This window comes from Asterias rubens, chromosome 14 (genome assembly GCF_902459465.1).
Source record: "Asterias rubens chromosome 14, eAstRub1.3, whole genome shotgun sequence".
In the NCBI taxonomy this organism is placed as follows: domain Eukaryota; kingdom Metazoa; phylum Echinodermata; class Asteroidea; order Forcipulatida; family Asteriidae; genus Asterias; species Asterias rubens.
Genome location: NC_047075.1, coordinates 10,213,679 through 10,280,551, shown reverse-complemented (window position 1 = coordinate 10,280,551; position 66,873 = coordinate 10,213,679). Strand labels below are relative to the sequence as shown.

General features: G+C 37.6%; 3 protein-coding genes across 5 annotated transcripts; 2 read left to right on the top strand and 1 right to left on the bottom strand.

The window, feature by feature from the left end:
- Positions 1–7,934: 7,934 nt before the first annotated feature.
- LOC117299666 (techylectin-5A-like) lies at positions 7,935–8,924 on the top strand. Its single transcript, XM_033783214.1, has one exon. It carries the CDS (start codon positions 7,935–7,937, stop codon positions 8,922–8,924), a length of 990 nt encoding a protein of 329 aa, XP_033639105.1.
- A 21,712-nt stretch (positions 8,925–30,636) lies between these two features.
- Positions 30,637–38,531, top strand: LOC117299499 (ryncolin-1-like). Of its 3 annotated transcripts, none has more exons than XM_033783043.1 (3): positions 30,637–30,757; positions 35,886–35,965; positions 37,226–38,531. In XM_033783043.1, exon 3 carries the CDS (start codon positions 37,252–37,254, stop codon positions 38,248–38,250), a length of 999 nt encoding a protein of 332 aa, XP_033638934.1. In that variant the 5' UTR covers positions 30,637–30,757; positions 35,886–35,965; positions 37,226–37,251; the 3' UTR covers positions 38,251–38,531. The 3 variants fall into 3 exon arrangements, with proteins under 3 accessions (XP_033638934.1, XP_033638933.1, XP_033638935.1); XM_033783042.1 differs by having other exon boundaries at positions 30,637–30,765; XM_033783044.1 differs by lacking the exon at positions 35,886–35,965 and having other exon boundaries at positions 30,637–30,765.
- An 8,948-nt stretch (positions 38,532–47,479) lies between these two features.
- On the bottom strand, positions 47,480–63,777 carry LOC117299665 (G-protein coupled receptor GRL101-like). Its single transcript, XM_033783213.1, has 15 exons — positions 63,774–63,777; positions 62,707–63,084; positions 61,991–62,125; positions 61,175–61,288; positions 57,318–57,453; positions 56,593–56,664; positions 56,109–56,180; positions 55,161–55,235; positions 53,355–53,426; positions 53,088–53,159; positions 51,969–52,040; positions 51,690–51,761; positions 51,003–51,074; positions 49,951–50,034; positions 47,480–49,144 (listed from the first exon to the last, which is right to left on the bottom strand). Exons 1-15 carry the CDS (start codon positions 63,775–63,777, stop codon positions 47,938–47,940), a joined length of 2,637 nt encoding a protein of 878 aa, XP_033639104.1. The 3' UTR covers positions 47,480–47,937.
- Between the last annotated feature and the right edge of the window lie 3,096 nt (positions 63,778–66,873).

The following is a 66,873-nucleotide window of genomic DNA, read 5'->3' as shown; positions in this document are numbered from 1 at the left end:
ACGCTTATTATATGCGTAGATAATTAAGCAATAGGGTGTACAATCATGAGCTAATTGCTGGTTTGCTGCGTTCGTTCAATATGAACTTAATCGTGCGGAATGCATCAATTTCTGCTCGATGACGCGCATGCGCACCACTAGTAATAAATGTAGTAATTGTGTACCGCAACAGAATACTAAGGCCGTGTCCGAAACGACGACTTCGGCTACAGCTACGTCTAGGTCAGCGCGTCTACCAGTGTTGAAGGATAGCAGACGCGCGCGATCAAGCCGTAGCTGTAGCCGAAATCGCCGTTTCGGACACGGCCTAATAAAGGAACTGGACACAAATGGTAATTGTCAAAGATCAGTATTTTCGCTTAATTTAACCGAACAAATGCATCAAATAAGAAGCCTGTGAACATTTGGACTCAATTGGTCATTGGAGTTTCAAGAGAATGATGAAAACAAAATTGTTTTTGGTATGTGCTTCAGATATATAGGAATGAAAGACTTCCGGCCAGAACTCGTGTCATATTTTAGTGAGAAATTACCTCTTTCTAAAGAACTACGTCACTTTGGAGGAGTCGTTTCTCACAATACTTCATACTATCAACAGCTTTCCGTTGCTCGTTACCAAATAAGGTTTTATGGATATATATTTTTTTTTTAACAATATGTTTTGTTTTAGTAACACTATTGTCAACCAGCAACCAGATATATAGGAATGAAAGACTTCCGGCCAGAACTCGTGTCATATTTTAGTGAGAAATTACCTCTTTCTAAAGAACTACGTCACTTTGGAGGAGTCGTTTCTCACAATACTTCATACTATCAACAGCTTTCCGTTGCTCGTTACCAAATAAGGTTTTATGGATATATATTTTTTTTTTACAATATGTTTTGTTTTAGTAACACTATTGTCAACCAGCAACCAATACAAAAAAACAGATGAAGGGGAGTAATTAAATTGCTGCAAAACACAAAATAAAGTAAAAATACAATAATACGTCTTCGAGTGAAGTATTACGTCACGTAGGCCAAACATTTCATTGTAGTCTTGTGTATGCCTTTTTGTTTGATTGCTTAGAACACTCGACGCAATGCGAAAGCTGCCCCATTCTGTTGACTTTAAGTTTACCAAAAGCCATATGTACAATGTGTTTTGAGCATAGGGCTATACATATTGACTAGAGCGCTAACACGCATCCATGTTTATGTACAAACCAATACAAAAGCTTGACATTTTGTACGGCAATTGTACGGCTGATTGCATGATAGTGCGTTATTTCTTTTCTGTGTGTCATCGAACCAAAAAATGCAGCAAATGTGAACGCACAATATGCCGATGAGCGTACAAATTGCGAGCGTCATGTGCGTCATGTTTAAAAGGCGCGTAGGCCTATGCTTTTTTTCAGTACATCAATCAAGTCGAACTTCGGTTTCCGTATTGCGGACGTACGCGAATCAGCAGTCGCGTTCGTAAGCACACACGCCGAATTAAAAAAAAATCGCGGCAATGTGTGTTCTCTTAAAATTAAAAAAGTTCCGAAGTCACGCAACACATCAAACATGTCTGCGCCTAGGGTGGCTTCAAAACGCAGAGCAAGTAAGCGCTCTAGTCAATATATATATAGCTCTATGGTTTGGAGTCGAATGCTGTCTTCAAAATGACAGCAATAAATAGCTGTAACTTTATGTTTAAGACGTTACTTGCTATAAAAGTAGAAGATGTAAAATACTTATATCAATAAATAAGTTGCAACAATAACCTGCTCCCAAAAACAGGGACAACTAAAGTTTACGCCCAAAGGAACTGCTCGAAAACACTTTAACCAATTGTATTTTTCCCGTAAATATAGTCTGCCCAGTATTCCGTGAATAATTGATACAGTGCCCAACTGGCTAAACTTAATTAAGTATTGCCTTGAACGAGTGCAGTATTATAAAACTGGTGAGTAAATGATTACTACGTGCTCTATGGCGTCCATGCACCATTTATTTTGTTGGAGGGACATATATAAAATGGCCTTAATTTTGTTGACCGATTTAAGTAGCCTTCACGAATATGGCCTTCCTTTTTGATGATTTAGTTATCAACTAGCAAGGATTTAAAAATCAATCCAAGTTTCTATGGTAGCCGTTGTGTTGTCAGCTTGAGCGCCACTTGACTGAGTGGAGACAATAACAAAAACAGTCTCTGTTTTCGAGTAACAAGGGGTGGTTCAACGCAAACTGAGCTCCTTTTTTAATAACGTCTGGCTTTCCAAACGTTTTACACTGCATGAATTTGATGATGTGTGTTCACATTTTACTTTTGAAACCAACAATTTTAACGGACAAAAACAACAAGCTCCTTCAGCAACGTGACTCTTTTGGTGAATACGTCTTAAACATGTAATACTACATCATTCATCATGGGAGCTATTGTCTTAGCTTTGTCTCTGCTACTGATGGTACTTTATAGCTAATTAAGTCAATTTTAAATGAACAAACTTCTTCAATTAGGTTTCTCAAACACCCCGTCGACCAAAGACTGAAGTAAAGTTTAGCCCTTATAATTTACAAATGTTTGTATTTACTGTTATTTTCCCATATCAACTGTATTTAACTTGAATTTGTTTAATGATGTGTGTTATCATTGTTGTTAGTCAGTTTTTTGTTTTTGAATCTGAAAAATAATAACCCGGTTCCCCAAACTGAAGGTTTCTGTGTTCAGACGATGCAATATTTTACCTAAACTTCACCAGTAAAAAAACCTAGGCCTGGACCAAAAGCAATTAAGTTTCCATGGTCACCCAAATTTTTCCCGTGGAAGATTTAATTAGATAGCAATTCACTTGATAAATACGAACGCCTTGAAAAATGAAGTAATTATTTAATCGATTCTTTGGCGTAATAAGTGGGAAAGATACAGTTAAGGTCTCCGCTAATCACCGCACCGAGCGCTATTGAGTATAAAAAATATAAAATTTGTTTCACGGCCGTCAAGCTGAGTTGATAACTGGGCCAGCGTTATTAATTAACAAAGAGCAAAGCCTTGTGGCGTGTTTTATTCTTAAAAAAGCCTTTCGAAATTCTTATGAAGGCGCTGGTTTTACAGCCAGCTCAAAGGAAAACGAACAAGCAATTAGAGTTAGAATTAGAGTTGTTTATTCAGCCAACGTTAAAAAGTTAAACAACCGAAAACATCCGAAAGTGTACCTCGAGCTCACTAGATTTAACAATCAGAACATTTACTTTTACAAAACATTACGAAAAATAAAATATATATATATATATATATCATACAATTATACGCTAGAAAAAGCAGAAAACAAACTAGTTATAATTAAAAGCACGAACAGCATGATGACAAAAACCATTTTTTAATACCTAACCCGTTCAACTCAACCCTCTGTGAATTCGAGCACCAGTGGCCGACTTTTTTTTTTCTTTCTGTTAATTAGCTAAGCCTTAAAGGCAGTGGACACTATTGGTAATTGTCAAAGACTAGCCTTCACAGTTCCATCAGTCAAACGGTCATCGAACTTACGAGACAATAATGAAAGAAAAAACACCCTTGCCACACGAAGTTCTGTGCGTTAAGATGGTTGATTTTGAGACCTCAAGTTCTAAACTTGAGGTCTCGAAATCAAAATCGTGGAAAAATACTTCTTTCTCGAAAACTATGGCACTTCAGAGGGAGCCGCTTCTCACAATGTTTTATACCATCAACCTCTCCCCATTACTTGTCACCGAGAAAGGTTGAATGCCACTAATTATTTTGAGTAATTACCAATAGTGTCCACTGCCTTTAATTGTTTTTGTGTTAACCTTAATTGTATTAAAACACTTCTCATTTGACTACAAACATGTACCCATCCAAAGATAAAAGGACCAGCAGATAGTATTGATCAGTACAACAACAAAGTCCTATCCAGGAAGAATACGTATGCAGTTTAAAATTGTTGAGATGTTACTTAATTTGCGGACTCAAAGCATTTGTTGTTGTACGAATGTTTCAAGAAAAGAAATTGTGACGTAAGTTTCTCTTGTTAATATACACTATAGTTGTCTTATACTTAATTGTATTTATGTTAGCCTTAGAACGTGAACTTAACATTTTATTTAAATTTGATGAAGCGGATATCACGTTATTGTGGACTGCTATTTCGGAATAATGCTGTTAAAGTTTTTAGGAAGATACATTTATTTTAAAGAAGGTCTATGAACTAAAACTCAACATGTTGTAGTGTTCTTTAGTTATCCTGCCGTCGATTTCACAAAACTCTTCCTAACTTAAGACTAATCTTAGGACTTGGGACGAGTCCCAACCCTGCACTGTCGCATGCGGACCTTAAGATTAATCTTAAGTTAAGACGAGTTACTCGTCCTAACTCGAGATAAGACGAGTCCTAACTCTTTGTGAAATCGACCCCTATCTTTATACAAAAATGATGGCAGAGATAAGTGCAACATAAACAATCCTTTTTGGGATATCCAATGTGTGGTATTATTTTGATGAAGCTGGTAGCATTATTTCTTTTAACTGTATATGCAAATAGTTTTTGCTAACAGAGTGTTTAAGAAAGTAAATTTGTTATAAGGTTGTTCTCTTATGATGTGCCCAACTATCTAAAAGGCAGTGAACACCAATGATAATTACTCAAAATAATTATCAGCATAAAGCCTTACTTGGTAACGAGTAATAGTGAGAGATTGATAGTATAAAGCAATTTGCGAAACGGGTCCCTCTGAAGTGACATATTTTTCGAAAAAGAAGTAATTTTCAAATAATTTGATTTCGAGACCTCATGTTTAGAATTTGAGGTCTCGAAATCTAGAATCTAAAAGCACACAACTTCGTATGGCAAGGGTGTTACAAGTGATACAAGTGAAAACAAAAATATGTGTTTTGACTTCATTTATTAAAGAATAATTGTTATAGGTGTTGTTTTGTCGAAATAATATTACAAATTGTTGAAGTTTTGAGTTAAAGCAAATTTTAAGCAAAGTTGTGACATAAGATATGGGATCAAAAAAAAAAAAAAATCCGTATAGTTGACAACAACAAACTATTAAAGCTAATTTTATTTAACTTAACTGGAGAGTTGATATATTTACGTCAATCCTCTTTGGCTTGAATAACACACTGGAGCTTGGACAATATTTTCTTGACTCTCCAGGCGATTTTTAAGGGAGTGTGGCTGTATGTCCGTCTAATTTTGGTAATATACACCTCGAGGAGGACAGTACACTTGGTTTGAACAGGAATAGCGATCATTATGCTGATTATCAGCATGTAAAGTCGTTAAATTAAACTTCATTTAATTTAAAAAAACAACAGCAAAATCGGGACCAAATATATATACGTCAATCCTCTTTGGCTTGAATAAAAACACTGGAGCTTGGACGATATTTCCTTGACTCTCCAGGCAATTTTGAAGGAAGTGTGGCTGTATGTCCGTCTAATTTTGGTAATATACACCTCGAGGAGGACAGTACACTTGGTTTGAACAGGAATAGCGATCATTATGCTGATTATCAGCATGTAAAGTCGTTAAATTAAACTTCATTTAATTTAAACAAACAACAACAAAATCGGGACCAAATATATATACGTCAATCCTCTTTGGCTTGAATAAAAACACTGGGGCTTGGACGATATTTCCTTGACTCTCCTGGCGATTTTTAAGGGAGTGTGGCTGTATGTCCGTCTAATTTTGGTTATATACACCTCAGTACACTTGGTTTGAACAGGAATATCGATCTTTTTGCTCTTTATCAGCATGGAAAGTCGTTGAAATACAACATCATTTAATTTAAACAAACAACAACAACATCGGGACGAATACCCGGTAGTAATGGCTTAGATAACCAACACTTGATGTAGTCATATTTTAAGGCCTCTTTAGGAGCTTAATAAATTCATTCCATCAAACAATTATTTTGTTCGAAGGAAATAGCTAGGGTAAGTTTTACTCCCCTCGAAATAAGCTTTCAGTCCCATGAAAGCAACTATGTCGTTCCTCAAAATAACAACTTAAGGGAACGAAGTTTTATCTGGAGGAAACGATTTTTTTTTTCCTGGCTATTATTTTGTTGAGGGATCGAAACGATGTTCGAGAATGAAACAACATGTCGTGGTAACAAAATAGTATTTTGATGTAATGATTTTAAAAGTCGATGGACGAAAAAAAAAAAATATTAGTGGTCGTTTATTATTTTCAATGTTGTTCTGTACTTGTCCTTTACTGGGCTAGGTCACACGCGTTTATTAATAATTTGAATATTCAGCGAGAGCACACGGTTAACAGACTTGCAAAAACCGTCAGAACACCAAACTTGATGGTTTATTAAACAACATTTTGAAACAAAATCTAAATCATGTTTTTATTAATGTATTGCTTAACCCGCAGTTTGTTCTGAAACCCGGTCTTTTAAAGTACAACAGGTGATGATCACAATTTTAGTTTACCATTATTGGTATCAATGTATTATGACAGAAGGTGTAAACGCAATAAGTACATAATGCAGGACGAATTTCACCCAGCAGATGACTATTTCCTATTCATCCCTTCTAATCGTCGTCTTTCAGCTCTCTAAATATGCCAGTCTTGGCCAACAGAGGGCAGTAGATGAAAACTGAGAAGTTATTAAAAAAAAAAAAAAAAAAAAAAAAAAAAAAAGTCGGCCACTGGTGCTCGAATTCACGGAGGGTTGAGTTGAACGAGTTAGGTATTAAAAAATGGTTTTTGTCATCATGCTGTTCGTGTTTTTAATGATAACTAGTTTGTTTTCTGCTTTTTCTAGCGTATAGTTGTATGATAGATCTATATATATATATATATACATTTTTTTTATCGTAATGTTTTGTACAAGTAAATTGTGTGATTGTTAAATCTAGTGAGCTCGAGGTACACTTTCGGATGTTTTCGGTTGTTTAACTTTTTAACGTTGGCTGAATAAACAACTCTAATTCTAACTCTATTTGCTTGACCGTTTTCCTTTGAGCTGGCTGTAAAACCAGCGCCTTCATAAGAATTTCGAAAGGCTTTTTTAAGAATAAAACACGCCACAAGGCTTTGCTCTTTGTTAATTAATAACGCTGGCCCAGTTATCAACTCAGCTTGACGGCCGTGAAACAAATTTTATATTTTTATACTCAATAGGGCTCGGTGCGGTGGCTAGCGGAGACCTTAACTGTATCCTTCCCACTCATTACGCCAAAGAATCGATTGAATAATTAATTCACTTTTCAAGGCGTTCGTATTTATCAAGTGAATTGCTATCTAATTAAATCTCCCACGGGAAAAATTTGAGTGACCATGGAAACTAAATTGCTTTGGGTCCAGGCCTAGGTTTTTTTACTGGTGAAGTTTAGGTAAAATATTGCATCGTCTGAACACAGAAACGGTCACGACACAATAAACAAGACGACATGTTGCGGTAGTCATTACGCTACATTCATTTCGTTACGGATAAAACTTGCTCTGCCGTGGCCTCTTTGCTTCTGAAAAAGGGTAAGTAATTTTGCTTCCATGGCAGATGTATGTACTAATTGTATAATGTTTTGCAGCGTTACTCTTCTGCCTTTTAAACTTCAAATTGATCTTAACCAACCAAGCACACCATCGCGTGGTCATTCAACTGACCAACAAGTCTTCGAAGAACACGACGTTTTAAGTAAAGTTAATTTACTTTGAACTTTTAAATTGATGTTTCAAGTAACTATCATGATGGTGAATAGTTCAGCATATGAGCCACTTGTAGTCAAATAACCCATTTGATAATGCTTGCCTTCTGTTCGGATTCGAATAGTTACTTCGGTTTTTTTTCTTCGGAATTTCAAATCAAGATTAGCAGAACTCACTGTGACCAACCTGTTAGTGACCAAAACAAAAAGTTTAATACTGTTTGGCTAAATGTCAACATGTTTTCTCTCTGATACGTTTCAGGAAATAAAATTCATCATGGAAGTTATCTTCACATCAATGTTTCTGATTTATATGGTTCAGACCTGCCAGTCTGCAAACCAACAACGGTTCATCAACACCTTCTACTTGGCTGAGAACCGAGCCTTACTGAGTCATGTGTTCCAGTTGAAGACTGTGTCTTCTCCTGTGATCTGTGGGCGAGACTGCTCTATGGATCCACAGTGTGTATCATTTAACTACAGAACAGATAACCATGTTTGCGAGTTCAACAACGGTACACGAGCAAACAGCCCCGACGACTTGATCGAGTCGCAAGGAAGTGTCTACTATGATGAAGAAGTGGACACTCGTTCATTTGCCGTTCCAAATAAAGTGAACAAATATACCGGTTGCTTGAAATATTATCTGGACGGTTACCTTGACAATGGAATATACACAATCTATCCTACAAGTCTGACTGATTGGTTACATGTGTACTGTGATATGGAGACAGATGGAGGAGGCTGGATCGTGTTCCAGAGGAGACAAGAAGGCTCTGTCAAATTTAACCGTACCTGGAGTGACTACAAATCTGGGTTTGGTGATATGCAGAATGAGTTCTGGTTGGGGAATGACATCCTGCGTGAGCTTACTGGATCTGGACAATGGCAGCTCAGAATAGATATGGAAGATTGGCAGTCCAACACATCGTGGGCTTCGTACGGTGAGTTTGCTGTTACAGGGGATAACTTTACCCTCCATGTTGGTTCATATGATGCTCAGAGTACTGCGGGTGATTCAATGCCACACCATAACGGACATCCTTTCAGTACTATAGACAAGGACAACGATGGATGGGCTGATAGACATTGTGCTGATAAGTATTTTGGTGGATGGTGGTACAACAGATGCCATACTTCTAATCTAAATGGTGAGTACTACCAACAGGCAGATGTGCCGTTTGGTCAGGGATTACAATGGAGATCATGGAAAGGTCTCGTTTACTCGGTCAAGAAAAGCAGCATGAAACTGCGGCAAGTAACATAAACTCCGGCAAGCAGTAATATAACTTTTGCAAACTGAATTGAGATTGGTGAGTAGTCCTACTACCAACAAAGGGGTGTGTCTTTGGAAATACAATGGACGGGTTTAAACTTGTGTTATTACCCACTAAACAGAGAGAGCATGTAAATACGGAACGTCTTTAAAAAATTAAATTTACCATTCATCAGATAGTTTACTATGTCGTCATCTGTAACAACAAATTTGCCGTTAGAAGCCAATATTGTTGGTGGGGTGGACGTTAAAGTCACCTGGAAGTGGTATTATAACACTGTTATAAGATTTGATTGTAAATAGTTGTTATTATTGGAGTATCAAACTTGTGTATCTGTCACCTGTAAGCGTGAGTCACTTTAAACAAGTGTGGTATAAGGTTCTTGTAACTACTAGTTGGGGCATATAACTACTCATAAGGAAGGCACGTTTGGCAATTACTCAAAACAAATATTAACTTGAAAACTGACTTGGTAACGAGCATTGGAGAGCTGTTGATAATATAAAATATTGTAGGAAACGACTTCCTCTGAAGTAACGATGGGATACACCAAGTGAGAAGACTGGTCTTTGACATTTACCAAACGTGTACTCTTCCTTTAAGTAATTGTACAGTCGTTATTGGCAGTATATCTATCAGCTTTGTTAGATGGTTCATTCACGTGTGTGTGTTTTGGTTATTATTTAAACTAGTTTACTAGAGTTGTCATTAAACCAGTTCATATTTAAGAAGACAGAGTAACACTGACCTTTATTTGGTGTGATCAGCGCTGATAAATGCAAGAAAAACGGGTGCTAAACGGGTTTGATGCTCATAACTATTTTGAGTAATTGCCAATAGTGTCCACTGCCTTTAAGAACAGTTCTTAGTATTCCTTGGAGTCAACGATGACAAACAAAGGCCTATAAGGGAACATACCCAAGCTCTCAGCAAAAATCAAAGAAGGATGCGGTTTGAATTCTCTGGTCACTGCTGCAGAAGCAGATACGAACCGGTGTCCAGAATTGTGGTGGAGAAACTATGTAGACCGGTGTCAGATGCAATTGTGTCCGCTCCAGACACTTATGCATATGCAATCGTGTTCGTCGCTATGTAATTGAATGCTGGTGTCGCATGCAATTATAAGTCCTCTATGTAATACTCTCCAGAGGACATTTTTGCATATGCAATAATGTTCGCCGGACCGTTTTGCATATGCAATCGTGTCCGCCCAGACGCTGCTGCAGAATGCAATAATTGTGCCCGTCCGGACACGTTTGCATATGCAGTTGTGTTCGCCCCCGTGCAAAACCGCCCTTGCAGTAAATAACAACCGTCTTGGTCGACGGAACACGTTCGCCATTTTTTGTTTTACAAGTGCGTGTCATGTGGAAAATGTTCGGCCGTTTGGGGTATACGCTGCAATCATACAATACGTAATATTCGTGCTGCATTATATGTAGGTTCAGTGCATGCACGCTCGCTTACGCGCGCACATTCATGTCTAGTCATGTACATGTCCGCCGGGCGTTTTACATAGCCTCGAACACGATCGCGTATGCAAAACTGTCACTGGACTTAAATCAGCAAATTTTAAGTTGCCAATAGGGTACAGCAATGTTTCGGAACCATCGTGATTTAAGACATCACTAGACTTCAGCAAAACAAAATCTGAAAATGTTTACTATATTTCGCAATGATGTTAATGTCATAAACTTGGTGTAGAGCTGGTCTCAGTGAGTAGTTATGACATGGGCTTCTGATTGGCCGATTACAGCAGCCTACCACCAATCTTGTGATTATCACACAGTTAACACCGGTTAGTCACACTTTTTCTGTCTAACAGTTTTATAGCACGATTGTGTAAATAACAAATGTACGTCTTCGGCCCCTTTTTTAATAGCGTCACCAGCGTATTCAGAAAGACAAGACAAACCTGCACCTTAACATACCACAAATAGTGGACAATTTATATACCCACTAAAGAATGTGCTATGCAACAGCACATTGTGTTTTCTACACGAATAGCCAAAACACATGTCAAGCCTGTGAAGCTGCCGTTATATGAAAACATGTCCCATAAAGATGTTGTCCCCGTAGGATGATGATTAAAAAGAGGGCGCTATTGGATAACTGTGTTGTAATGGGTGCGTTCGTTTAGCTTCCCTGGGTCGACCCCGGTATGTGGCGTTTTTTTTCCCAGGACAAACGTGTGCAGATAATTACCCACGTTCGTCCTGGCAAAAAACACACACACACACACCCCCACTGGGGTCGACCCAGGGAAGCTTAACGAACGCACCCATATTTGTCATCATATAAGGAAACATACACTCCTGCCAGCATATTTTTTTTCCCCAGGACAGGTGAGGCCACATTAAATGTGCGTGTTTGACCTACTTTTTGGTCTGTTTCCCACCAGGGGTCGATTTCACAAAGAGTTAGGACTCGTCTTATCTCGAGTTAGGAAGAGTAACTCGTCTTAACTTAGGATTAATCCTAAGGTCCGCATGCTACAGTGCAGGGTTGGGACTCGTCCCAAGTCCTAAGATTAGTCTTAAGTTAGGAAGAGTTTTGTAAAATCGACGGCATAAGGCCACTTAGCATGCGCCCATTTATGATAAAGTAGGCTCATCAGTTCTGGGAAAAAAATACACCTCCTGCCACACCGCCATCTTTGCATTGGCATTTTGCCAAGGAAATCGCACTAGGGAAATGGACACTTAAAGAGATGATTACATTTTGAAACGTTTGTAAAGGCGGTCAAAGTCTGGAAACAAAACTAAAAGTGGGTGGGTGAAATAATAATGTTTGTGTTTGGCTAATGTTTTAAAGTGCATAAAACCGACGCAGTGTTATTTTTACGGTCACTAAAAACTGTATATAAGAATTTTAAAAAGACCTTCAATGTGAATCAATATGAACGCCAAGGATATGGCAGTAACTACTCTATCGATTCAGACAAAAATCAGACAAAGTCTCAAATATCGCTTTAAACGACTTTTGTCGATACAAGTAGACAAGTGAGCGCAAGCAGTGACCCGTATTGGTGAGAGATGACACTATAAAATAATTGATGATAGGGGGAGCAGTACTTAATAAATGATATATGCTTTGGCTTAAAGTGGTTCGATGAATAAGCCGCACTGTTAAAGCGATGAGTCCAACACAACAACATGCATTATGTATTCCCTGTTGTTTCGAGGTCAAGTTGATAAGTCGTCCATATTTTGTATCAGACTAAGTACATGTGACCCGTCCGTTAACTTTGGTCTATCAACTTATGAGTTTGATGTTACTCTCTAAATGTAAAATAATGAAAAACACCACTCTCAACATTTCGAGTTGTCCCTCAAATAGCTCTTTAAAAGGAGTAGTGGTTATTTCACTCTTTAAGAGGGATTGCACTCCACGACAGAGTGAACAAAAAATATTCACAAAGATGCAAACTTCAGTGGAAGACCGAGTTGTTCCTCATGTAGCTCTTGTTTAATATTTTACATTAGTAATTTAGGTGGGTGAGAATTGATCCTCACTGGTTGCCCACAGCTACACTTTGCAAAATTATAATACTTTAAAGATGCTATGTCAGATTTTTTGCTCCAAACATTAAAAAAATATAATTTTTGGGTGTGAATGGTATTTCAAAGGGTATCACCCGCTCTAAAGAAAAAGTTTAACTTTTACTTTTAATGGTCAGGAACCATGACAAAAATTTAAAACGTTTCTTATAAGAATTGGTCAGGTGATTTATTGTCGGAATCCCGACAAAAACTAATTTTGAGCACTTTATTTCACTGCTACTAATATTTGGCGGACTTTTCGAGCAATGGCACAAATAAAAGCTTGTAACTTTCTCGACCCCAATCAAAATACCTATTGAGTTTCAAATCTAAATTTTGGGGTCAAATCGGCCAAAAATCTGACATAGCATCTTTAAAAATGCAAGGCAACGTGTTCCTTTAATACAGCAACAAATTTAACGCAGCTGTTGTACAAGCACCTATAATTTTAAACTTGTTATTCGCATTATAAAAATGAAAATACCAGAGGATGGAACTTTTTATTACGGTAATTTTGACACCTATTTTGTTACAAACGGTTGAGTATAGTTATTGCAGTATGTGCTTACAGGTGGAAGGTACCCATTTTCATTGTTACAGTAACTCATATTCTCCCCCGATTCAGCGTGAAGCTAATAGCGGGAATTTTGAAATAGGAGTTACTGCAACAATAGAAATTCGTACTTTTCACCTGTAAACACTTGCCGCGACAACAATACTCGACCGATTATAGAAGGGGAGGTGTCAAAATCACCATAATTAATTGTCCGTCTCCTGGCTGTTTCGTTTTTATAACACGAGTTACACGATTAAAATAAAAGAACAGGTTCACAATTAACTATGATTTTTAATTGTTTGCCTTTTTCGATAATATATAGCAAATTTTCTTAAAGATGTCTTCAAAGTGTTGAAATTATGCTGTTTTTCTCCATACAATAATTTTGGGAGAACAAACTCAGTATCGGGTGCACAAACTTAGCAAGAAAAAGGAGGGTTAGATTTGTTTATCATTTGGCGCTCAAATCAAACTGAAAAGTGGATGGGATAAATTGGTTTATCCTTTGCTGCTCAAAACCAACAAAAAAGTAGGAGGATAGATTTGTTTATCCCTTGAAACTCAAACACGGCAAAATGTGCGATATATTGAACAAATAAGTGGAATTTATCTATTTTTATAACGTTAGCATAAAAGAATTAGATTGATTCGTAAAATCCACAGCATGTTTTTCACGATTTGGAATCATAATGGTAAAACAAAAACGTATTGCTTTAAAATCCTGTTTCGAGAGCAATTCTCAGACCATAATGAACATTTAAAGATACTGTGACAAGTAACCAAAAATAAACAAGTTCACAATTAAATAAAAAAAAATTAGTTTTGTACTGTTTTTGGTAATATATAGCAACTTTTCTTGAAGATGTTTTCAAAATGTTAAAACTATAATGTTTTTCTCCATAAAATACCTTTGGGAGAACAAAGTCAATATTGGGTGCACGAACTTAGCCAAAAAGAGGAGGGGATATATTTGTTTATCCTTTGGTGCTCAAATCAAGCTGAAAAATGGAAGGGGTAGATGTATAAAACATTGTAAGGAACGATTCCCATCTGAAGTAACATAGTTTTCGAGAAAGAAGTATTTTTTCCACGAATTTGATTTAGATACATAAAGTTTAGAATTTGGGGTCTCGAAATCAAGCGTCTAAACACACACAACTTCGTGTTACAAGGTTTTTTTTTTTTTTCTGTCATAGTTATCTCGCAACTCCGACGACCAATCGAGCTCAAAATTTTCACAGGTTTGTTATTTTATGCATATGTTGACATACACCAAGTGAGATGACTGGTCTTTGACAATTACCAATAGTGCTCACTGTACGAAAAAGTATATACAAGAAGGCGGAGCACAGCGCAAGCAGTGATCCGGAATGGCAATGTGCGCATGCGCATTGGCGTTTTAGGATCAATTGTTTGGTGGGCGATGCTGCATCTGGGGTTGCTACAATAAGACAGTTGCAGCTCAAGAGAGAAAGTGCTGTAAAAAAAGTTGTGAAGCAAGACTGATCATAAGTGTTATCCACAGTATACATTGTTTGGGGAATTGTGGTGTAGAAGACCGGGTTCTTTGAGAGTGCTGTAAACAAGACAAACTGGTGAGATCGTAAGTTGAACTTCATTGTGTATTACTTTGGCTCTTCTTGAATATTATGTTTATATGTGCTTACACTGTTTAACTTTCTATAGTTGTGTCATATGTATGTTTGTTAACATTTAAACGTCACTTGCGTGTGGTTGCCAGTCGCAGAAGCTTTGGACTGTGGCATTAAAAGTAACACATGTTGGTAATGTAAACAGTGCCGAAACTCAACCGATTGACCCTCTGTAAAATAATCGTTTGCGGCAATCGTGTGACGGTTGCCGAACCGGCCCTAAATTGACCGTGCGTCATCTTGTTGAGTTCCGGTATTGTGGTAGACTTTGAATCATGAGCAAATAATAGCTCCTGTGATTGTATTATCTTCGTCATGATTTGACATAGTGCCGTCTGTAAAATTGTTACAGGGGAACCAACTGTCATGCAATTTTTTAATTCAACAGATTTCAGAGTATTTCTACTGTGTACCTATGTTTCCCCTTTCCAACTTTGGCCTCGGTTCACTATAAACGAATGAAGGAATACAAGGGTAGCGAAGAGTTCATAAACGGCCGTTTAAAACCGGCAGGCTTCTTTATCGCACGGCAACGACCTGCAATGTTTTAAACGAACGTTTAAGAGCGAGTCACTATCCCAACTCATAATTGCATCTTTGTTAAAAAACGTATACAAAAATACAATTATAGACACTTTAACAATTAATAATTCGAAGTTTGACATATTTTTTGTACAAGAACTTTGTGAAGAATTTGTTCGATGCGAATGGGTTGTGTGTACACGCCGATTATAAACAGCTCCAGCTGGTCATTATCAACCGTTTAAACACCCCACGTGATACGCTCTCCGCCAATATGATTTTTATTGAATGGTAATTGGACATAACTCCTTTTTGAAAAGTATGCTCAGCTAGCTGATTGCTTGGTAATAACAAGCTTGGCTAATATCTCTCCGGGGCCCAATGTCATAGAGCTGATCAAGCACAAAACTTTGCTGAAGCAAACAAATCAAAATCAGATTACCGTCCAAAAATATTACTTAACTAAATTGTTATGCTGGTAGACATCAGGTACATACCAGTCACAATCAATGTTTATGGCATGACAAATGGCCAGCAAATGTGTTAAACAAGTGAGCTACTATTGTGCTTAAGCAAGTTTGTCGCTTAAAGCCATTATACACTTTCGGAGCAGAAGATTTACAAATAACATACAGGGTTTACAGAAGGTAATGGTAAAAGACTTCTCTTGAAATCCATGAAATGCTTTACTTTTTGAGAAAACATCAAAACAATTATCAATTCTCGATAACAAGAATTACGGATTTATAGTAAACACATGTCATGACCAGGCAAAACGCGCAAAAACAAGGGCTGGTTTTCCCGTTATTTTCTCCCGACTCCGATGACCGATTGAGGCTAAATTTTCACAGGTTTGTTATTTTATATATTAGTTGTGACACACGAAGTGTGGGCCTAGGACAATAGTGTTTACAGAAAGTGTCCACTGGCTTTAAGCAGCTCTATGAAATCGGCCCAGGCTACCAACCAACGTGCAGTAGGCCTACGGCATAGCTTGTCCTGCTGACAATGCTTTGCCAATCATAATTCTAACTTTGAGCTGGATGTCTGTTTTGTATACTTAAGTTCATCAATTTCAAATTAGGTGAGTTTTGCAGGGCAATCAGTAGAGTTCGTCACGCCAATAGCGCACCGTTTTGTGCGAGATTTAACGCAGAATGAATCGATACGTCATTACGGCTCTCTCTCTCCTTGGCGTCCGTATTGATCCAAAATGGTAGTATCTTCAAACCTATTCAAGGTGATTACAGTGACCAATAATATAAATTGCTTCGGTCAAGCCTAGTATGGGCGTTATCGGTCAAATTCGGCAAATGAGCAGTCAATTTCATTTTCATGCCTTCGAATTAAAGCTGTTTTGCCTCTCCAGTTGTTACTGCGTTTCAAATTCAGAATTCGGCCATTCAGTTTCGTTTTGGGTCGAGTCAAGTTCCTTTAGCACTCTGTTCAATTTAGCGTAGCGTCATTCTTTTTCGTGACACACACGCCTCAAGAAGCGTCTGCGAATTTGAATGCTGCTTTGATGAATTGTTAAATTGAATGACTATTTTTTTTTAATTCGAATGACGCATCATTACATTTGACTAATCCCAAAACGAAATCGAATGACCCTTTTGAGTAAAGCATTCGATTTTGCGCGAAAAAGAATAGCTTGGTGGTTTAATTGGCTGCTCATTTCCCGAAATTGACCGAGAAAAGCTATATTAGATAAGCAATATGCCACACGCATTACATAATACGTCATTGGGCGTACCATTACTAAGGAAACAAAGGGGTAGGGTAATGTTGCGTAGCGACTTTTGTCGATACAAGTAGACAAGTGAGCGCAAGCAGTGACCCGTATTGGTGACAGATGACACTATAAAATAGTTGATGATGGGGGAGCAGTACTTAATAAATGATATATGCTTTGGCTTAAAGTGGTTCGATGAATAAGCCGCACTGTTAAAGCGATGAGTCCAACACAATAACATGCATTATGTATTCCCTGTTGTTTCGAGGTCAAGTTGATAAGTCGTCCATTTTGTATCAGACTAAGTACATGTGACCCGTCCGTTAACTTTGGTCTATCAACTTATGAGTTTGATGTTACTCTCTAAATGTAAAATAATGAAAAACACCACTCTCAACATTTCGAGTTGTCCCTCAAATAGCTCTTTAAAAGGAGTAGTGGTTATTTCACTCTTTAAGAGGGATTGCACTCCAGGACAGAGTGAACAAAAAATATTCACAAAGATGCAAACTTCAGTGGAAGACCGAGTTCTTCCTCATGTAGCTCTTGTTCAATATTTTACATTAGTAATTTAGGTGGGTGAGAATTGATCCTCACTGGTTGCCCACAGCTACACTTTGCAAAATGATAATACTTTAAAGATGCTATGTCAGATTTTTTGCCCCAAACATTAAAAAAATATAATTTTTGGGTGTGAATGGTATTTCAAAGGGTATCACCCGCTCTAAAGAAAAAGTTTAACTTTTACTTTTAATGGTCAGGAACCATGACAAAAATTTTAAACGTTTCTTATGAGAATTGGTCAGGTGATTTATTGTCGGAATCCCGACAAAAACTAATTTTGAGCACTTTTTTTTCACTGCTACTAATATTTGGCGGACTTTTCGAGCAATGGCACAAATAAAAGCTTGTAACTTTCTCGACCCCCATCAAAATACCTATTGAGTTTCAAATCTAAATTTTGGGGTCAAATCGGCCGAAAATCTGACATAGCATCTTTAAAAATGCAATCATAACTGGCTCCGAACAGCAGGTGATCAAACAAATTGACCAAAAGTGAACCATGCTGAACTGCATGACCCTCCATTATTAGAGCTGCCATTTTAGTTAAAGTCTTTGGAAAGATTTCAAAGTACCCCTAATTACTAAAACGCATCCAAGCTTTTCTCAATCACAGTTTGCCTGTGTTGTTAACCTCATGACTTCGGTGTGGGGGTAAACTTAAAGGAAAACGTTGCCTTAAAGATACTTTAAAAGTAGAATATAATGATCCAAACAAGTATCACTCGAAGTTGCGTAGTTTTCCTTTTACCTCGTCGACAAACACGGTCTGCCAGTAATGGAAGTCAAGTGTTTGACTCCCATAAATGGCCGACCGTGTTAGTTCGCAACGTAAAAGAAAAAAAAACAGGCACTTTCGAGGCACAATTGTGTGGATCATTGTATTCTACTTTTAGAACATCATTCTAAGCATATGCATTTAAAAAAAAAAAACGGTTACAAACGATTTTCAAAGACCAACTCGACCGATCCAAGGCAAAGTGTTCCTTTAAGACAGCAACAAATTTAACGCAGCTGTTGTACAAGCACCTATAATTTTAAACTTGTTATTCGCATTATAAAAATGAAAATACCAGAGGATGGAACTTTTTATTACGGTAATTTTGACACCTCTTTTGTTACAAACGGTTGAGTATAGTTATTGCAGTATGTGCTTACAGGTGGAAGGTACCCATTTTCATTGTTACAGTAACTCATATTCTCCCCCGATTCAGCGTGAAGCTAATAGCGGGAATTTTGAAATAGGAGTTACTGCAACAATAGAAATTCGTACTTTTCACCTGTAAACACTTGCCGCGACAACAATATTCGACCGATTATAGAAGGGGAGGTGTCAAAATCACCATAATTAATTGTCCGTCTCCTGGTTGTTTCGTTTTTATAACACGAGTTACACGATTAAAATAAAAGAACAGGTTCACAATTAACTATGATTTTTAATTGTTTGCCTTTTTCGGTAATATATAGCAAATTTTCTTAAAGATGTTTTCAAAGTGTTGAAATTATGCTGTTTTTCTCCATACAATATTTTTGGGAGAACAAACTCAGTATCGCGTGCACAAACTTAGCAAGAAAAAGGAGGGTTAGATTTGTTTATCCTTTGGCGCTCAAATCAAACTGAAAAGTGGATGGGATAAATTTGTTTATCCTTTAATGCTCAAAACCAACAAAAAAGTAGGAGGGTAGATTTGTTTATCCCTTGAAACTCAAACACGGCAAAATGTGCGATATATTGAACAAATAAGTGGAGTTTATCTATTTTTATAACGTTAGCATAAAAGAATTAGATTGATTCGTAAAATCCACAGCATGTTTTTCACGATTTGGAATCATAATGGTAAAACAAAAACTTATTGCTTTAAAATCCTGTTTCGAGAGCAATTCTCAGACCATAATGAACATTTAAAGATACTGTGACAAATAACCAAAAATAAACAAGTTCACAATTAAATAAACAATTTTTAGTTTTGTACTGTTTTTGGTAATATATAGCAACTTTTCTTGAAGATGTTTTCAAAATGTTAAAACTATAATGTTTTTCTCCATAAAATACCTTTGGGAGAACAAAGTCAATATTGGGTGCACAAACTTAGCCAAAAAGAGGAGGGGATATATTTGTTTATCCTTTGGTGCTCAAATCAAGCTGAAAAATGGAAGGGGTAGATGTATAAAACATTGTAAGGAACGATTCCCATCTGAAGTAACATAGTTTTCGAGAAAGAAGTATTTTTTCCACGAATTTGATTTAGATACACAAAGTTTAGAATTTGGGGTCTCGAAATCAAGCGTCTAAACACACACAACTTCGTGTTACAAGTTTTTTTTTTTCTGTCATAGTTATCTCGCAACTCCGACGACCAATCGAGCTCAAAATTTTCACAGGTTTGTTATTTTATGCATATGTTGACATACACCAAGTGAGAAGACTGGTCTTTGACAATTACCAATAGTGCTCACTGTACGAAAAAGTATATACAAGAAGGCGGAGCACAGCGCAAGCAGTGATCCGGAATGGCAATGTGCGCATGCGCATTGGCGTTTTAGGATCAATTGTTTGGTGGGCGATGCTGCATCTGGGGTTGCTACAATAAGACAGTTGCAGCTCAAGAGAGAAAGTGCTGTAAAAAAAGTTGTGAAGCAAGACTGATGATAAGTGTTATCCACAGTATACATTGTTTGGGGAATTGTGGTGTAGAAGACCGGGTTCTTTGAGAGTGCTGTAAACAAGACAAACTGGTGAGATCGTAAGTTGAACTTCATTGTGTATTACTTTGGCTCTTCTTAAATATTATGTTTATATGTGCTTACACTGTTTAACTTTCTATAGTTGTGTCATATGTATGTTTGTTAACATTTAAACGTCACTTGCGTGTGGTTGCCAGTCGCAGAAGCTTTGGACTGTGGCATTAAAAGTAACACATGTTGGTAATGTAAACAGTGCCGAAACTCAACCGATTGACCCTCTGTAAAATAATCGTTTGCGGCAATCGTGTGACGGTTGCCGAACCGGCCCTAAATTGACCGTGCGCCATCTTGTTGAGTTCCGGTATTGTGGTAGACTTTGAATCATGAGCAAATAATAGCTCCTGTGATTGTATTATCTTCGTCATGATTTGACATAGTGCCGTCTGTAAAATTGTTACAGGGGAACCAACTGTCATGCAATTTTTTAATTCAACAGATTTCAGAGTATTTCTACTGTGTACCTATGTTTCCCCTTTCCAACTTTGGCCTCGGTTCACTATAAACGAATGAAGGAATACAAGGGTAGCGAAGAGTTCATAAACGGCCGTTTAAAACCGGCAGGCTTCTTTATCGCACGGCAACGACCTGCAATGTTTTAAACGAACGTTTAAGAGCGAGTCACTATCCCAACTCATAATTGCATCTTTGTTAAAAAACGTATACAAAAATACAATTATAGACACTTTAACAATTAATAATTCGAAGTTTGACATATTTTTTGTACAAGAACTTTGTGAAGAATTTGTTCGATGCGAATGGGTTGTGTGTACACGCCGATTATAAACAGCTCCAGCTGGTCATTATCAACCGTTTAAACACCCCACGTGATACGCTCTCCGCCAATATGATTTTTATTGAATGGTAATTGGACATAACTCCTTTTTGAAAAGTATGCTCAGCTAGCTGATTGCTTGGTAATAACAAGCTTGGCTAATATCTCTCCGGGGTCCAACGTCATAGAGCTGATCAAGCACAAAACTTTGCTGAAGCAAACAAATCAAAATCAGATTACCGTCCAAAAATATTACTTAACTAAATTGTTATGCTGGTAGACATCAGGTACATACCAGTCACAATCAATGTTTATGGCATGACAAATGGCCAGCAAATGTGTTAAACAAGTGAGCTACTATTGTGCTTAAGCAAGTTTGTCGCTTAAAGCCATTATACACTTTCGGAGCAGAAGATTTACAAATAACATACAGGGTTTACAGAAGGTAATGGTAAAAGACTTCTCTTGAAATCCATGAAATGCTTTACTCTTTGAGAAAACATCAAAACAATTATCAATTCTCGATAACAAGAATTACGGATTTATAGTAAACACATGTCATGACCAGGCAAAACGCGCAAAAACAAGGGCTGATTTTCCCGTTATTTTCTCCCGACTCCGATGACCGATTGAGGCTAAATTTTCACAGGTTTGTTATTTTATATATTAGTTGTGACACACGAAGTGTGGGCCTAGGACAATAGTGTTTACAGAAAGTGTCCACTGGCTTTAAGCAGCTCTATGAAATCGGCCCAGGCTACCAACCAACGTGCAGTAGGCCTACGGCATAGCTTGTCCTGCTGACAATGCTTTGCCAATCATAATTCTAACTTTGAGCTGGATGTCTGTTTTGTATACTTAAGTTCATCAATTTCAAATTAGGTGAGTTTTGAAGGGCAATCAGTAGAGTTCGTCACGCCAATAGCGCACCGTTTTGTGCGAGATTTAACGCAGAATGAATCGATACGTCATTACGGCTCTCTCTCTCCTTGGCGTCCGTATTGATCCAAAATGGTAGTATCTTCAAAGCTATTCAAGGTGATTACAGTGACCAATAATATAAATTGCTTCGGTCAAGCCTAGTATGGGCGTTATCGGTCAAATTCGGCAAATGAGCAGTCAATTTCATTTTCATGCCTTCGAATTAAAGCTGTTTTGCCTCTCCAGTTGTTACTGCGTTTCAAATTCAGAATTCGGCCATTCAGTTTCGTTTTGGGTCGAGTCAAGTTCCTTTAGCACTCTGTTCAATTTAGCGTAGCGTCATTCTTTTTCGTGACACACACGCCTCAAGAAGCGTCTGCGAATTTGAATGCTGCTTTGATGAATTGTTAAATTGAATGACTATATTTTTATAATTCGAATGACGCATCATTACATTTGACTAATCCCAAAACGAAATCGAATGACCCTTTTGAGTAAAGCATTCGATTTTGCGCGAAAAAGAATAGCTTGGTGGTTTAATTGGCTGCTCATTTCCCGAAATTGACCGAGAAAAGCTATATTAGATAAGCAATATGCCACACGCATTACATAATACGTCATTGGGCGTACCATTACTAAGGAAACAAAGGGGTAGGGTAATGTTGCGTAGCGACTTTTGTCGATACAAGTAGACAAGTGAGCGCAAGCAGTGACCCGTATTGGTGACAGATGACACTATAAAATAGTTGATGATGGGGGAGCAGTACTTAATAAATGATATATGCTTTGGCTTAAAGTGGTTCGATGAATAAGCCGCACTGCTAAAGCGATGAGTCCAACACAATAACATGCATTATGTATTCCCTGTTGTTTCGAGGTCAAGTTGATAAGTCGTCCATTTTGTATCAGACTAAGTACATGTGACCCGTCCGTTAACTTTGGTCTATCAACATATGAGTTTGATGTTACTCTCTAAATGTAAAATAATGAAAAACACCACTCTCAACATTTCGAGTTGTCCCTCAAATAGCTCTTTAAAAGGAGTAGTGGTTATTTCACTCTTTAAGAGGGATTGCACTCCACGACAGAGTGAACAAAAAATATTCACAAAGATGCAAACTTCAGTGGAAGACCGAGTTGTTCCTCATGTAGCTCTTGTTCAATATTTTACATTAGTAATTTAGGTGGCTGAGAATTGATCCTCACTGGTTGCCCACAAAATTGACCAAAAGTGAACCATGCTGAACTGCATGACCCTCCATTATTAGAGCTGCCATTTTAGTTAACCTCATGACTTTGGTGTGGGGGTAAACTTAAAGGAAAACGTTGCCTTAAAGATACTTTAAAAGTAGAATATAATGATCCAAACAAGTATCACTCGAAGTTGCGTAGTTTTCCTTTTACCTCGTCGACAAACACGGTCTGCCAGTAATGGAAGTCAAGTGTTTGACTCCCATAAAAGGCCGACCGTGTTAGTTCGCAACGTAAAAGAAAAAAACCAGGCACTTTCGAGGCACAATTGTGTGGATCATTGTATTCTACTTTTAAAACATCTTTCTAAGCATATGCATTTAAAAAAAAAACGGTTACAAACGATTTTCAAAGACCAACTCGACCGATCCAAGGCAACGTGTTCCTTTAAGACAGCAACAAATTTAACGCAGCTGTTGTATAAGCACCTATAATTTTAAACTTGTTATTCGCATTATAAAAATTAAAATACCAGAGGATGGAACTTTTTATTACGGTAATTTTGACACCTCTTTTGTTACAAACGGTTGAGTATTGTTATTGCAGTATGTGCTTACAGGTGGAAGGTACCCATTTTCATTGTTACAGTAACTCATATTCTCCCCTGATTCAGCGTGAAGCTAAAAGCGGGAATTTTGAAATAGGAGTTACTGCAACAATAGAAATTCGTACTTTTCACCTGTAAACACTTGCCGCGACAACAATACTCGACCGATTATAGAAGGTGAGGTGTCAAAATCACCATAATTAATAGTCCGTCTCCTGGTTGTTTCGTTTTTATAATACGAGTTACACGATTAAAATAAAAGAACAGGTTCACAATTAACTATGATTTTTAAATTGTTGCCTTTTTCGGTAATATATAGCAAATTTTCTTAAAGATGTCTTCAAAGTGTTGAAATTATGCTGTTTTTCTCCGTACAATATTTTTGGGAGAACAAACTCAGTATCGGGTGCACAAACTTAGCAAGAAAAAGGAGGGTTAGATTTGTTTATCCTTTGGCGCTCAAATCAAACTGAAAAGTGGATGGGATAAATTTGTTTATCCTTTGCTGCTCAAAACCAACAAAAAAGTAGGAGGGTAGATTTGTTTATCCCTTGAAACTCAAACACGGCAAAGTGTGCGATATATTGAACAAATAAGTGGAATTTATCTATTTTTATAACGTTAGCATAAAAGAATTAGATTGATTCGTAAAATCCACAGCATGTTTTTCACGATTTGGAATCATAATGGTAAAACAAAAACTTACTGCTTTAAAATCCTGTTTCGAGAGCAATTCTCAGACCATAATGAACATTTAAAGATACTGTGACAAATAACCAAAAATAAACAAGTTCACAATTAAATAAACAATTGTTAGTTTTGTACTGTTTTTGGTAATATATAGCAACTTTTCTTGAAGATGTTTTCAAAATGTTAAAACTATAATGTTTTTCTCCATAAAATACCTTTGGGAGAACAAAGTCAATATTGGGTGCACAAACTTAGCCAAAAAGAGGAGGGGATATGTTTGTTTATCCTTTGGTGATCAAATCAAGCTGAAAAATGGAAGGGGTAGATGTATAAAACATTGTAAGGAACGATTGCCATCTGAAGTAACATAGTTTTCGAGAAAGAAGTATTTTTCCACGAATTTGATTTAGATACATAAAGTTTAGAATTTGGGGTCTCGAAATCAAGCGTCTAAACACACACAACTTCGTGTTACAAGGTTTTTTTTTCTGTCATAGTTATCTCGCAACTCCGACGACCAATCGAGCTCAGAATTTTCACAGGTTTGTTATTTTATGCATATGTTGACATACACCAAGTGAGAAGACTGGTCTTTGACAATTACCAATAGTGCTCACTGTACGAAAAAGTATATACAAGAAGGCGGAGCACAGCGCAAGCAGTGATCCGGAATGGCAATGTGCGCATGCGCATTGGCGTTTTAGGATCAATTGTTTGGTGGGCGATGCTGCATCGGGGGTGGCTACAATAAGACAGTTGCAGCTCAAGAGAGAAAGTGCTGTAAAAAAAGTTGTGAAGCAAGACTGATGATAAGTGTTATCCACAGTATACCTTGTTTGGGGAGTTTTGGTGTAGAAGACCGGGTTCTTTGAGAGTGCTGTAAACAAGACAAACTGGTGAGATCGTAAGTTGAACTTCATTGTGTATTACTTTGGCTCTTCTTGAATATTATGTTTATATGTGCTTACACTGTTTAACTTGCTATAGTTGTGTCATATGTATGTTTGGTAACATTTAAACGTCACTTGCGTGTGGTTGCCAGTCGCAGAAGCTTTGGACTGTGGCATTAAAAGTAACACATGTTGGTAATGTAAACAGTGCCGAAACTCAACCGCTTGACCCTCTGTAAAATAATCGTTTGCGGCAATCGTGTGACGGTTGTCAAACCGGCCCTAAATTGACCGTGCGCCAAAGTGCATGTTGTGTCATGCTTCTTCATAAAACATCTTGTTGAGTTCCGGTATTGTGGTAGACTTTGAATCATGAGCAAATAATAGCTCCTGTGATTGTATTGTCTTCGTCATGATTTGACATAGTGCCGTCTGTAAAATTGTTACAGGGGAACCAAATTTCATGCAATTGTTTAATTCAACAGGTTTCAGAGTATTTCTACTGTGTACCTATGTTTCCCCTTTCCAACTTTGGCCACGGTTCACTATAAACGAATGAAGGAATACTAGGAACGCGAAGAGTTCATAAACGGCCGTTTAAAACCGGCAGGCTTCTTTATCGCACGGCAACGACCTGCAATGTTTTAAACGAACGTTTAAGAGCGAGTCACTATCCCAACTCATAATTGCATCTTTGTTAAAAAACGTATAAAAAAATACAATTATAGACACTTTAACAATTAATAATTCGAAGTTTGACATATTTTTTGTACAAGAACTTTGTGAAGAATTTGTTCGATGCGAATGGGTTGTGTGTACACGCCGATTATAAACAGCTCCAGCTGGTCATTATCAACCGTTTAAACACCCCACGTGATACGCTCTCCGCCAATATGATTTTTATTGAATGATAATTGGACATAACTCCTTTTTGAAAAGTATGCTCAGCTAGCTGATTGCTTGGTAATAACAAGCTTGGCTAATATCTCTCCGGGGCCCAATGTCATAGAGCTGATCAAGCACAAAACTTTGCTGAAGCAAACAAATCAAAATCAGATTACCGTCCAAAAATATTACTTAACTAAATTGTTATGCTGGTAGACATCAGGTACATACCAGTCACAATCAATGTTTATGGCATGACAAATGGCCAGCAAATGTGTTAAACAAGTGAGCTATTATTGTGCTTAAGCAAATTTGTCGCTTAAAGCCATTATACACTTTCGGAGCAAAAGATTTACAAATAACATACAGGGTTTACAGAAGGTAATGGTAAAAGACTCTCTTGAAATATTATTCCATGAAATGCTTTACTTTTTGAGAAAACAATTATCAATTCTCGATAACAAGAATTACGGATTTATAGTAAACACATGTCATGACCAGGCAAAACGCGCGAAAACAAGGGCTGGTTTTCCCGTTATTTTCTCCCGACTCCGATGACCGATTGAGGCTAAATTTTCACAGGTTTGTTATTTTATATATTAGTTGTGATACACGAAGTGTGGGCCTAGGACAATAGTGTTTACAGAAAGTGTCCACTGGCTTTAAGCAGCTCTATGAAATCGGCCCAGGCTACCAACCAACGTGCAGTAGGCCTACGGCATAGCTTGTCCTGCTGACAATGCTTTGCCAATCATAATTCTAACTTTGAGCTGGACGTCTGTTTTGTATACTTAAGTTCATCAATTTCAAATTAGGTTAGTTTTGCAGGGCAATCAGTAGAGTTCGTCACGCCAATAGCGCACCGTTTTGTGCGAGATTTAACGCAGATTGAATCGATACGTCATTACGGCTCTCTCTCTCCTTGGCGTCCGTATTGATCCAAAATGGTAGTATCTTCAAACCTATTCAAGGTGATTACAGTGACCAATAATATAAATTGCTTCGGTCAAGGCCTAGTATAGGCGTTATCGGTCAAATTCGGCAAATGAGCAGTTAATTTCATTTTCATGCCTTCGAATTAAAGCTGTTTTGCCTCTCCAGTTGTTACTGCGTTTCAAATTCAGAATTCGGCCATTCAGTTTCGTTTTGGGTCGAGTCAAGTTCCTTTAGCACTCTGTTCAATTTAGCGTAGCGTCATTCTTTTTCGTGACACACACGCCTCAAGAAGCGTCTGCGAATTTGAATGCTGCTTTGATGAATTGTTAAATTGAATGACTATTTTTTTTAATTCGAATGACGCATCATTACATTTGACTAATCCCAAAACGAAATCGAATGACCCTTTTGAGTAAAGCATTCGATTTTGCGCGAAAAAGAATAGCTTGGTGGTTTAATTGGCTGCTGATTTCCCGAAATTGACCGAGAAAAGCTATATTAGATAAGCAATATGCCACACGCATTACATAATACGTCATTGGGCGTACCATTACTAAGGAAACAAAGGGGTAGGGTAATGTTGCGTAGCGACTTTTGCCGTCACAAGTAGACAAGTGAGCGCAAGCAGTGACCCGTATTGGTGACAGATGACACTATAAAACAATTGATGATGGGGGAGCAGTACTTAATGAATGATATATGCTTTGGCTTAAAGTGGTTCGATGAATAAGCCGCACTGCTAAAGCGATGGGTCCAACACAATAACATGCATTATGTATTCCCTGTTGTTTCGAGGTCAAGTTGATAAGTCGTCCATTTTGTATCAGACTAAGTACATGTGACCCGTCCGTTAACTTTGGTCTATCAACTTATGAGTTTGATGTTACTCTCTAAATGTAAAATAATGAAAAACACCACTCTCAACATTTCGAGTTGTCCCTCAAATAGCTCTTTAAAAGGAGTAGTGGTTATTTCACTCTTTAAGAGGGATTGCACTCCAGGACAGAGTGAACAAAAAATATTCACAAAGATGCAAACTTCAGTGGAAGACCGAGTTGTTCCTCATGTAGCTTCTGTTCAGTATTTTACATTAGTAATTTAGGTGGGTGAGAATTGATCCTCACTGGTTGCCCACAGCTACACTTTGCAAAATGATAATACTTTAAAGATGCTATGTCAGATTTTTTGCACCAAACATTAAACAAATATAATTGTTGGGTGTGAATGGTATTTCAAAGAGTTTAACTTTTACTTTAAATGGTCAGGAAACATGAACAAATTTTAAAACGTTTCTTATAAGAATTGGTCAGGTGATTTATTGTCGGAATCCCGACAAAAACTAATTTTGAGCACTTTATTTCACTGCTACTAATATTTGGCAGACTTTTCGAGCAATGGCACAAAGAAAAGCTTGTAACTTTCTCGACCCCCATCAAAATACCTATTGAGTTTCAAATCAAAATTTCGGGGTCAAGTCGGCCAAAAATCATGGCCAAGTGAACCATGTAGAACTGCATGACCATCCATTATTAGAGCTGCAAGTCTTTGGAAGGATTTCAAAGTACCCTTAATTACTAAAACGCATCCAAGCTTTTCTCAATCACAGTTTGCCAGTGTTGTTAACCTCATGACTTCGGTTTGGGGGTAAACTTAAAAGAACACGTTGCCTTAAAGATACTTTAAAAGTAGAATATAATGATCCAAACAAGTATCACTCGAAGTAGCGTAGTTTTCCTTTTACCTCCTCGACAAACACGGTCTGCCACTAATGAAAGTCAAATTTTTGACTCCCATAAATGGCCGAGCGTGTTAGTTCGCAACGTAAAAGAAAAAAAAACAGGCACTTTCGAGGCACAATATTGTGTGGTTCATTGTATTCTACTTTTAAAACATCTTTCTAAGCATATGCATTTAAAAAAAAAAAAAAAAAAAAAACGGTTACAAACGATTTTCAAAGACCAACTCGACCGATCCAAGGCAACGTGTTCCTTTAAGACAGCAACAAATTTAACGCAGCTGTTGTATAAGCACCTATAATGTTAAAAATTTTATTCGCATTATAAAAATGAAAATACCAGAGGATGGAACTTTTTATTACGGTGATTTTGACACCTCGTTTGTTACAAACGGTTGAGTTTTTTTGTTGCAGTATGTGCTTACAGGTGGAAGGTACCCATTTTCATTGTTACAGTAACTCATATTCTCCCCCGATTCAGCGTGAAGCTAATAGCGGGAATTTTGAAATAGGAGTTACTGCAACAATAGAAATTCGTACTTTATACCTTTAAACACTTGCCGCGACAACAATACTCGACCGATTATAGAAGGGGAGGTGTCAAAATCACCATAATTAATTGTCCGTCTACTGGTTGTTTCGTTTTTATAATACGAGTTACACGATTAAAATAAAAGAACAGGTTCACAATTAACTATGATTTTTTCTGTTTTGCCTTTTTCGGTAATATATAGCAAATTTTCTTAAAGATGTTTTCAAAGTGTTGAAATTATGCTGTTTTTCTTCCTACAATATTTTTTTGAGAACAAACTCAGTATGGGGTGCACAAACTTAGCAAGAAAAAGGAGTGTTAGATTTGTTTATCCTTTGGCGCTCAAATCAAGCTGAGAAGTCGATGGGATAAATTTGTTTATCCTTTGCTGCTCAAAACCAACCAAAAAGTAGGAGTGTAGATTTGTTTATCCCTTGAAACTCAAACACGGCAAAATGTGCGATATATTGTAACAAATAAGTGGAATTTATCTATTTTTAAAACGTTAGCATAGAAAAATTAGATTGATTCGTAAAATCTACAGCATATTTTTCACGATTTGGAGGAAAAAATTGTATAACAAAAAAAGTTTGCTTTAATATCCTGTTTCGAGAGCAATTTACAGACCATAAGGACAATTTTAAGCTGTAAATTTGAAAAATAACCAAATCAAAAAAAATACAGTTAAATAGGAACTTGTTAAGGTGCTTTAAAGGCAGCGGACACTATTGGTAATTACTCAAAATAATTATCAGCATAAAACCTCACTTGGTAACGAGTAATTGGGAGAGGTTGGTTGTATAAAACATTGTAAGGAACGATTCCCATCTGTAGTAACATAGTTTTCGAGAAAGAAGTATTTTTCCACGAATTTGAATTAGAGACCTCAAGTTTAGAATTTGGGGTCTCGAAATCAAGCGTCTAGACACACACAACTTCGTGTTACAAGGGTGTGTTTTTTTTCTCGCAACTCCGACGACCAATCGAGCTCAAATTTTCACAGGTTTGTTATTTTATGCTTATGTTGACATACACCAAGTGAGAAGACTGGTCTTTGACAATTACCAATAGTGCTCACTGTATGAAAAAGTATATACAAGAAGGCGGAGCACAGCGCAAGCAGTGATCCGGAATGGCAATGTGCGCATGCGCATTGGCGTTTTAGGATCAATTGTTTTGGCGATGCTGCATCTGGGGTTGCTACAATAAGACAGTTGCAGCTCAAGAGAGAAAGTGCTGTAAAAAAGGTTGTGAAGCGAGACTGATGATAAGTGTTATCCACAGTATACATTGTTTGGGGAATTGTGGTGTAGAAGACCGGGTTCTTTGAGAGTGCTGTAAACAAGACAAACTGGTGAGATCGTAAGTTGAACTTCATTGTGTATTACTTTGGCTCTTCTTGAATATTATGTTTATATGTGCTTACACTGTTTAACTTGCTATAGTAGCCCACGGCATTGTCATTTCATAAGTTGTGTCATATGTATGTTTGTTAACATTTAAACGTCACTTGCGTGTGGTTGCCAGTCGCAGAAGCTGTGGACTGTGGTATTAAAAGTAACACATGTTGGTAATGTAAACAGTGCCGAAACTCAACCGATTGACCCCCTATAAAATAATCGTTTGCGGCAATCGTGTGACGGTTGCCGAACCGGCCCTAAATTGACCGTGCGCCAAAGTGCATGTTGTGTCATGCTTCTTCATAAAACATCTTGTTGAGTTCCTGTATTGTGGTAGACTTTGAATCATGAGCAAATAATAGCTCCTGTGATTGTATTATCTTCGTCATGATTTGAACTCATAATTGCATCTTTGTTAAAAAACGTATACAAAAATACAATTATAGACACTTTAACAATTAATAATTCGAAGTTTGACATATTTTTTGTACAAGAACTTTGTGAGGAATTTGTTCGATGCGAATGGGTTGTGTGTACACGCCGATTATAAACAGCTCCAGCTGGTCATTATCAACCGTTTAAACACCCAACGTGATACGCTCTCCGCCAATATGATTTTTATTGAATGATAATTGGACATAACTCCTTTTTGAAAAGTATGCTCAGCTATCTCATTGCTTGGTAATAACAAGCTTGGCTAATATCTCTCCGGGGCCCAATGTCATAGAGCTGATCAAGCACAAAACTTTGCTGAAGCAAACAAATCAAAATCAGATTACCGTCCAAAAATATTACTTAACTAAATTGTTATGCTGGTAGACATCAGGTACATACCAGTCACAATCAATGTTTATGGCATGACAAATGGCCAGCAAATGTGTTAAACAAGTGAGCTACTATTGTGCTTAAGCAAGTTTGTCGCTTAAAGCCATTATACACTTTCGGAGCAGAAGATTTACAAATAACATACAGGGTTTACAGAAGGTAATGGTAAAAGACTTCTCTTGAAATATTATTCCATGAAGTGCTTTACTTTTTGAGAAAACATCAAAACAATTATCAATTCTCGATAACAAGAATTACGGATTTATAGTAAACACATGTCATGACCAGGCAAAACGCGCGAAAACAAGGGCTGGTTTTCCCGTTATTTTCTCCCGACTCCGATGACCGATTGAGGCTAAATTTTCACAGGTTTGTTATTTTATATATTAGTTGTGATACACGAAGTGTGGGCCTAGGACAATAGTGTTTACAGAAAGTGTCCACTGGCTTTAAGCAGCTCTATGAAATCGGCCCAGGCTACCAACCAACGTGCAGTAGGCCTACGGCATAGCTTGTCCTGCTGACGATGCTTTGCCAATCATAATTCTAACTTTGAGCTGGACGTCTGTTATGTATATTTAAGTTCATCAATTTCAAATTAGGTGAGTTTTGCAGGGCAATCAGTAGAAATCGTCACGCCAATAGCGCAACGTTTTGTGCGAGGTTTAACGCAGAATGAATCGATATGTCATTACGGCTCTCTCTCTCCTTGGCGTCCGTATTGATCCAAAATGGTAGTAACTTCAAACCTATTCAAGGTGATATAAATTGCTTCGGTCAAGGCCTAGTATAGGTTTTCTCGGTCATATTCGGCAAATGAGCAGTCAAATTCATTTTCATGCCTTCGAATTAAAGCTGTTTTGCCTCTCCAGTTGTTAACTGCGTTTCAAATTCAGAATTCGGCCATTCAGTTTCCTTTTGGGTCGAGTCAAATTCCTTTAGCACTCTGTTCAATTTAGCGTAGCGTAATTCTTTTTCGTGACACACACGCCGCAAGAAGCGTCTGCGAATTTAAATGCTGTTTTGATGAATTGTTAAATTGAATGATTATTTTTGTTAATTCGAATGACGCAACATTACATTTGACTAATCCCAAAACGAAATCGAATGACTCTTTTGAGTATAGCATTCGATTTTGCGCGAAATAGAATAGCTTGGTGGTTAAATTGGCTGCTCATTTTCCGAAATTTACCGAGAAAACCTATATTAGATAAGCAATATGCCACACGCATTACATAATACGTTATTGGGCGTACTATTACTAAGGAAACAAAGGGGTAGTGACGAGTTCGTTCGCGGCCGTTCAGAACCGGCAACGACCCTGCAAGGTTTTAAACGACCGTGAGTAGAACGAGTCACAACTCTTTTATTCCCATACATAAATGTCTTGTTGGTTAAGAGGCATAATAAAGTAAGAAACTGTAAAACGTATACGTTTCCAATGTGCTTGAGCTCTGTATGTACGACGTCCGTGTTTTGCATTGTTATGACTGAGATGCCTATTTCCGACAGTTTCTTGGTTGTTTCGTGCGTATAGTCTTGGTGCAACACGTTCTGGTTTTCATAAATACTACTAAGTCTCTAGATCTATGGCGCAACTCGATGCAAGGAAAGAAAAAAATTTTGCTTTGTTGCCTTCGATTTGTGTTCGTATTGTAAAGAGGCCACATAACAGTCGTTTGTTAAAAAAAACATAGATATAGATGCATTTTCCATCCCTCGAAACACATTTGTTTTCTCCTCAAAACGAGAATGTTGATATATCAAGAACTCGGTGTTCGCTAAAATATGTATTGTTTTAAGGGGACAAAATAGCATTTCGTGGGAACACAGTCATATTTTAAAAGACCAGAGAGTATCGAGGTAACGTATTCAAGTTAGAAGATAAGGATAATATTTAGATGGAACGAAATAAAGTCAGTATTTGTTTCGTATTTTTTTATAGTTTGCTAACCAGTCCGTTTTATTATTTTTTTTTCGTGCAGTTAGGTTCATCATCAGGTGTTTTTGTTCAGCAGAGTGTGAGTTGGTATCCCCAGCCGTAACACTTGTGTCCTTAAAACCATTGGACACTTTCGGTAAACAATACTGTCCAAGGCCCACACTTCGTGTATCACAACTAATATATAAAATAACAAACCTGTGAAAATTTAGGCTCAATCGGTCATCGGAGTCGGGAGAAAATAACGGAAAAACCCGCCCTTGTTTCCGCACGTTTCACCGTATCATGACATGTGTTTAAAATAAATCCGTAATTCTCGATATCGAGAATTGATTTTGTTTAATGTTTTCTCAAGCATTTCATGAAATAATATTTCAAGAGAAGTCTTTCGCCAATACCTTCTGTAAACCCTGTAAGTTGTTTGTAAATTTGTGAACTTTTAATTTTGTGTTCCGAAAGTGTCCAATGGCTTTAAGCAAGGCAATTAACCCTTGCGTCGTCCTTCGGATGGGACGTAAAGCCGTTGGTACCATGTGTTGTGTTGTGTAACGCATGTAATAAACCCAGTGCGCTTATCGGTGTTCCAAGTTGTGGATGCTGTATGCGCCGTAGCACATTGTAAACCTTGTGAAGTTCTACAAAATTTGGTTTTAGAATTCATCACTTTAATAAATTCATCACTTTCTGAAAGCTTGTATATACTCAGCGCCTTGAGTACATTACTTGGTAGCTACGTGGGCTATATAAGACTTCGATGCTATTTTTGCAATCATTTCAAAAATATTGGATTTTTGTGGAGCAATTAAAAAACGTTTAAAGCGATATTTGAGACTTTCTCTGATTTAGTCTGAATCGATAGAGTAGTTACTGCCATATCCTTGGCGTTCATATTGATTCACATTGAAGGTCTTTTTAAAATTCTTATATACAGTTTTTAGTGACCGTGAAAATAACACTGCGGCGGTTTTATGCACTTTAAAATATCGCAATAAGCCAACCACAACAGCATAACCGGTGAGCTATTTCAAAAAATATGTTACTTGGTTTGTTTGTTTCAGTTTCAAATTTGTAGCTTTGCTTGTACAAACATTCGTAGAATTGTTTTCAAAAATGTGAAAACCGTGCTGTTTTTCTTCATATCAAACATTAGGAAACATCAAAGTAAGAAACGGTTACACAAATTGCAAAGTGTGATAAATTGATGTAAACGTTTTTGTTAAGAGATAGGTTGTCATACCGCTTGCAGAGATTTTCAAGCTACAGGGTTATTCCAAACGTATATCAAAGTGTTGCTTTTTTTTTACGTTTTCTCTGTTTTTTGGATAAACGAACCTCATCAGTTTCTTATTAGTTGAGTTTGGCAGGGCAATTTATTCACACTAGGAAATCGATGCAACCATTTACTGCACTCTATTTGGCGTCCATATTAATCCAGATTGAACGTCTCATCAAACCTTCTAAACGAAGGTCCGGGAAAATAAATAGATTCAGTTAAGTTTGGTCAAGGTCTAATGATAAGCATAATGCCACGCTTCTTGGTAAAACCCATAGAGCGAGCGTACCCTTACTACATCTTATCTTACCGTAGAGCAGTTTCGCTAAATGAGTAGAACGCTCGACCACAGAAATTTAGCACACGATACATCACAACAATGGCAGCATTGTTTCATTGACTGTGCAGGCAAACGTTTTGGTGTGCACGCGAACGCACTTAGAGTTTAGCGCTGAACTGTTCTCTTTTGTAAAATTTAGTTCATAACTTTCAAATTAGTTGGGTTTATTGGCAGGGCACTTTCAGGAAATTCCTTATATACCAGTGAATTGATGTGATCAATATTGCACTCTCCTTTGCGTATTAAACAATATTGGACGTCTCATCACCCCTCCTAAACGAAAGTTCGGGGAAGTAAATCGCTGCGGTCAAGGACCATTGATAAGCATTATTCCTCGCATCTTGGTAAATCAACAGAACGTACCATTGCTATATAGATATTATACATAATTTATTGGTTTTATATTGCGCTCTCTCCAGGACCAGCCTGTTCGAGGGTGTATAACAGTAAAAATTGCAAAAGATTAAGGAAATTACATGCATTAAGTGAACAGCTTTAAGAAAAGTACACCAGTAAAAAAAAAAATAAGCAAAGTAGCTTTACAAGTTATAGAGGCCAAAAAGGTGCATGACTAAAAAAAAAAAAAAAAAAAAAAAGGCAGTACAATCAATGCAATTTTGGTTCACGAAAATTTTTTTAAAATTCACACACAAATATAAACTATAACACTAAAACACGTATTGTATGTTATTTATTGTGCAGGCATACGCTTTGGTGTACACGTGACTGATAATTTAATATCGTCTCGGCACGGACTGCACTACTTCTGATCTTTACTGAAGGTATGTCATTTCAGCTAGCCATGTTCAAGAGTGAAGGCCGATCTGTAGCTTTTATCTGTTGAATGTATCATGCCACCTTAATCAATAGTTTAATTGCCTTTCAACTAATTCCTGTTATATAACACCCAAGCAGATCCTTGCCATTTGATTGGAGGATTGTCCGTCACGTGATAGCAAATAAGAGTACGATTGCACGCTGAGTCACTCACCGTGCTTTTTCGTTCCATCCGAAAAGTACCATTGCACGCTGCCATTTGATTGGAGGATTGTCCGTCACGTGATAGCAAATAAAAGTACCATTGCACGCTGAGTCACTCACCGTGCTTTTTCGTTCCATCCGAAAAGTACCATTGCACGCTGGCAGCGTGCAATGGTACTTTTCGGATGGAACGAAAAAGCTGAGTAAAAACATCACTGCGTGCGCGTGTCTTTGGTAACGCAGCAGGTGTTACTGCAAGAAGGCATAGTAACATTACTAGCATTCGGCTTCTACAGTTGAAATTGTTTGTTTTGAAAGTTGTATCTTTCAATCAAAATTACAAAGTTCTACTTGGATGTTATATAAAACAAATAATGAATGTTTTTCATTCGTGCAATGGTGCGAATATGTTCATTCGTTGAAAGCTGGAATGTTCCATTCAACTTTTAAAATAGGCTTTTAAAATAGGGCAATCATCCTTACTCGCAGCTAGGGGCTTAATTGCGGCCACACGTGTTCGGGGAAGCTGGCATTCAGGAGCGCATTTGGCTGCCAGCCACATCAACCCATTGTGACCGTACCACGGAACACAGCCAAGATCGAAAGTGTTTTTGGGGTTTTTTTTCCCCGAGGGAGGGAAACCGGATAGTATGGAAAACCCTCGTGGCACAGCAGAAAATCAACGCACAACTCAATTCACATGTGGCACCTTGGTGAGAGGCGAGTGATTTACGCACAAGCCAACCATGCCACCGAGACAGCCTTCAATATAAATTAGGATTAAACAGCGCGAATTGTGTATTGGTTACATTACTATGTTGCACTTGTTTCATGTCAGACGAAGTTGTGTGCTTTAAGATGATTGGTTTCGAGACCTCAAAATCAAATTCTGGGGTCTCGAAATCAACTTCGTGGAAACTTACTCCTTTCTCGAAAACCACTTTACTTCAAAGTAGTGTTTTGAGTATTTACCATGGTAGCGTCCACTGCCTTTAATTGGTGTGGCTGACAGATCAGAAGGAGTGGCTTAATGGATACTTTGTTCTCTGTTACATTTTCAGAAGAGTTCATTTGGGGACGTTTTATCATGGAATTCATCATCACAGCCTTGTTACTGATTCTGATGGTAACAGCCTGCCGGAGTGCAAATCAGCAGCGGTTCTTCAGAACCTTTTACCTGGCTGAAAACCGAGCTTTACTGAACCAAGTGTTTCAGTGGAAGATTGCATCGTCTACTGCAATTTGTGGGCGAGACTGCTCTATGGATCTACAATGTGTCTCATTCAACTATCATATCATGAAACGTATATGTGCCTTGAATAATGCAAGCAGAGCTCACAGCTCATCAGATGAATTGGTTAAGATGCAAGGAAGTGTGTACTACGACCAAGAAGTCAATAATCCGACGTTTTCAGCATCCAGCATTAAATATCACAGTAGCTGTATGATGTTGTATCAAGCTGGCTACCGTTACAATGGCGTATTCACTATATTTCCCACAAGTCTGAGTAATGAATTACAGGTTTACTGTGATATGGAGACAGATGGGGGAGGCTGGATCGTGTTCCAGAGGAGACAAGATGGCTCTGTCGATTTTAACCGTACCTGGGCCGATTACCAAACAGGGTTCGGTGATCTGAAGAATGAGTTCTGGTTTGGGAATGACATCCTGCGTGACCTTACTGGATCAGGTCAGTGGCAACTCAGAGTAGATTTGGAAGATTGGCAATCCAACACATCTTGGGCTTCTTATGGTCAATTTGCTGTTGGCCTAACTGGTGCCAATTACAAACTGCAGGTTGGTTCATACGATGAAGACAGTCCAGCTGGTGATTCGATGGCATATAGTAATGGGCAATTATTCAGTACCAAGGACCGGGAAAATGACAAATTTTCTGATGGAGGACAATGTGCCGTTGATTACGATAGTGGATGGTGGTTTAAGGTTTGCCATCATGCCAATCTCAACGGTTATTACTACCGACAGCCAGATGTGTCGAATGGACACGGCATAGTATGGTACCACTGGACGAGTTTGACCTACTCTCTTAAGAAATGCAGCATGAAACTACGACAAGTATTGTGAATGCAAACAAATATCTTCATGAACTGTGGGGTGAAAAGTGTATTCGGTCGAAAAATCATAATGTTTGACGGTACGCACAGGTTGACAAACTGTAACAAGTTCCATGACATATTTTGCTTGTTTGCATACACATTGAAAAAAAAAACATGAAAAATGGGTCGAACCATGTCCTTTTTTGAAGGGTCACCTGGACGGTATATTCGACCTGATCCCCAATACAAAAAAAAATATGAAAAATGGGTCGAACCGTGCTCTTTTTCGAAGGGTCACTTGACCTCGATCCCCCCCCCTGTAAAAAAAAAAAAATAAAAAAAAATAAAAAAAAAAAATGAAAAATAAAGTAATGTATTGATACAACTAATAATAATTAATTAACAAATGAACATAAAAAATAAAATTGACTTATTACAAAATTAAGAATAAAAATTAAGAATTAAAAAAAAAATAAAAATCCAGGAAGATAAGTGAATAGGAAGACTCTGAACTTATTTAATTTAATGTAACATTTATATATATATATATATAAAAAAGTTTATTAATGACCGCTTAACAAGTTTTACAACAAATAAGTACATTCGAAAGTGGCATCATACGGATTAATTCCGTCTGCATTGACCCAAAGGGTAGGAAATTGGTATAAATTGTTGAATCTGAGAAAGGATGGAAGAGTTAGTTTGTTTTTGTAATTAAGTTTAAGGCTTGGTATCCTCTATCAAATACTGCGGATAACGATGCGGTTGTTACAAGGGGACAATTGACTTACTAGGTTAATTGTATACATGGCTGGAAAAAAAAAAAAAAAAAAAAAAAAAAAAAAAAAACGCTTAAATTTGACATATCTTTTACACCTGTGTAATGTCTGGTTCAAAAGTGGGGACAATTTAAAAAGTAGATAGTCCTAATTAAGTACACGGTGACGAAAAAAATAACGGGGGAAAACCTGAAGAAAAAAAAAATTCCTACTCCCCTGTATAAACATTACAAAAACCGGTCAACAATATTGCAACAATGTTTATAAATTTATAAAGATATACGTAGTAAGAGTGACTAGTGATATAAATAGTTTGTGTAAGTGTACTGACGGTCTGAGAAACGAATGTAGCATGAGTTGTTAATCGATGCAATGCAAAATTTGTAATAGTTTTCTCACTATTCTCTCGTGACCCAGATGGCCGATCGATCTCAAACTTCTACAGGTTTGTCAGTTTAAGTATAACATGGTGGATTATATAAAGTGCTAACACTACCAGCAATTTTTTTTTTTGCAAAATCGCTTCTGTAATAATCCTTTAACGGCTATTAAGATCTTGAGACTTGAATTCTGCAACGATCATTTAATGCTTTGTTAATTTTTATTTGTTTGTAAATACTATAAATTAAAGCTTAATACTTGTTAAATGGTGTTTTGATTTGTGGCACTTGAGTAACATGCCTGTGATATTTGTTTTCACAGGACTCGGGAAAGTACTGGGAGAGTATACAGTGCTAACACACATCGGTGTATGGGTAAAAACCAAAATTAATATTGTGGCACTTGAGTTCACTTGAACGGTCTTGGTGATTCCATGTTGTAGAAAATATGAAGTATGTTTTTATTAATTTTAAACTGAATGTAAAGTTAACCAATATTTTAGCGATATTTATGAACTCAATACCAAGCATTTTGTCAGTGATACAAAGCATTTTTTCCCATTCAGTATACAGTGCTGTCACACATCGGCGTGTATGAGTTAACTAACATTATATAATTCATTCAAAACTGGGACAAATTGCAATTATTTACGTAGTGTCTGTTAAGATTAAACCAAATAGAACGAAATAATACATGAACTCAATGTTGCGAATCATATTGATCTGGAAAATGAACTAGCAATTTTTTTAATATTGTTACTGGGACAGATTTTCACTAGAATTTTAGTTCGTTTACATTGTTGTGGAAAAGATAAATCATTGTTGATTGATAAACTGTTTATTGTTAACCAGTTAAAGACAGTGGACACAATTGGTCATTGTCAAAGACCAGTCTTCTCACTTGGTGTATTTCAACATATGCATAAAATAACAAACCTGTGAAAATTTGAGCTTGATTGGTCGTCGGAGTTGCGAGATAACTATGAAAGGAAAAACACCCTTGTCACACTAAGTTGTTTGCTTTCAGATGCTTGATTTCGAGACCTCAATTTCTAAACTTGAGGTCTAAAAATCAAATTCGTGCAAAATTACTTCTTTCTCGAAAACTATGGCACCTCAGAGGGAGCCGTTTCTCACAATGTGTTATACTATCAACCTCTCCCCATTACTCGTTACCAAGTGAGGTTTTATGCTGATAATTATTTTGAGTAATAACCAATAGTGTCCACTGCCTTAAATGTTATAAGCAAAACGTTTAGAACTCTCCGATTTTGGTGAACGATTTGGTTTGCTGTCGATCCTAGTAACGAGCAACATCTTGTTAGCAAATTAGTGTACTGTGCAATATTATTAGTAGGTTTTAGAACTGAAAAACGTAGTCTAAGTTCTCGCAGGAAAAATACCTGAATGTCGAGTCGCCTTGAGCGTCAATGAGTGACGGACACGAGCACTACATAGAAAGCCACAAAATGTGGTCCCCACACAAAAATATATAATAATAATAATTATAAAAATAGTTATAATAATACTAAAAAAAATTCAAGCCGGTGTTATAGGAAAGTTTGTCTAGAGATTCTGTCCCACATTATTGATGATTTTAAATGGGTTGAAGGACAACAGAGGGCGCTATTAGAAGAAGGTTGTTCTAGATCGGTGTGGGTGCATATCATTGGGACGGATTCTCCTGCCACACTGTCCCGGCTGACGTAGGTCACTCAATGTATCTTTCTGTACTCTGTGTAAGCTTACTTTATTTCAATTAATTTAGTTGTCAATAAACCAGTCAACTCGCAAGATTTTTGGTGTGTACATTAGTGTTGTTTGTCCCTTAAACAATTCCAAGCTGAGAAGTTTTTTCAGTCAACTTTTTTTTTTTTTGAACTCAAAATTCTGGTTTCTTATTCACTTACTCAAAACATTGTGTAGGTCCCCAATGAAATAATGGCATTCCCTCCAAAATATTTAGTTTCCTCGAAATGCGATTTATTTCCCATCGAAATAAAATATTTCGTTGGTTACGAACAAATGATTTGAGGGAGCAAAATAGTTGTTTCACTTTGTCAACCTTGTTTTACATGTCCCTGTTTCTTATATTTTGGTCGGCCTGACCTCTAAACTTATATTGAGTTGTACATGGTGTACCTTATCTCATCTAAACGAGCGCTTATACAGTGCGTTTGTTAAAAGTAGCTATGGGGATGACACTTAAGACATGTCGTTTTGATTCGAAACAGCACAAGTGCGACGTTGTTCACCAACTCTGCAACTACCGTATACCTTACAAGCTTTGGTGTGCTGTACGACAGTGTCTAAAGCCCGGTTCACAACTCTGTTTTCGCAGCAATTGATCGCAATACTTGAGCACAGCTCAACACCTGCGAAGTTGTTGTTGCGAATAATATGTGAAGTCAACATTCGCATTCGCATTCGCATTCTTAGTAAGTATGAACCGGGCTTAAAGGCAGTGGACACTATTGGTAATTGCTCAAAGTAGTTAGAAGCAAAAAAACCTTTCTTGGTGACAAGCAATTGGGAGAGGTTGATGGTATAAAACATTGTAAGAAACGGCTCCCTCTGAAGTAACGTAGTTTTCGAGAAAGAAGTAATTTTCCACTCTTTTTGATTTGTAATTCGACGTCTTGAATCAAGCATCTGAATGCACACAGCTACGTGTAACAAGAGTTATTTTTTATTTCATTAATATCTCACAACTCTGACGACCAATTGAGCTCAAGCTTTCACAGGTTTGTTATGTCATGCATAAAGTTAAGATACACAGAGTGAGAAAACTAGTCTTTGACAATTACCAACAGTGTCCAGTGTCTTTAAGTTAAAAAAAACAAAGTTTCCGTAAACAGAAGCCTCCGGTGAAATGTAACTTATCGTTTTCCTATTGATCAAAACTCAGAACAGGCCCCCACTCTCCCTTGTTTGTTTCAACAAATAATCGAACAATTAATTAAGGCACTAGCCAAGGCGTACGTAATTATTTTATAGATCCACTCAAATGACAATCTAACTAGGAAGATTTTAGTGAACGTGAATTTTAAATTGCTTTTGGGTCTTGCCTTTTCGTATTTGCAAACAACAAGCCAGCCTTTTCAGAGGTGACATTAAAGGAACACGTTGCCTTGGACCGGTCGAGTTGGTCATTGAAAAGCGTTTGTAACCGTTTGTTATACAATGTGTATTGTTAAACAGATGTAGAATGCAATGATCCACACAATGTTGCCCCAACAATTCGTGGTTTTCCTTTACTTTGCGAACTAACACGGTCGGCCACTTATGGGAGTCAAACATTGGACCCCCAGAAAATAATGGCCGACCTCGTTAGTCGACGAGGTAAAAGGAAAACCACGCAATTTCGAGTGATACTTGTGTGGAGTTTTATTCTCCTTATCAAATAATATCTTTAAAATAATATGCTTGTTACAACACACGGTTACAAACGCTTCTCAAAGACCAACTCCACCGACCCAAGGCAACGTGTTACTTTCAGGTGGCATGTTTGAACCGAGATCTAGTAACGACACATGGCATCACATCAGTCCATCACAATAGGTTCCACTGTTCAGTTACGCTTGAAACAGTTTGCTACGGATAAGAAATTACAAGTAGTATTTATTTATTTATTTTTTTTTTTTTTTTGCACGGAGCACGCTCGTTACAGATATAATTACAATACATAAGTATACTCACTGATACTCATTTAGTAACGCCCCAACACTGTTGTTTGTATAATTACAAAAAAACTGAGTGTTATGATGTCTAAACACTACCATGCCAAAACAATTAAAAGCACACTTTACTCCTACTTGGTAAAAATGTTGTCTCAAGACTTTTTGAAGAAAACTAAAACACGCGTTAATTATCTTAATACGGTTTTATTTATAATACGGAGCATGTATTTAGCGTTACACTAATAAGAGCAAAGCGCTTTACATTAGACAAGCACAAACAACATACAAACGAGTTAGGATTTATAGTAGGATTTTAAACTTTGCATTGTGGAAATACGATATGGAAATGTGGTAACACCATGGCAATGACTACCATGAAAATAACCGTTGGTTTCAACAACTTCCTCCAGAAGACGATCAGAGCATACTGATCAAAACGTCGAGCTGAAATAAACGGTTCTTTTCAGAACCACCCAAACTCAATAGAGATAGATACTAGGCCACATAAAAAAAAATTGTTGATCGCCCCCGCCCGACCGTTCAAAACTCCCGACCCCATTTTGTTTCTTTTCTTTTGTAATCATAAAAAAAACAAAAAACTTTTGAGCTGAATTTTTTTTCAAAATGTACAGGTTTGAAAACATGTTTAAAGAAGGTTTGTATTCATGTTGGCAAATTAAGAACAACTCTTCAAGTATTTACTAGGGCTGTACTATGCTTAGTTGTTTGAAAGAGTTTACAGAAAATGTCATCTAGGAGTTAAACTTGTTTGACGAAACTATTGAAAACATCAAAAACACAGAAACCCTCTGTTTTATAGTGATTGTGATGATTTCATTATTCTTGATTTGGCATGTCCACAAAAAAAAAATAATAATAAAAAATCCCTCCCCCGTCCGCAATTTTTGTTTGGGGGGTCTCGGGTCGGGCTTATTTTCAAATTTGTAAATAACACGAAAACTATTTTTTTTAACTTTAGTTTTACTTCATATTCCACTCATCAATAAACATAATAGTTAAGTGACAAAAGCTCTATCTTGACAAAATGCCACTTCCAGGTTACTTTAATATTGATGAAGTGGATTTCTCAATAACTGCTAGTTCAAACATTTGAGGTTTATACTGACTCAGAGCGTTAAAGAAAGTTTCAGCAAACTATTGGATGGGAAGAAGTTACTATACAAAGTGCAGTATAACAGTAAAACTACTTTATGGAATACCCATAGTGTGGTATAATTTTGCCGCCATGTAAACTGTTTTTTTCCCCAACAGTTGTCGTACTCAGATAATTAAAAAAGGTCTTGCTCTCAAAAACCCTTATAATTGAAGAGGTCGTCTTTTGTGGTTTATTTAATTGTATCTATACTTTATTTATATGTGTCGAATTTAGTTTAAGAACAAATACTTATTGGACGACTAAGATACAAATTGCGCATCAATCCGGCGCCTGCAAGTAAGTGGAGAATGGTGATCGTAAACTCGGCGGTAAGCAGAGGCCTGAAATTGGGCCATATGTCTTTTTGAGATGGATTTCAACAAAAAAAAAGGCTACAATTGTATAATCGTTACAGCCAAGTTTGCCACTAGAAAAGAGCGTGTTACGTCTAGATTAAGGGAATAACAGTGTAGTGACTCTTTCTTTCACGGCCGTTAAGAAACGGCAGGGTCTGTGCCGTGTGATAAAGGCCCGAACCGAAGGCGAGGGCCTTTATCCCACGGCAACGACCCTGCAAGGTTTAAAACGGCTGTGAAAGAACGAGTCACTACTATTGTATTCCCATTCGAAAATACCTTTTTGGTCGTAATAGAGTAAGAAATTCTGTAAAACTTACCCGTTTCCGACGTGCTTGAGCTCTGTATGTACATGTATGTACATGTTCATGCACGACGTCCGTGTGTTGCTTGGACAGGTTTCGCAAGCGTACGGATACGGATACAGATACACCGTATCCGTTCACGTTGGATGCGTGTGAAATTTGGCAAATTTTACACTTTGGCAAAAGTTTTACGAACAAAACAAATCCAAAAACATTCTGTATTAATTTTTTTTGTTACGTTGGAGATTTGATTGAATAGTATTTTTGTTCAACTGTTCGTTTTCAGACTCACATGTTTAAATGCGTGTAAAAGAAAGTTTCCAGCAAGCATGGCACAGATAGAAATCCTGTTAATACACTGCATTTTCTTTCTTTTTTTGCTTACAAATGACTTACACAATTATATACAATTTATATTGTGAATGACACCTTGAGCAGTAAAATCAAGCAAAATGTTGGTAATCTAGGGCAAAAATACAAAATCAGCAAAGCGGTATCCGTTTATAACGTTTGTGTAAGAGCTCCCGTACCCGTTTCGGACGACTATTGTAACTTGTGTACAACGGTTTTACTCTCGTGGACCGCAAAAAGCGATGGCGTGTTATGACGTATCCGTCCACATAACAGTATCAGTGACTCTATGGGTGCGTTCGTTTAGCTTCCCCGGGTCGACCCCGGTGTGTGCTTTGGGTTTTTTTTTCTAAGACGAACGTGTGCAGATAATTACGCACGTTCGTCCTGGAAAAACAATTCATACACGGGGGTCGACCCAGGGAAGCTAACGAACGCAACCTATGAAACCTATGTTTTGACTGAAACGCCTTTTTTCCGACAGTTTCCGGCTCCGTTCGAGCGCATGCGCGTATAGTATTGGTGCAACACGTTATAAATCGTTTTCCTTTCACCCAAAGCGCGGCCAACTCACCGACAGCGCGCTACGCCCGTAACAAGAAACCTCTTGAACCAAGACTAGCGCAGATTATGCTTTCACAACCGATTAAAAAATGGTGATCTTGACCAAGAACAGTAAATCGTTAGTATTGAATGTGCGATTCACGCAACAATATCAACATGAAGGTAAGGACAATTATGATGGCAAAGAACGGACCTAAACGATAGAGGTGTACCTTCCCATGTTGCCAATACAGAATGGCTTTAAAGTCTTGGTTGCAAGTTATTGTATTTGCAACTGAAAGATCTTGACCGGGAACAGTACATTGAAAGTATTGCGATCCACACCATCTTCACTTGAATTTATGGCATTTTGGATAGCGAACACTGTGCCTATGCATGAAGATGGGGGTACAACCAAATGGCCTAAATTATATGATCGTTACTGCCAAGGTTGCCAGGCATGGAGTGAAACTTATTGCATTTGCAACTGAATGGTCTTGACGTGTGATCCACACGACCACCTCAAAGCAGTGGCGGTGCTGGCGGTAAGAGTGTCCAGTGTCCAGTACATTTAAATAAAATCAAACAATTTATGAAATAAATGACTCGCTATAACGTTAACTTATGTTGTTCGTTTATAAGTATTCACGTGTCATGTATTTGTTTACTGAGTGTTGATTATATTTATCAAAAGGTGCTGAATTGAAATACTGAGGTTTGTTTAAAGGCAGTGAACACTATCGGTTATTACTCAAATTAATTATCAGCGTAAAACCTCACTCGGTAACGAGTAATGGGGAGAGGTTGGTAGTATAAAACATTGTGAGAAACGACTCCCTCTGAAGTGCCATAGTTTTCGAGAAAGAAGTAATTTTCCACGAACTTGATTTCGAGACCTCAGATTTATAATTTTGAGGTCTCGAAATAAACCATCTAAACGCACACCGCTGTGTGTAACAATGGTGTTTTTTCTTTCATTATTATCTCGCAAGTTTGATGACCGATCAAATGTTCACAGTTTGTTGTTTTATGCATATGTTGAGATACACTATCTGTGGAGGCTAGTCTTTGACAATAACCAATAGTGTCCACTGCCTTTAAGGATGGATTACTCCACTCGGTATAGGGTTTATTAAAACTGTTCGTTATTATTTGTTTGTATCAATTTGTAAATCAATACAACAATTGTTAAATAAATACTGTGGTACCAAACTATACGGAACATGATGTGATAACTCGAGCATTCAATATGTAATGAAAATGATTGCGAAAAAGTGTACTAATCGCATAATTTTTAAACTGTTTGCCTTGATCGAGTTTCGATGTTTCAAATCAGATTTTTTTTAAACAAAGAGTTACCAACATTCTTAAAAGTATTCTTAAAGACACTGGACACAATTGGTAATTGTAAAAGACTAGCCTTCGCAGTTGCGAGCGCACTTTGGTGCTTTTGGAGTCTTGCTGTGAAACACAACGTGCTTTTGGAACATCCTTGTCACACGAAGTTGTATGTTTTCAGATGCTTAATATCGAAACCTCAAATTCTAAATCTGAGGTCTCGAAATCAAATTCGTGGAAATTTTATTCTTTCTCGAAAACTACATTACTTCAGAGGGAACCTATTCTCACGATGTTTTTATACTATACACCTCTCCCCATTACTCGTTACCAAGAAAGGTGTTATAACTATTTAGAGTAAAATAACAATAGTGTCCACTGCCTTTAAAATACACACATGTTTATGTCTGTCTGTCTGTCTGTCTGTCTGTCTGTCTGTCTGTCTGTCAAGTCGTGTGGGTTGTGTTTATGTGGGACTAAACATACGGTGTGTTGGGCCGTGTTTTTGTCACCAGAGCACCAAAAACCGCCGCCCTGGGAAATTTGATGTGTAGAACATATCCCCCTCTTAGTGGACTTGACCCAAGTCGGAAATCACGTTCAATTAGTTTTGGAGCATGTCTTGTTACCCTCGCAGGTGATGGGATTCGTCTAAGTACATATTTAGAGAGTAAGTTTCCATCGAATAAACCAATAATGCAATCAACATTGCAGGCTCAATACGGTGATTTTAGAATGTTGAGCAATATGGTTTCTTGAAGATGTGGTTCGCAATTGTTTATCATTCACCGACCAGTTTATTTTATCACAGTCAGACTAGCTTCCGATCAGAGCATATTGTTTGTTCCTGATCTACTCCGTCGGTTTGATTGTGTGTCTTTGGTCTGCTGACTGTTCATAGGTTTCAGACGGACTGCATCAATTAAGCCAGGTTTGCGACATGTACAACATTTCAGTGTGACTGAGTTCGCGTTGGAGACCGTGTAGAGGTACGGGTTAATCGCTGAGTTGATCGGTATCACGAAGACAACAATCCAAGCGTACGTCTCGTCTGGTATGTCTACAGCACCAGACTGTGATAAAATCCCCATGATGATTACAGGCATCCAACAACAGAAGTCAGTACCGACAATAAGGAGCATGCGCGTAGCCATGGTCATCTCCCTTCTGCGGTGCTCTCTGTCTTTCCTCGCGTGTAACTTCTTCGCTGGTAACTTGATGATGACTACGAACGCTATTGCGGAGTAACATACGATGACTACCAGGCAACAGGCGAAGTTAATCCCCAAGTACACAGTGGCTGAGAATATCCAGGAAGGCCCGGCCTTCTGGGTGACGGTTTGGTTCAGAAATGTTTCCTCAAGAAGAGTTTTGTTTGATGAACCTGTCCTAGGTTTGATCACAAGAGGCAGCCCTACACATATATCATACAGCCCGTAGAATGTCTGGTTCTTGCCGTCGAGTAAATCCTGTAAAAACACTGGAGGGAGGCTGATGGCTAGGGCTATACACCACATGACGAGTGTTGCTACTCGGGCCGATTCTAATCGGAACCATTTTTTCCCAAATGGGAATACCACGCATAGGAATCGATCGATGCTGATCATTGTAATGAAGAACACCGATGCCTCTGAGCTTAGCATCGACAGGAAACCAGCGAATTTACATATGGGACTCGACTTCCACTCGTTCGCATGGAGAAAGTAATCATCCTGATAATGAACGTCAGCTCCACCGACTATCAACATGTACACGCCCATGATGAGATCCGATACAGCCAGATTGAGAATGAGGACCGATTGCGAACGCTTGCCCGAGTCTTTCTTGTTTAGTCTCCATACAATAATTCCAGCGTTGCCGATGAGGGCGCTAAATCCAAGACACCAGACGAAGACCCGTAATACGGAGCTATGCATAATCCGGTTGCAGCTCAGGTATGGTATCTCCGTATGGAACTCATTGTCAGGAACACAAATGTCGATTCCGATGGTTTTCGTGTCAAGGAGGCAACACATTTTAGAATCGTCAACCAACCTTCAGTTAAACAGAAGACACATAAAAAAAACTTAGATTAGTCTGAACTAGGTTGATATGAGAGTTACCTTGACTAAACAGTTAAAGGGAAGGTACACGTGTGGTAATTACTCAAAATAAATACATGTAGTTACTTAAAAACTGACTAGGTAAAGAGCATTAAAGAGCTCTTAGTAGTATATAACATTGTGAGAAACGAATCCCTCTGAAGTAATGTAGTTTTTTGAGAAAGGGGTTATTTATCACTAAAATAATAAACTACTTTAATTAGAAGTCTTTTATTTCTATCTGAAAGCACACAAATCCGTCCAGCAAGGGTGTTTTTTTTTTCTTTTATCATTCTTCGATGACCGATTGAGCACAAACTTTCACAGGCTTGTTATTTTATGCATATGACGGGATACACCAAGTGAGAAGACTGGTCGTTGACAATTACCAAACGTGTACATTCCCTTTAAGTTTAGAGCTGTTTACTAGTTATATTATGTCCGGACATATCCGTCACCGATAACATTCATAAATCAACACTCATTATGTTTGTATTTCCATTAAACAGAGGGGCTCAAATTAAGGGTCAAATTAACTGTTGTGATGAAACAAACTTTTGTAATAATCAAACAAATTTCGCTTACGTAAAACTTCGAGAAAAGGAGGTTTGTTTTGTTATTGTCTGCAAACAGTTTTAGATTATTCCCAAATGTTGATGACACTCAAAACAAGTACGATAAACATCAATTATAGGTAAAATTTGTAAAATTCGATGTATTAAAGTATTGACATCGTTTATTAACTAAGGTTAAACTTACACTGAGGTGAGGTATGTCATATGTTCCAGTTCGTGTTTATCCACTATGAAGTCGACTGTCTCGTTAGAGCGACGCTTCAAAACTCTGAAGTAAAACAAAGCCACAAACAAAAACAGTTGCTTCAAAGAAGGACCTCCAATGGGAGACTTTGGAACGCTAGGTGGCAGCAGACTTACAAGGTAAAATATGTCAGTTGTTTACGTTAGTCCTGAGCATGCGCTCATTATCGATAACAATGGATTTTACCTGGTAAGTCTGCTGCCACCAAGCGTTCTATAAGTCTCTAAATTGGGACAAACAACACACAAAGTTTGAAGCATCCAGTCCAAATTGTGAGAAAACTAATTGAAAAGCTTCCGTGCAAAGTACATGGGTATTATCAATTATTTAGTTTACTGTAACGAGTAATTACCTAAGTATTACGCCTGTGATAATTGTGTTAACATAGCTCGGGTAGTTCCGAGTTTACTGTACTACATCGGAGTATATGGGTAAACCCAAATGTAATGGAAATGATAAAACGCAGACATTTTGTACGGATTCTGGATTACAAAAACAAAAATAGTTTAAATGCTGTTTTATCCGATTACTAGTTTGCATTGGTATTTACGAGTTTATGGTATTTTTAACAATGATTATGGTAGTCTGTTAAAAGTCCGATTTTTTTGTAGACTGTGACTACAAAATTGTACAGTGAAATGTGAGATGAGCATTTTACTATATACTGCTATGTAGTAAATGTTAGTTACTTCGTTGACCAATGGACGATGGACCAGTGGACAAAGCAGTTTTTACATTTGCATATGCACATTGTTTCCATATACAAAGTGAGGAAACTTTAACAAACGTGTACCCTGCCATCGATGCCATTACTTCTTTTTCGAAAACTACAGAGGGAGCCGTTTCTCACAATGTTTTATACTCTCGACCTCTCCCCAATACTCGTTACCTAGTGAGGTTAATGCTGATAATTATTTTTAGTAATTACCAATAGTGTCTACTGCCTTTAAACAAAGGTGTACCCTGCCATCGATGCATGTTTTTAAACTTACAGTATTTCCAGACTCCTTAGACCATTGAACGCCCCAGGTTTGATAACTGTCCATGGGTTGTCGCCTATGTCCCTGTAAAGATATGTATTACAAATGTGTCATCATACTAACTATGATAAGAAGAAGGGGTTGACGAAGTGCTGCGAAGTCGTGATTGGAACAATCTCACTTGCGCTTGGATTAATACAACTGTTTCAACTTTAACGAGCCTTGTATTGCGGCCAATGGCAAACACACAGAACACGTAGTCAAAGTGGGCTCAGTAAATTTTATTTTAAAGACACCGGACACTATTGGTAATTGTCAAGGACCAGTCTACCACTTGGTGTATCTCTAAGCATACGCATACAATAACAAACCGGTGAAAGTTTGAGCTCAATTGGTCGTCGAAGTTGCGATATAATAATGCTTGTCACACGAAGTTGTGTGCGTTTAGATGGTTGATTTCGAGACCTCAATTACTAAATCTGAGGTCCCGAAATCAAGTTCGTGGAAATTACTTCTTTCTCTTAAACGATGTCACTTATAAGGGAGCCGTTTCGCACAATGTTTTATACCATCAACCTCTCCTCATTACTCGTCACCGATGGAAGTTTAATGCTAATAATTATTTGGAGTAATTACCAATAGTGTCCACTGCCTTTATTAAGATCGTAATTTCATACTTATCACATTGTGTTTACTTACAGGTGACCCACCGAATGCAATCCAGTGAAAATGTTGGGTTGAAAAACCGTCAGCAAGTTATCCGAAATATGCCTTTGGGAATTAAAAAGTAAAAATTAGATCAACACAAACTGTTTCATTCACATAACAAAATGTCAGATCAATAATTAGAAAAAGATGGATAGTTTCTAAGTTGTTGTTGCGAATCTTAGAAAACAATATTAAAAAGCTTTCCCGTAGGTGATTTTAAAAGCCACAGTATCTCTTACAAACAGTATATCATATACAAACAATACTCACAATCCTTTTAGATTATCCAGCCCAGCAAATGCACCAGGCTCAATGGATGTAATACGGTTCTGTACGAGATCCCTGTAAAACAGAAAACAACATGACTTTGAAATAAAAGTTGGCTATAATAAGCATAGCTTGATTGGTTAGGCAGTCATCGAGTTGGTTGTTTTTATGATCATGCATGCAGGTTACGCCGCAGGAAACTCTGCAGTAGAGGCATCTCTAACCTTGCCAACAAGAAATCGACCGACTTCGGGAATGGTCATTAATATTTTTTTTTCTTCAATTACTAATTATTTACAGCTGGTTGATGACTTCATAAATTTACTATGACAACATCTGCTTGAAGACGAGCATGAGGATACTTGATAGGTCTTACTTTCATAAATGTCAAGATCACGTATTTTATTTTTCTTCAAACATTCATCACAAAACCAATGGTTTTATCAATATACCTAGCGGACCTTTCCTTTGTTGATAGACAAACCGTCTTCGTTGGCATGGTCTGCCGAATGTTAGTAAAACACTAAATCGTTATACAATAATATGGCTGACCAAATTCATAATTTCTGCAAACTTTCACATAAATAGTTGTTTTGTTTTTAACAAAATCAAATTTTGTTTTAAGAATTGTGTAACCCTTTTTCGGGGGGAGGGTTAACATGGGTTAGCAAACACCCGGCTGTGACGTTGCAAAATAAAGGTCTGAATGGTGTTAGATATCCTCATTATCCTGACGATGACTAGAGCAAGCTAGTCGAAACGTTGAGACCAATTCAGAACTTACTCCGCGGCAGTACAGTTCATTACGATCATATAAGCTAAAGTAGTAGTCCACTCCATTTTCTATACCATCCGCCCAGTAGTTAAAAAGCAGGACAGTTCTTTTCAGAACTGAGAAGTCTCCCGAACCTCCGATTATCTACTCCGCGGCAGTAGAAGAAAGCAAGACAATTTTTTAAGAACAAACTCTACCTAGCAAGTAGATACACACATGGTGTTACCGCAAACCAAATATACATCCTCATTATTGCTTTGAAACACTGTGTCGGTGTTGCCACATACCAATGTATTCATATATCAAACAAATTTCGTGCAGGGAAATAATAATAACTTAAAACTTACAAGGAGAGCAGGCTGTTCAGGTGTCGGAATGTGTTGGATGTCAGCGTTTGAATCTCGTTATTCGCCAGGCGCCTAAAACAGGTGAATAAAAAAGCGTTTATGGTGATCTTTTACAAGAGATACTCTGTTTTACATAATAACTCTGTCCCTTGAATATCCATCTCGAAATCCAAAATATAGTCACACAATATTATGAAACCAGATGAGCAAACGCCATACAAATCAACATGCTAGAGCGGAAACACGATATATCAAAAAGGTACTTACAGATATCTAAGTTTTGCGAGCCCTCGGAACATGTCTTCGTTTAGTTCTACAAGTCGATTACTGTCTAGCCGTCTGTTGGGTAAAGACAAAATGTTAACTCAGTAACTGTAAGCGTGAACAAATAACTTAACAAGCAAGGGAGTTATGTTGATAGTAGGCCTATAACACATTTTGAGAAACGGATCCCTCTGAACTAACGTGTGTGTTTTTTGGGGGGTTTTTTTTAAGAAGGAAGTAATTTATCCCTAAAATAATATTTGAATGTATTTCAAGTATCAGCTGATGTCTCGACATCAAGAATCTGAATGCACACAACTTGTTAGACAATGTTTTTGTTCTATATCTCAACATTATCTCGCAACTTCGACGACCAATTTAGTTCAATGCTTGTACAGTTTTGTTTGCATATGTGGACTGCATATGTGTACATCATCCAGTGAGAAGACTGGTCTTTGTATATTACCACAGGTGTCCCGAGGCTTTGAAGCTTTAGTCGATATCATATAATAATAACATGTTATTTATTCGGGCAGCCGTCGATTTCACAAAGAGTTAGGACTCGTCTTTTCTCGAGTTAGGACGAGTAACTCGTCCTAACTTAGGATTAATCTTAAGGTCTGCATGCTACAGTGCAGGGTTGGGACTCGTCCTAAGTCCGTAGATTAGTCTTAAGTTAGGAAGAGTTTTGTGAAATCGCCGGAAGGCACAATAACAATTTTGTAGCCGATTTAATTTTCAGGCTGAACAGCTAAATACCAAACCTGAAGTAAGCCATGTGTTCGTAACTAATCAGAGTGCTTTGTCAGTATGTTCACCACGAACAGACTGATTTTGAGTTGTTGTTGGTTTAACGAAATGTAGAGAGTATAGGGCGATTTGCATTTCACCTGCATCGGGGGAATACATGCTGGCCTTATGTGATCAGCCAATACACAGTAGTTTGCAAAACCTTCTCCGCAAAAAAAAAAAAAAAAAAATCAAAATCAAAATAAAAAAATTTAAAAAACCTGCGAAAAGCGAACCTAATTTAATTTCATCGATTATTATGTTTTCATTTAAGTTCCACAAACCATTGCCTCGAGAGAAAGGGAACACATATCTGCTAGTCGACATCAACAACAATTTATTTCGTATTTACGAGTGGACGTCAGACATGCCAAAACTCATAGCAAGAATGATGTTGAGATGTTTTCATTTTGTCTCGATGCTCAAGTGCCATATTAGAGGTGAATGTCCGCAAATTATAAATCTGATCCGTTGATTGTTGATAGAGCAGTAATTTTAAACGACTTGTATTTGTTTCACGCTAGAAGCAAAATCAATTTCAAGAGAAATTTAATTAAAAACGTAATGGTTGTGAGTTAGCGTAGGCGAAGTGAAACTGTTTATGGGCTGTGATTGTGTTTACGTTTATATCAGGTGTCTGATTCTTGGTAACTAGTATTGAGAAGAGGTTGATAGTATAACACATTGTGAGAAACGGCTCCCTCTGAAGTGACGTAGTTTTTGAGAAAGAAGTAACTTTCCGAGAATTTAATTTCGAGACCTCAAGCATTTGAAAGCGCACAACTTCGTGTGACAAAGTGTTTTTCTTTCATTATTTTCTCGCAACTACGACGACCAATTGAGCTAAAATTTGCACAGGTTTGTTTTCCTATGCATGTGTTGAGGTACACCAAGTGAAAGACTTGTCTCTTACAATTATCAATAGTGCCAACGGTCTTTAACCCTTCCGAGTAGCCCGGGGAAAAAAAATCTAATGCAACTGGATATATTTCAGTAATTAGTGTCTACAATGGTACTTACAGTACGTGAACAAGTGACGTCAATGGTTCAAAGACTCCCGCATCTATGGTAACCAATTCATTCATGTTGAGCTTACTGCAAAGCCAAAAAAGAGAACGTAAAGTAACAAAAAAATGAGAAGAAGTAGAGGCGGAAATGATACAAATCACAAAACCAACAACAGGAAAAAGTCCAACACACAAAAACAACACAAGTAAAGCATTGAATTGTAGGTGACACTTTGCTAAAATGAACGGAGCACAATAATGCAACGAAAAAATATAGAGGGCCCCTACGAAAACCATTTAAAGGAAGAGATACAAATATATACGATTAAACTTGTATTGCAGCTGTCAAACGTTTGATCTCCTTGTTTCGTGCGTTCCAATGAGGAATTTGAGGATGTTAAACTTTATTTTTTTGCACACGTACTAAATTTAAAATGTTCAGCGATCTAATCAATTTAAATAGCTTAACTTAGGCGTTTTGTTAATAAACACATATTGACTGGCAACGAGGTAACTAGTATACGTCTATTCCAACGAGGGACTTGAAGTGACCAGAAGAGCGACTTATTTCCCGAGGCCGAAGGCCTGCGGAAATAGGCCCTCTTCTGGTCACTAACAGGCCCGAGGGGAAAACAGACGTACACTAGCTACCAACTTATGCCTGTCAATATGTGTTTTAGAACACAGCTCGGTCTTAAAATGTCAAATAAGAACATAAGTAGTTTGTTTACGGTTCAAGTCAAGACAGGGCGCTGTTGCCACGGGCACTATTTGCAAAGACTAGTGCCCGCTCTGGTACTATTCCCGTAAAACACGCGCGCGCAATCACTGGCCTATTTTAGTTCATCCCACGTGACCGTGTTTCAGCCCACCAGAATACAGAAAAAGCAAGAGGTGTGTTATAATATAAAACAGTCTTAAGCAATAGCCTTGAACAAAACAATCAGTTCAAAGTACTTACAGAATAATTAGAAGTTTTAAGTGACGAAAAACACCATGTTTCAACCTCGATATACGGTTTTGTTCTACATCCCTGGAAAAAAAGAACAGAACAAATTCCTATGTAAAATAATCGTATTTGTTATTAATTAAACACTGTGACACCTTATGTGCCTGATTTCATTTCCTCGCCCAGTTAAAGCATGCACATACGAGATAATAGCACGAGATTGCCACGGTACATTATCCACCTCCGGTCTTTTGAACCGCATTATTATTTTTAAAACAAAAATGCCAATTTGAAGTTTAACAAAATAAGGATCATTAATTTCTAGTTTATTTTCCCTTCGATCCGGACATGGGTCATTGTGAACTACTCGCCTTTGTTTGTGCTTAATTAGCCTCCCCCTTCTAAAGGTTATAATATCGGTATTGGTAAGTATGTAATTTGTTATTTGCATTGGTCTACTTTACGTTTGATTTTTCTTTCTACAATTATGACTTACAGGATGATGAGGTTCGGTAAAGCATCGAATGATCCGGGCTCCAAGTCCGTGATTAGGTCTCGCCTCATTCTGCTGAAAGTATTGATTTAACACCAACAATTATTTGTTGAGACGCGGAATAAAACCCGGAGAATTATTCCACACAGAAAACCCAATCAGTCAGGTCACGTTGTCCATTTTGGCTACTTAACACTATCCCGATGTGCAGTCACTGTCTTAAGGGGATTACCATTTTCCCCCAAATTTGTTCCCCTTTGAGTTTCGTCTTTTAATCTTTAAGACACTGGACACTATTGGTCATTGTCAACGACCAATCTTTTCACCTGGTGTATCTCAACAAATTCATAAAATAACAAACCTGTTAAAATTTGAGCTCATTGGTTGTCGACGTTGCGAGATAATAATAATAATGGGGAAAAAACCTTGTCACACGAAGTTGTGTGCTTTCAGATGCTTGATTTCGAGACCGAAAATTCTAAATTTGAGGTCTCGAAATCAAATCCGTGGAAAATTACTTCTTTCTCGAAAACTATGTCACTTCAAAGGAAGCCGTTTCTCACAATGTTTTATACTATCAACCTCTCCCCATTACTCGTCACCAAGTAAGGTTTTATGCCAATAATTATTTTGAGTAATAACCAATAGTGTCCACTGCCACTAATTGAGACGAATGTTAAATGCTTTTACACTTGAACTGCTAAATACATGTTCGTGTTATAACTTACATTCCATTTGTGCGTCTTGGTAGTTTCCTGAGAGCACCGAGGGCGTCAGGGTGACTTGTGCAGTTTACTTCCATCATTGGTATGTACAGAAAACTGTTCATTTTACACGTGCAGCCTAGTGGACACAATCGAAGATCTGGATTTATAGAAAGATAATATTGTGGAAACATGAACAGTTAACACATATACCGTGAATAATCTATCAATCTGATATTTAAGTTGCACACTTTGGAGGAACAGCCACTTTGGGATAACTAACATAAAAGATATGTATACGACTGGTAATTATTCTAACAATGAATCACCATATAAGATGAACTAGAATGGGAAAAAATATATTCGGTGTGAGACTAATATGATTTGGCAAACTTTCCAATAATAAGAACAGATTCATATGTACGGTTCATGCAAACAAATGTTTATCTTATTACTGAGGGTCCGTGTTACTTCGCAAATGCTGAAAATAGCGAAGAAAACAAAATTGTTGGTACCCGCAGTCATCTCGCTATGCGTAGATTCACTAGACCTTTCTGTGGAGAACCGTTCTCTGTTTCCTCACCTAAAATATTATGACTTTTGAACTTTCCAACTTTGGTTTTTGTAAGCAATCTTCGACCAACTATCGACCTCCTCCTTCCTTCTCCTTCGCTGATTATAATTTCCAATACTTATGTAGAACACTATGTTTCCATCCATTTCCACTTGATTGTTTTTGTAACATTACCGGCGGTTTATGTCATATCATGAAGGGGGAGCCAGGGGAGTAATTCGCTATTTTGCTTGCTCGACCTATTTTGCGTACATTATATTGTGTATTTGAATGTATTGAGCAAAGATAACCAGTGCTTCCAATGCAGCTGCCAATGCCCCCCCCCCCCCCCCCCCCACTCAGCATTGAGACGTGCAGTTAACAGCTGGGTACAATTCCATGGCTCTACTTACCGTAAGAATTCGGCGCTTACGGAAGCAGGAATTATGTGCTTACGGCAAGCGTATTTCACGGGTTAGCGGCGAATGTTGCTTATGCGTGGCGTACTCCGCGTTGTATGTTGTTTACGCTTAAAGGGTCTATGTACTTTTTCCTAACAAAAAACAAAATGTCCACATGATTACATTAAACTTAGACAGTCTGAACATTATGATAGAAGAAAGCTTCCCTTGAAATGTTACTTACTGAGGTGCTGTAGTTTTTGAGAAATGAGTAAAAGTAATAATTTTCGTCTAAGTTTTATGCATGTAAAAACGTATTAACCAGTTACGCTATGGTTTTAGGTATAATATCATAACTGGTTAAGGGGATTTCACATGCTAAAATAATGTTGGTATCATGAGACCAAAATTATTTTGTGACTTGTTTTACTCATTTCTCAAAAACTACACAACCTTAGTTAGTGATATTTGAAGGGAAGCTTTCCACTATCATTATCTTCAAACCCTGTAAGTTTAATGTAAATCTGTGGACATTTTGAAAAAGTGCCCGAATCCTTTAAAAGGCTAGCCCGGAAATTCGGCGCTTGCACGTAAGCGCGGAATCGTGATCGTCAGCGAAAGCCGTAAGCAGAGCAATGTAATTGGGCCCTGCTTGTCAATGATCAAACACCACTGACTGTTGCGGCCGGAGATGCGATGTATGGACCCTTGGGAACTATGTCTCTTGACAGTTGCCTTTAGCTTGTGTCACCCCCACACGAACTCAACATACACACCACCTGACGATTTGTATGAGACTCACACGAAACAAGTGTTAATGCTCTAGGACACCATGTCTCTGGAAAGCTGGCGACACAGTATCATACTTGTTTGTTTAAAATAATGAATGAGGTTTGTCTCATGCCTCTGGGACATCATGTCGTTTTTATAATTTATGATACGCACGGTCACTTAAAGCCATTAAACACTTTCGGTACAGAAAAAAAAATAATAATCACAGATTTACTTATAATTTACAGGGTTTACAGAAGGTAATGGTGAAATACTTCTCTTGAAATATTATTCCATGAAATGCTTTGCTTTTCGAGAAAACATTAAAACAGTTATCAGTTCTCGTTGTCGAGAATTACGGATTTATTTTAAACACATGTCATGACACGGCGAAACGTGCGGAAACAAGGGTGGGTTTTCCCCGTTATTTTCTCCCGACTTCGATGACCGATTGAGCCTAAATTTTCACAGGTTTGTTATTTTTTATATCAGTTGTGATACAAGTGTGGGCCTTGGACAATACTGTTAACCGAAAGGGTCCAATGGCTTTAAAGCACATTGACACTATTGGTAATTGTCACAGACCAGTCTTCACAGTTGGTGCATCTCAACATATGTATACAAATAACAGACCTGTGAAAAGTTGAGCTCAATCGGTCGTCCAAATTGCGAGATATTAATGAAAGAAAAAAACACCCTTGTCACACGAAGTTTAGTGCGTTTAGATGGTTGATTTCGAGACCCCAATTTCTAAATCTGAGGTCTCGAAATCAAATTCGTGGAAAATTACTTCTTTCTTAAAAACTATGGCACTTCAGAGGGAGCCGTTTTTCACAATGTTTTATATCATCAACCTCTCCCCATTCCTCGACACCAAGAAAGGTTTTATGCTAATAACTATTTTGATTAATTACCAATAGTGTCCACTGTCTTTAATGGAAAGTTGGCGACACAGTATCATACATGTTTGTTTAAAATAATGAATGAGGTTTGTCTCATGCCTCTGGGAAATCATGTCGTTTACGTTTTTATAATTTATGTTACGCACGGTCACTTAAAACCAAAGGACACTTTTGATAAACAGTATTGCCAAAGGCCCACACTTTGTGTATGACAACTTTTATATAAAATAACAAACCTGTGGAAATTTAGGCTCAATCGGTCATCGGAGTCGGGAGAAAATAGCTGGAAAACCCACCCTTGTTTCCGCACGTTTAAAATAAATCCATAATTCTAGATATCGAGAATTGATAGCTGTTTTAATGTTTTCTCAAAAAATACAGCATTTCATGGAATAATAGTTCAAGAGAACTCTTTCACCATTACCTTTTGAACCCTGTAAATCTGTGAACTTTTATTTTGTTTCTGTTCCGAAAGTGTATATTGGTTTTAAAGGCAAGGAGGGCCTAAGACACATGAGGTACAACGACATTTGCAGACTGTTATAATTATAGTACCTATTTTGATACTAAAACCTAAATAGGATTGTATGTCTAAAATGTGTCCGGTCTGATTGCGTACGGGATCATCATGTGTACAGATTTGACGCACAATCACTTAGTATGCAATCAGAGATAATTAAATACACGAACGACGACAATCCTTGTGCAGAAGATTACTTGTAGCAAAGTCCCCTAAGATGGATCGGTGGAGGAAAATCAAATGGTCTACATATCATACAACGTAAAATCTTAAAACATCGTAATACATTGGTTCAGTTTTATTAAATAAATGAAAAAAAAGAGGGGGTGCAGAAATAAGTATCAAAGCAGATGAGTCATAACAAACTTGATATAACAAACTTTTTACATTTTTACAGTTTCATTGGGAGCTAACCTATGCTTTAAGGAAAACTTCAAAATAAAACCCGAATACAAGTCCCGGGCCTAACATTTGTGTTAATGTTCTGAGAAAACAAATAGGTGGAAGTCAAAATTGCCCCGAAAGGGGAAACAATTATGCAAATTCTGAGAACGATTTTTATCTTTTACCATTTTGTGTGTAATCTTAAAAAAAAAAAAAATGGTAGATAAAATATGCAAGTTGAACAAAAACCAAAATGGTCTTAAGTTATTATACGCTTAAAGCAACACACAACAAAACAAAGTTTTTTAATCAACAATAGTATATCGTGTCGTGAGTACTAAATTACATACCGCATAATTGTTCATCTTCACCATTCGGACAGTCTATGATGCTATCGCAATGGAATCTCCTTTGAAGACACGTGGTACCATTGTTACAGCGCTCATTAAATGGACACCAATGACCTTCATTCAAGCAAAACGAACAAAATCACAAGAAAAGTTTCATTTTTTTAATATGTCGTACTAGTGACGATTTACTAGAAATGATGGGTACAATTTCAAAGAGTTGTTTCTTTTAAAAACAACAACAACAACAACCACAACAACAACAACATTAACAACAACTGTTATGGCGAATAAAATAATAATAATAACAACAACAACAACAACAACAACAACAACAACAACAACAACAACAACAACAACATCAAAAAAGAAGAAAACAATATATGACAGCAACAACAAGAGAAGCAATACTTCCTTCTCAAAAACTACGTCACATCAGAGGGAGCCGTTTCTCACACTCAGGTTTTATGCTAATACATATTTAGTCATTTGAGTAACTAAACAAAGTGACCAATGCCTTTAATGTGCTGGATTGTGTTTTCATGCAACCCTAAAAGAATGCCAGATCATCGTTTGATGGAACTCCCCCTCTCTTGTTAGTTGTGAGGTGAAATATTTAAACAATTTAATAAATCGTGCGAAGAGTTATTCTACACGGCCCGATTAATTGGATTTGTTAGACCGGGGACAAAACAGATTATCTTCAGTCTTCTTAGTTTAGTAAATGCGTTTTGAATTTACACCTAAATTAAAGAATAACATAAAAAAACAGCACAGAAACAGTTTGTATTCCATCTTATGACGTCATGAAGGACCTACCACAATTTCGCTCGTCTGATTGGTCCGGGCAATCCAAAACGGCGTCACAGCGCCCTGCTATATCCACACATGCGTCTCCGCTGTCGCAAAGAAACTGTGCGGTTCTGTTGTTACAGGTGCTCTGAAGGGAATAATCTATATAAAAACACACAATTTCGGTTCAGTTTCGGTTTAGTTTGATCTTCATGGTGCCAAGTTTCAATGGATTTTAATTGATGCGTATTTATAGCAATACAACATTGTTGGTTGATGAATGTAACAAGGTTGTTTTGATGGAACACTATAATATGCGGACTCGGTTCCTCAAAAACGTGCTTTCATTCCAGTCATAAGTAGGGTGTTAGCACAAACCTTTCAATATCATTAAAAAAATGTGTCACCATAACGGGACAATACAATTATTATTCAATAAGGGAGAACAATAACTTCAATATCCTAACTTGCAAATCATTCAGTGGATGAGTTGTAGACCGTAGGCTAAACGTTTGTCATGAATGGATATCAAACCTCGCAACTGTCTGTTCATGTGTTGCAATGTCGCTAGTTACCGTGTACAATGTGTGCGTACACTTCAACAATGATGAAGGCCTTTGTGTTACGTAGAAAAAACTAATGTTGCGAAAAATGTTTTCGATGTCGTAAAGGTTGCCGCAAATCTTTGTTTTGGTTTGCAGTTGTCACAACAATAATTTACGAAATGGATGTAAACAACTTACCTGCTACAACTTGTAGTAGTTTCAGCGAGAACCGTGCATTCACCTTTGACCCTGATTCGGCTGACCAATCAGCGCCTTCTGCCCAAAAGGTCACTTTGATCGCGTGACCGTAAGACACAACTTCACGTAGCTTGGCCTCGCGTGGATTTCGTATAATGTACTGTGTGTCATTTGAAAATGTCATATCGGAAATGCTGAACGAAGCGCTGAATGGCCAGATTTGCAAATCATGCACAGTTATTTGTATCCTTGTACTCTTTGATGATGTTATTGTCCATTCACAGTCTGTTGATGTGATGACGTCAGATGGGTAACCAGGTGACTGTAGATAAAGTGATTCCATTGGGTCAAGTTGAATCGAAGCACTCCCACACGGCTCTGTAATGAAACAAAAGAGTTGCATTAATGTTGTTTGTTTACCCATACACCGTTGTGTGTAAGCACTGTTTACTCAGTACTTTCCCGAGTCCTGTGAAAAGAAAAAAATATCGCAGACATGTTACTCGGGTGGGTTTCTAACCCACGACCTTTGCCATTCTAGTGCAATGTCTAACCAACTAGACTATCGATGTTGCCCAGTAGCTAGAGGCAGTTGGAAAACTATATGTTTTGGCAGCGGGTACCGCAACGATTATGAGATGTGTTAAATGTTGTCAATTGTTGATTGTGTTTGGATTTGTTATCAATCCTTCATTCAGAAACAGCAAATTCACAGTCCCTAACGCAAAACAATACTATCAGTCAAATTGTTGATTTTTTAATATTTTATAATTCAATAAGATAATATAATAATATAATATCGAAGTCTTATAATAGCGCACGTATCCACCAAAACAACGTACTCAATGTGCTGAGTATATGCAAACTGTTTTACGAACCAATGGTTCAGTGTCTTGCTTGAGGACACAAGTGTCACGGCATGGGATTCGAACCCACACTTTGCTGATCAGAAACACCAGATTTTGAATTCAGTGCAAAATACTTGCAATGCGGATACTGAGATTGTTGTAGCGTAGGTCGAATCAAGCGATAAACGAGCACAACATAGATTATTTTTAAAGCAATACTCATGTTAAATTCACCATCGGCTTGTTATGAACATACTGAAAACAACATTATACATTTTGTATAAAAAGTGCAGAGTCTGATTTTCGGGTGAAGTTTATTTCGCACGAAGCCTTTCTAAGATTAGCATTGTTTGGTTGAACAATTTCTCTCTCCAAAAGAAAAACCCCCAAACCATTACTTCGAATGACGGTGTGTCTAGCTAAGTGATATAAAAAGGCTCCCTGTTTTAATACCTGATGCCTCTTTTACTACTCCGTTCAGCCCAAAAACCCCAGTCTGCAATACGTTTCTTCCCCATATACATATACTTTTTCTTGTGGTGTAAACGAAAATTGTTCTCCATTACGCATAAAACTTTGTGTTAAAGCGTTATAACTGACACGATAGGCTTGTACACAGTTTGAATGCACTACTATGGTCCAATAACTTTAGTTTGTGTGTCCTTAAAATAGCTGTCTTAATGCATTTATCAAATTGTTTTCGTTGTCACAGTGTGGCTTATTTCATTCATGTGATTACAATTGTCCTTTGATATTCAAACGGGAAACTGTAGGTTACAATACCTCTCAATATATTGCAACCATGGAATTGTACTTTTCTTACGTCCTATTTGCTTCTCTGGAATGAGAATTGAATTACACAGGTTTTTTTCCCCAACGAAACCGGGTAAAATAATTAATAAACATTGTATCAGGTCATCATGCTGGTAAACTACAAGGCTTTTGAACTTAAACAACAAGGCACTCAGTATTGACGACGCGGTATTTAAAGCCTGTATAATGGATGCGATGTCGATGATAATATACATATTGGGCGTTTTGTTTACTGGAATGCGAATGGAATTGCACAGCTATCTTTCCTAAATGCAAACCGGATTAACAATAGTGTAATGCTTAAATCCGGTCTTTACTGTGTAGAACATTACAAAGCTTTTTATTTTGACCAATACGAATTAAACAATCAGGAACTCAGTTGGGGTGACGCGGGATTTAAAGCCTGTAGAATGGGATACAGTTGTTGATCTGTATCGTATTACGGACACGCGATACGAAGCAAGAACGCAGCAGGGCCATGTGGTATCCACCCTCTGGAACGATCTCATCTTTATGCATACACCCATCAACTGTCAGCCACGGTGAGCTTTTTGTGCGTCGATGTAAATAGTTCATAAAACGTAAGCTGATACCTTATAGCTTTGTGTTGAAAGTGCAGGGGTAAATAATAGCTTTGGTGATACCGGGTAGGACCTGGTCTAACTAAATGTTAGATAAATTTAAACAAACTGGACAAAGTAAGTGGTCAATTTTGAAGAGGTTTCCACCAACTAAATTAAATGAAGACGACAACAGCAACATCAAGAAAGCAACAACCAAAGTGAAACAAAATAAATGACCGCATGCAAGATTTTGATAGCATATGATGCACCTTTGCAAGCGGTTATGTTTTCTCAGAATGGCAACGGCCACCAATGTAGGACTTCAAATGAGTATGCACAATTTATAAAATAAAACTATATTTGTTTGGGTCGACGATTAAAGGCAGTGGACACTATTGGTAATTACTCAAAATAATTATTAGCATAAAACCTTTATTGGTGACGAGTAATGGGGAGAGGTTGATGGTATAAAACATTGTGAGAAACGGCTCGCTCTGAAGTGCCATAGTTTTCGAAAAATAAGTAATTTTCCACGAATTTGATTTCGAGACCTGATTTAGAACTTGAGGTCTCGAAATCAACCATCTGAACGCACACAACTTTGTGTGACAAGGGCGTTTTTTTCGTTCATAGTTATCTCGTAACTCCGACGACCGATCGAGCTTAAATTTTCACATGTTTGTTATTTTATGCATATGTTGAGATACACCAACTGTGAAGGCTAGTCTTTTGCAATTACCAATAGTGTCCACTGCCTTTAATATACTTGTTGGTACGCGTTCCAACGCTGAAATAAAATTTTCAATACGGTGCTGTAAGCATCCTTAACCAACCATTATTATTAGTGGATAATTTTAAAGACACTGGACACTATTGGTAACTGTCAAAGACCACTTCTCACCTCGATGTATCTCAACATATCCATAAAATAACAAACCTGTGAAAATTTGAGCTCAATTGGTCGTCGATGTTGTGAGATAATAATGAGAAAAACACCCTTGTCACACGAAGTTGTGTGCGTTTAGATGGTTGATTTCGAGACCTCAAGTTCTAAATCTGAGGTCTCGAAATCAAATTCATGGAAAATTACTTCTTTCTCGAAAACTATGGCACTTCAGAGGGAGCCGTTTCTCACAATGTTTTATACTACCAACCTCTCCCCATTCCTCGTCACCAAGAAAGGTTTTATGCTAATAATTATTTTGAGTAATTACCAATAGTGTCCACTGCCTTTAAGGGGGTTTCATAAGATAAACCGAAGGAAGACCGCAACGGTACAACAAAACAGCAACGATGACAGCGAAAACTGTCCACAGCACCATTTCGATAGCATAGTGATGCACTCTTTGCAAACGGTTATTTACGCGCATGATGGCAGCGGCCATCATTTCAGGGTTTAAATTAAGTATGCACCGTGTATAAAAAATATATATATACTTATTTTGGTCAAAAGGTAGAATATTTTACATGAGTTCCCAACGCTGAAAGCCATCTTCAATAAAACTCAGTGAGCATCCCCATAACAACCATAATCGTTCTTTAATGCGAATGGATCGGCAGCGGTTCTAGTATCCCGTCGTAAACAGTCCAGCAAATTACCAACTTCCTCTTTTGCTTCCGTATTTTGGAGACGACGATGGAGCATTTTACTTCGTTAACCTATTGTACCGGAATAAGGATAATCCAAGCACACTGCCGTAACATTGAGCGTTGAATGACTAATGCAGATTGCTATATGGAATAATCAAGCCATCTCGGTATTTACATATTCTGGTCTGTGTATTATTGTTTCCGTCGTGTTTCTGTCCTGGCCGTACGCCAGTAGACAATTTCATTCGGAAAAGTCGTCGTCGTTAAAAATAAGTTATTTTGAAGCGTCCCTGCACCGAAATTGTGTTATAAGGGAATTGGAGGTATTTGACACTGACAAACTAGCTCGGGAG

What these genes read in the sequence shown, in the direction of transcription:
- LOC117299666 (XM_033783214.1), top strand. Translation starts at nt 7,935, where the DNA reads ATGGAAGTTATCTTCACATCAATGTTTCTGATTTATATGGTTCAGACC.
- LOC117299499 (XM_033783043.1), top strand. Translation starts at nt 37,252, where the DNA reads ATGGAATTCATCATCACAGCCTTGTTACTGATTCTGATGGTAACAGCC.
- LOC117299665 (XM_033783213.1), bottom strand. An exon ending in TTACCGAACCTCATCATCCT is followed by an intron (nt 56,181 to 56,592) that starts GTAAGTCATAAT and finishes CTTTTTTTCCAG; the next exon opens with GGATGTAGAACAAAACCGTA. An exon ending in TTAAAACTTCTAATTATTCT is followed by an intron (nt 55,236 to 56,108) that starts GTAAGTACTTTG and finishes TTGGCTTTGCAG; the next exon opens with TAAGCTCAACATGAATGAAT.